General features: G+C 40.3%; 7 protein-coding genes across 9 annotated transcripts in view; 4 read left to right on the top strand and 3 right to left on the bottom strand.

Moving 5' to 3' along the window:
* LOC104434017 (splicing factor U2af small subunit B) overlaps positions 1-8,031 on the top strand; it is a 9,188-nt gene extending 1,157 nt beyond the window's left edge. Inside the window, exons 2-6 of one of the 2 annotated variants that reach the window (XM_010046961.3) lie at positions 5,396-5,482; positions 5,601-5,682; positions 5,768-5,894; positions 5,977-6,444; positions 7,332-8,031. In XM_010046961.3, the coding sequence (XP_010045263.1) occupies positions 5,396-5,482; positions 5,601-5,682; positions 5,768-5,894; positions 5,977-6,427 (747 nt within the window). In that variant the 3' untranslated portion in view covers positions 6,428-6,444; positions 7,332-8,031. The remainder of the gene's footprint in view (positions 1-5,395; positions 5,483-5,600; positions 5,683-5,767; positions 5,895-5,976; positions 6,445-7,331) is intronic. The other variant, XM_010046962.3, reaches the window with a different exon arrangement.
* A 4,702-nt stretch (positions 8,032-12,733) lies between these two features.
* Positions 12,734-14,023, bottom strand: LOC104434016 (uncharacterized protein At4g22758). The gene is made up of 2 exons (XM_010046958.3): positions 13,418-14,023; positions 12,734-13,303 (listed from the first exon to the last, which is right to left on the bottom strand). Exons 1-2 carry the CDS (start codon positions 13,797-13,799, stop codon positions 13,089-13,091), a joined length of 597 nt encoding a protein of 198 aa, XP_010045260.1. The 5' UTR covers positions 13,800-14,023; the 3' UTR covers positions 12,734-13,088.
* Positions 14,024-24,235: 10,212 nt separating this feature from the next.
* LOC104434015 (putative phytosulfokines 6) lies at positions 24,236-25,131 on the bottom strand. Its single transcript, XM_010046957.3, has 3 exons — positions 24,911-25,131; positions 24,721-24,809; positions 24,236-24,582 (listed from the first exon to the last, which is right to left on the bottom strand). Exons 1-3 carry the CDS (start codon positions 25,005-25,007, stop codon positions 24,475-24,477), a joined length of 294 nt encoding a protein of 97 aa, XP_010045259.1. The 5' UTR covers positions 25,008-25,131; the 3' UTR covers positions 24,236-24,474.
* A 10,028-nt stretch (positions 25,132-35,159) lies between these two features.
* Positions 35,160-37,105, bottom strand: LOC104434014 (arogenate dehydratase 1-like). Its single transcript, XM_010046956.3, has one exon. It carries the CDS (start codon positions 36,928-36,930, stop codon positions 35,623-35,625), a length of 1,308 nt encoding a protein of 435 aa, XP_010045258.1. The 5' UTR covers positions 36,931-37,105; the 3' UTR covers positions 35,160-35,622.
* Positions 37,106-45,480: 8,375 nt separating this feature from the next.
* LOC104434013 (probable ribosome biogenesis protein RLP24) lies at positions 45,481-47,295 on the top strand. Its single transcript, XM_010046954.3, has 5 exons — positions 45,481-45,584; positions 46,012-46,125; positions 46,384-46,497; positions 46,662-46,798; positions 46,924-47,295. The coding sequence occupies exons 2-5, from the start codon at positions 46,045-46,047 to the stop codon at positions 47,096-47,098; spliced, it is 507 nt and encodes a 168-aa protein (XP_010045256.1). The 5' UTR covers positions 45,481-45,584; positions 46,012-46,044; the 3' UTR covers positions 47,099-47,295.
* A 6,247-nt stretch (positions 47,296-53,542) lies between these two features.
* On the top strand, positions 53,543-55,878 carry LOC104434012. Of its 2 annotated transcripts, XM_010046952.3 has the most exons (2): positions 53,543-53,889; positions 53,989-55,878. In XM_010046952.3, the coding sequence occupies exons 1-2, from the start codon at positions 53,723-53,725 to the stop codon at positions 54,857-54,859; spliced, it is 1,038 nt and encodes a 345-aa protein (XP_010045254.2). In that variant the 5' UTR covers positions 53,543-53,722; the 3' UTR covers positions 54,860-55,878. The 2 variants fall into 2 exon arrangements, with proteins under 2 accessions (XP_010045254.2, XP_010045255.1); XM_010046953.3 differs by having other exon boundaries at positions 53,552-55,878.
* A 1,337-nt stretch (positions 55,879-57,215) lies between these two features.
* LOC104434011 (fructose-bisphosphate aldolase 6, cytosolic) lies at positions 57,216-58,937 on the top strand. Its single transcript, XM_010046951.3, has 3 exons — positions 57,216-57,346; positions 57,461-58,288; positions 58,395-58,937. Exons 1-3 carry the CDS (start codon positions 57,319-57,321, stop codon positions 58,613-58,615), a joined length of 1,077 nt encoding a protein of 358 aa, XP_010045253.3. The 5' UTR covers positions 57,216-57,318; the 3' UTR covers positions 58,616-58,937.
* Positions 58,938-70,005: the final 11,068 nt, after the last annotated feature.

Here is a 70,005-nt window from a genome sequence, read left to right as displayed (position 1 = left end):
AATTGCTGATTTGTTGTCACAATATATAGTAGTAGGTGGCTGAAGAGAAATCCCTATATCTCGTAGCACAAATGTGATCCGTGAGTTCAGCGTGGTGAAGCAAGTGCACGATACTCTGCTTCGGTTGAAGATCTAGAAACAGAGGTTGCTTCTTGGCCGACCAGGATAGTAGATTGGATCCAAGAAACGTGCAAAACCTGTTGTGGAACGTCGTGTTGTTGGACAACCAGCCCAATCCGCATCGGAGAAACCATAGAGATGTACTTGAACTTTGAGAATGGAGATAGATTCCAAGATGTATAGTACCTTTGACATATCTAAGTACTCTTTTTAAGCGATGGAAATCTCCAACGGTAGGCATTGCATCTTTTGACGAGAGAAGATTAGTAGCAAATGCCGGATCTGGTCGAGTAATGGTTAAGTATTGAAGAGCACCAACCAAGCTTCGTATTCCATAGGATCCGTAAGTAGATTTGCGGTGTCGGCCATGGAGATTGATCGAAGAGGCGAGGTGTTGAGACCGGTTTACGGTCGGCCATATAAGCTCGTTTCAACAAGTCAATAGCATATTTAGTTTGACACGAAAGAGAGTCTCGTGAAGTTCGTTTGGCCTCAATACCCAAAAAAATAGTGAAGATACCCAAGATCTTTCATATGAAATCAAGACTAAGTTTCTGAATAAGATCGATTAAGAGATGTGGTGAACTCCCGGTCAAGATGATATCATCAACATATAGGAGCAAGAGAATTGTATGTGAATTTGTATGTAGAACAAATAACGATGGATCGGTCGTGTGCGAAGAAACCATTTTCGATTAAAAACTTGCTGAATTTATCAAACCAAGCTCTTGGTGCTTGTCGAAGACCATATAGAGACTTGTGGAGTAAACAGAGACATGGTTTGGGTGATGAGGACCGATAAAGCCAGTGGCTGTTCCATGTACACTTGTCTCGTTCAAATCTCCATGAAGAAAAGCATTCTTAACATCAAGCTGGTGTATTGGCCAGTGTCTTATCATAGCAAGAGATAACACTATTCGAATTGTTGTGTGTTTCACAAGCTGGTGAAAGTCTCGGTGAAGTCTAGTCCTTCTTCTTGGTGAAAGCCTTTGGCGACTAGACGAGCTTTGAGTCTCAAAGACCGCCATTTGGTGTGAGTTTGGTCTTATAGACCCATCGCAGCCTATTACATGCATCTGGTTAGTTCTAGGAATCAATGTCCATGTTTGATTTTCAGCAAGTGCATCCATCTCTTCTTTCATAGCCCTATACCAGGCTTGATTAGCTAAAGCCGACTTGATAGACTTTGGTTCCATAGGAACTGGATAATCGCTAAATAAGCATACTTTGGATTTGTTTTTTGAATTCCGGACTTTAGTCGAGTTTGCATATGATGAGTATTACTTGTACCTTGAGAGGATGACGAATGGAATTGGAGTTGGAGTGCCTTTCATTAGAACTTCCTTCAGCTCGTAGATCATTGTGTGAGGATAAGGAACTGGTAGTATTTTGTTCTTGAGAAATAGAACAATGTTGAGGCACAGCATCTATAAATTGTCCTTCTGTCATTGTCTCATCTTGCATATTCCTTGAGGAAATGATCTGAGATTGCTGTCTGTGACAAGGATGATAGGTACAGCAATCATGGAAATCAGGATGGATCTGGTGTGTGGGCGACGATGAGTGGATCTAGTAGCTGGTGACTCGGTGCTTGATGACTCAAGAAAATGTAGGCCTTCACTCCATAGTTTGTATAAGTTTGTATAATGTCCATATTCATTGATCAGCTTCTTTGTAAAAGGATAGGAATACTCATCAAAGACAACGTGCCCTCTTGATGTATACACGATTATTAGTTGGGACCAAACATCGATACCCTTTGTCTTTGAGTGCTATAACCCAAGAAGATACGGGGGAAGAGATCGAGGATCAAGTTTATGACTTGCATATGGTCTTAAGCAAGGATAGCATGCACAGCCAAATACTCTTAAATGATCATACCTTGGCTGTCTATGATGAAGTTTGCTATAGGGTGTGTTCATCCCAACTTTGGTGTGGGAAGAATGTTGATGATGTAATTAGCCGTCACAAATGCATCCACCCAAAATCTCAGTGGAACTTTTGAGTGATAGAGCATAGCTAATCCAAGTTCAACGATGTGTCGATGCTTTCTTTCGAGACTCCATTACGTTCGAGTGTGAGGACATGATATGAACTGTCTTATTCCATGATGACTCAGAAATTTTTGAAATCTAAAGCTTACGAACTCTCCACCTCCATCACTGGAAGATTTTAATCGATGATTATCTTGTCGTTCAACTAGCTTCTGAAATTGAACAAATATATCATAAAACTCAGATTTCAACTTCATGGGATATAGCCACAATATCGAAAAATTGTCAACAAAAATCACATAATATCTAAACTTTTGAAAGGAACAGATTGGTGATGGTCCCCATATGTCACAATGAATTCTTTCTAATGGGGAACTTGATACGAGAATCCGAAAAGGAAATGATAGAGCTGAACTTTTGGCTATTTGACAGCCGCTGCAAACAACTTGAGATGAAGAAGCAAATTGTATAAGCTTCGTTTTTGTAGATGCTTAACTACTTGAGCATTTGTATGAGCCAAACGCTGATGCCATATGTCTTCACTGACTGTCTTTTGTCGCCGAGTAAAGAAGGCTTACGTGGTTTGTGGATTAGCTTGATAAAGACCCCTAATTTTCCTTCCGAGCTTCACGGTTGTGTTGGTATTGTTGTCCTTTACATAAACACCGCTTTTGTCAAAAATAAAAGAACAAGGGAAGTCATCGTGAGTTTAGATACTGAAAGGAGGTTCTTCTTTATCTCTGGGACAATTAGAACATCGTTAAGAGGTAATGTATTGTTCTTTGTTTTGAGCCAGGTGTTGCCAATGTGAGTTACAGGTAAACATGATCCATTGCCTATCATAACAGTATCATGTCCTTGATATTTAGAAAAAGTATGGAGCATACCAGGATCGCACTAATGTGAGCTGTAGCTCCGAGTCGAGATACCACTCACCGCCCGTTGAGTCTTCAATATGCATTGCTGTCAAGGCTGCTGGAATATCTTCGTTTGATAAGAATTGTCAAACCGATACCAGCGAGCGAAGAGCATCATGTCCAGACTTTTTACATATTTGACACTCTAGTCGAATGCTACTTGTTTCTTTTTCATTCTGCAAATTTTTACTTGAGTTTGCGAAGGATAAGTCTTGACATTTTGGTACCTGCGTGAGTAAGTGGTATAGGGCCTAAACCCTTGGTTTGTTGTAGGGATAACATTTCTCTCTCTAGGGTGTTGATTTCCTTGCCCCGGACCGAAGATATCTCGTTGTACCCCGATATCTCTCAAAACCACGACCCCTATTGTTACCGGTTCTGCCACGACCATAGCTTCGACCACCTCTCGTATCCTCCTCTTTCGAGATATAAATCCGAAGCTTGAGAAAAGTAGTTTTCATTTGTGGCATCTTTAGACTGAACTCGAAACTGTCTTTGTCCAAAATACGCCAAATTCGGGTTGAATCACTCCTAGAAAAGTTTTTGAGTCTCAATTCAAACCTTTCTAATTGAGCAATAACCTCATCATACTGGCCGAGGCTTTAAACAATATATGGTTGTCCGAAAGTTCTCATACTGACCTAAACCTTCCAATACACCAAACATCTTGGTTATATCATCCATCCTGTGTTTGCCTATTGCATTCAATCGATCACATATGGATTTATATTCCCGAGATAATCAGCAAGGGTTTGTTCATGCTTATGACATGTTTGCAGTTTCCCCTTAATTCAAACTCTCTAGCAATTGATTTCAAAACCTTTTCGAAGAGTTTGCCATACTTCCGATGTTTCTAATCCAATGATTAGGCTCAAAATATTTTCATTAACAGCTCCAGATCCATGATGAAATCAACTCGATCTGTTCTAATCCAGTCAGTATACTCGGGATTAATAAGATCGGTTTCACAACCTTCATCCTCTCGTTTGCATTCGAGAGGGTGAAGGAATATCTCCATTAACAAAACCAAATAAATCTTGGCTTTTCAAAAACCTTTGGATCTGAGCTTGCCACAATAAGAAGTTGTCCTCAGCAAGTTTGATTGTGACGAAGTTTGTGATATTCACATGTATCGGAAAAGGATATTTTGGAGTTCTAATCGCCATTAATATGATTCTTTGAAGAAGATGATAACGGTAGTGCTTATGAGCTCTAAACTGTATGTGTTTACCTTGAACCAGAGGGCTTCGGTGTTCGTCTACTTCTTACGGCTTGATTCACGATCTGGTTACTTGATAGATTCTATTCGACGGGTTGATCTTCCCGCTCCGATACCATGAGAACTTATAGAATCAAGAATACGAAGATGAAGATGAAGAATGACGATAGATGATCCGTGAAGAAGTTTTCGATTCCGTATTTCCATTCAATTGAACAAAAGAAGATGTTCTCCATAATGATCAACCGATTACAATACCTCTCAGTATATATGCAGAAAACGAGAGGACTAACAACTAGAAAACAAACTAACTAACTTTCGCTAACAAACTTTACAGCTAAGCAAAACAGAACAGCAATCTTGAGACTTTGGTAATCCGCAGACAATCTTGAGACTCAGCAATCTTGAGACTTTGGTAATCCGTGTCTTTGACATCCGTATGATCTCCACCGTTGATGAAACTCATTATCCATGAGTTATCAATTTCTTCAACTCTTTTTGCTTCTTGACTGCGCATTCGTGATCCACATCTATAATTGTCGAGGACTTCACCTCCTGTGATTGACTTCTCAATATTGCAGACTTGGCTTCTGATCTTGATTCTCTAACAGTCGGAACGTTGACGTCTGCGTCATCAGATTCCGATAGGGTTGAGATGCTTGTGGTCGTCGTTCGTCTTTTTCCCCTCGCGGATTCTGACGAAGGCGCCTGCTATCGGTTACATGTTCTGGATTTTGAGAAGGAAGGAATAGATAGAGCTGATGCTTTATCTGTTAATTTCATTTACTCGACCATGTTGACGAGTTGTCCCTTTCTTTGATGTTTCGCGACAGTGAATTGAGCGCACGATTGGCTGTGGGATCATGTTACTGTATCATTCGAGCGCGTCGAGTTCGAATTCCCGAATAGGACGCACCGTTCTCTAGAATCTGCGGGATTGGAGGCTCCAGAGGCTCCATCATTCACATCTTGTTATGTTACTCGTTGAACTGTATCTAATCCATGTTATCGCGACAATTGATGACCGCTGTCATACTGTGGCTTTCTGCTATCATCTGCCGGTCAATGTCTCGTTTCAATTATGCGGAACGTCCATCAGCAACTCTAATACTGAGGTCGGATCTGTTTGTTACCTGGCGTCGCAGGATTTTTATGAAGATCTGTTTGAAGAGCTGAACAAGTATGGAGAGATGGAGAGCCTTAATGTCTGCGATAACCTTGCTGACCACATGGTACTGCTCTGGCAACTAAAAATGAGAACATCAGCGATACTCCTTTCCACGACAATTTAATGCTTAATGGTCTGCTCTTTTTTTTTTTCTTTTTTTTTTTCTGAAAATTCCTGAGCAGGTGGGCAATGTCTATGTTCAGTTTAGAGAGGAAGAACAGGCGCAAAGGGCCCTTCAGAGCCTGAGTGGAAGATATTATGCAGGTCAGGGAACCTCTTGTTGGTGTAACACTTGAGTATAATTGATTGTGCATTCTTGGTTTATTATGTTTGGCGTCTTCCATTTCAGGCCGTCCCATTATTGTTGATTACTCTCCTGTCACTGACTTCCGAGAAGCCACCTGTAGGCAATATGAAGAAGACAAGTGCAACCGTGGTGGATACTGCAATTTTATGCATTTGAAAAGCATTAGCAGGTACATGATGTATTTAATTAGCTTAGCTAAGTGCAATGTTTTTGCATGATTCTTATGAGACTAGTTGACATCTCATACATAGGGAGTTGAGGCGGCAATTGTTTGGGAGGTATCGACGGAGGCATAGTCGGAGCCGGAGCCGGAGCCGAAGCCCCTATCGGCACCGTAGCTATGAAGAGCACTCTTATGGAGGAAGGGGATATCGGAGGAGACATGATGAGTATGACTATCATGATAGCAGGAGCAGGAGGCACAGGAGCACAAGTCCTGGCCACCGGAGAGGGAGAAGTAGGAGTCCACAAGGAAGGAGGAATGCCAGTCCGGTTAGGGAAGGCAGTGAGGAGAGGCGTGCCAGAATTGAACAATGGAACAGGGAAAGGGAATGGCAAGAAAATGCTAATGTGGCCAACTCTAACCATAACAGCAATGGCAATCTTGAAAATGCTATGAATCATCATGCGAGAAGTGGGGATTTGTGCGCTTATCAAAAGCAGCAGCAGCCACCTTCTCAGGATGGAGTGTATGGATATTGATTGAATCCGAGTTAATGGTTTGTTTCTTTCTCCTGCAGCTAGCTCCATAGAACTTTACCATTAAGTGAAGGCACTCCTTTTACATGTGAATCTTACTGCACATTTTCACTGTGCAGGTGCTGTTTAGGTTCAGTGTTCTGTGATATGACTATTAAAAAAATTTACTTTATCATGATTATAGGATAATTGATTTTATGTTTGATTTGCATCCATGCCACCTTCCTTTTTTCCTTCTACTTATTTGCCGATGCTGAACTTGACCCATCTGCCTCCGCAATTTTTTTTCTGCAAAGTCCTACTTTATTTCATGGGTAACTGTCACTCTTTCATGACATAGTGCGCCTGCTAAGCCCTACTTAATTTTTTGGGTAACTGTGTCATTATTTAATGGCATAGCAGGGCATTCTCCAATCAATTTGTATTCATAAAATGGAAGAATTGTTCTTAAACTATCTATAGTAGTGCAAGTCCCCGCTTGATTCCTGCTTGATATTTTGCTTACGAATTTTCACAAACATGTTAACACAACTTTGTGATTACCAAAATGCCCTGACTGGCTATTGAATATGCTTGTTATCTTGCTTGAAGATTGTAAATTTTAACTGTTAATTGAAAAAGTGTCTGCATTTCTTTTGGAATCTTAAGCCTTTGTTTGATGGGCCATGACTTGACATATCAAAATGACCCATAAAAGATCATGTTGCCTTGGCAATTGACATATGCACATGAGAAAGTGGATAAGCCCTTTCATCTGTGTCATTTCTGAGATAAATTTTCAGCTTGACTTGTTTTTGTTACTTTTATGTATTTTCCATTGGAGATGAGCATAAAGGTAGTAACTTGGCATTTGCTAGTGTGCTTGTGACATGTAGTTTTAGGTCATTTATTCATCTTTTACTCTCAGGAATTCAGTGTGCACACATCAGGACTTATGTCGAAGCAAAACTTCCACGGTTTTGATGGTTCTGCTTTCTATCTTCACTTCTACTATTCGTGAATTATGTAAACCAATAATGATCTTATGTACCTTTCAAGTCTTGCAGGTCAAGGTTCTGCATTTTCTTCAAGTGGATTCAGTGTTTTACATCTATAGTTTATCAAAAGGGAAGGAATCAATCCAGTTTTTTGATCATGGTTTCCCTGTGTGTACAGGTTGCCTGGCAGATAGTGGAGAATTGGGTCTGGAGGATCTGTAGTTATTTTGGATCCATCAAAGTTATCTAAGGTCATGTCTTGCTTTATTTTATGCGTAGCAGATTGGGAACAGCGATGTTAGTTTCTTTTTACTGCTTTGATCATCATGAGGACTCGTTACTTGTAGAATACTTACAATCCATATGACAAACAGTTAATGGCTCATGATAGCTAGACTTGATTGTACGAGGATGAAGCAAACCGACTAGTGGTGGTGGTCATTTCGAAAGATGCATTTGCATCCCGCAATTTGACGAGCTTCCTTGGAAGTCGTTGTCCAAATTGTAGTTTTAATTTGATGGGAACGCGCATGCAAACTGAATCATGCCGCGGATGTTCCTTTGGTCGACCTTGTTTTGTTCATCAGTACAGTTTTAGTCCACGCGAGTCAGATTCGGATTTTCATGGGATATCAGCTTATAAGTGGGATCCATTTACCATGGTGAAAGAGAAGGATGCTGGGTACTCACGTATTGTTCTTCTTTACTTTGAAGTTGCATCATTCGTTGCTATGACAAATCAATGAATCGGTTGGTAGGGGCGTTTGGTTTTTACCAGTGACGGAGGTTCGCATACAGATTACCTTCTCGCTTCGATATTCGTTCTTGAATTGCTTAATTCTTAATGGGGTGTTCTTGGTAGGGGCGTGCAACCAAACCGGTTTTATTGGGGAATCAGATTGGACTGCCCAAAAATTTTGGAATCGGTTGTCACTAGTTTGGAACAAGTTCCGAGTGAATATCCATTTAAGAATTAGACTGGATCATCTTGTTTTGGAACATTCAAGATTAGATTGGATCATCTTGTTTTGAAACCGGTTTTGGAACCGGTTTTATAAGCTAAAGCATTGTTTGGTAATTATCCTCGGAATAAATGTTATTTTGTTTCCCGCAAAACAAAAAAAAAGAACAAAACCATAGGCCGTGGTGGTTTAACTAGGTAGGCTTCAGTGAACCTTTGCAAAAGGTGAGGAGTTTGAAACATTTACGAAGCAAAGGCTCTGGCGGAGTTATTTGGTGTAGTGTGCAGCACGTGGAGATTTACGCTCCGGCTACCGGCTGAGGGCAATTCTTCTAGCAAAAAAATAAAATAAAATGGAAATTCGTTTGTTAAAATTTTTGTTCCCGAAAATAAAAATCTATTTTTTTGTTCCCATGAATAGATTTGGAACAAAATAAAAAAAAATAGGAAAAAGTTATTTCTTATTCTGGTAAACAATTCCTAGGATCAATTTTTCTTTTTCTTTTTTTCTTTTCTCCAGCCTTGTCTGTGGGCTTGTGGCTAGCAACCTAATCGAAGGGTTGCTGGCCCCCGACAAGGCTCGTCGACCCGAGCCTCGCCGTGGCTAGGAAGATCCGGCGAGGCCAAGCTCACCTAGCCACTAGCGAGGCTTAGCCTCGCCGAGCCACCTCTAGGTTGGTGTCACCTGGCCACTGCCAGGTGAGCTCGGCCTTACCAGCCGGCGTGAGGCTTAGGGCGAGGCTGACCTCGCATAGCCTAGGCGAGGTCGAGCTTCACCGATGGCTAGGTGAGTCTTCGGTGATCTTGCCGAACCTTGCCCAACTGGTCGTTGGTCACGGCAGCAGCTGGCGATTGGCTACAAAGAAGAAAGAAGAAGAGAAAAAGAAATAGAGAAAATATAATACAAGTATTAAAAAATTAAAAGAAATAAAAAATTTAAGAATCCCACTAAACGCATTTTTATCGTAAGAATAAAAATTTTAGACGTTTCCAAGCGCGTTCTTTTGTTCAAAATTGTTCTTGAGAATAAAATCTAAAAAAAAAATATTTTTGATAAGAAAAATTATTTTCGGGAATAAAATCGTTACCAAATGCGTCTTAAAAATCCAAAATCTCATTTTCTTTTTTCTTTAAATTCTAACCTCAACATTCCTTCATTTTTATCCTTCTTTGGAACTCCTTGCCAATCTTCTCCTCCTCCTAAATATTTATGGATTAGCGGAGAATGGAGTTTTACAAGTATGTTTTATATTAAGTGTTTGAACTTTTATCGTTTATAACTATACGTATTCATTTTATAGATTGTTGTTTTTGGTGGGTTCTTTTGTTCATTTTTTATTTTGAGTCATTTTGTACCTCATGGTCTCATATAATTTGCTATAAAAAGAGAACCTAAAAAGGAAAAAAATTAAAACAGGTTCTTGTGGATCAAGAAAATAAGGTAGGTTCCCAAATCAATTCTAAACAAAGGAGATAAGTTCCAAAGTCCAAAAATTGGGAATTAACTATAACAGCGTAAGTTCCAGCTAGAATATATCCATCCTAAAACCGATTATCCTTAGTTTTTAGTGCTCATTAAAGCAAGGGAAAATTCCAGATAATCGCTTAAAATACCTTATACCTTAATTTTCTCAAATAAGAATATGAAGTGGACTTTATTTCAAATAAGAGACTGAAATGATCACAATAGTTTCAAATAAAGACTTAAAGTGACAATAACAGTTTCAAAAAAGGACTCATCGGCTGGCTAAATATTCAGGCCAGTTAAGAGAATTTTAGTCCAATCCTTATTCAATTTTAAATTATTTAAATTATATAAAACTTTCTTTTTTTAAGAGGAAGAAAATTAGAGCCGAGTTAACCATGGTGGGGATGTCCGGCCAAGGGTTAGTGAGGATTGCAGCCCTCACCCAAATTGAGTGGGGGTCATCAACCCTCACCCAAATCTAGTTGTGGGTTGCCATTAGCGAGCTCGCCCAATCTAAGTGAAGGCTACAACCTCTCCTGCGATTGTCAAGACTTGTCGGCCATTGGTCAAGGCCCGACAACCCTCACTGACCCTTCGCTAGCCATCAGCACCATCGCCGGCCCTTCCCAACGATGGTTGGGGAGCGGCAACAAGGGCCTATATAACCCCGACTATCTTCCCTTTTTTTCAATATATTTTTTCATCTAATACCAAAAAAAAAAATCCAAAAAATAAAAGGACAGAAAAGCCCTTATCAATCAGTGAGTCGGGCCATTCTTTAAGATTGATATAACATTTAAGTCCCTATTTAAAATAATATCCAATTATTTAAGAAAATGAGACACTTAAATCTTTATTTGAAAGAAGATCTAGCCCTTCATTTGGAATTTTTTTGTAAGGCAAATACCAACAAAACCTTTTGTATCAAGACTGATAATTTAATTTATAACATTTAGATGGGCATTAAAATGTGTACATAAAGATTAATTTTGGGGAAGACAAGAAATTCTTACACAAAAAAAGGGGAAGTAACTCCTTGTCTAGGTATCCATGGGGGAGCGGCGACAAGGCCTACATAACCCCTAACTATCTTCCCTTTTTTCAATATATTTTGTCATCTAATATCATTTAAAAAAAAATCCAAAAATAAAGGACAGAAAAGCCCTTATCAATCGGTGAGTTGGGCTATTCTTTGAGATTGATATAACATTTAAGTCCCTATTTAAAATAATGTCCAATTATTTAAGAAAATGAGGCACTTAAATCTTTATTTGAAAGAAGATCTAGCCCTTTATTTGGATTTTTTTTTTTGTGACCCAAGGAACCCCGCATGGCCAGTAGCTGGGGATAAACCACTGGGGGCGACACGTGCTAGCTATCACACACGTGCCACTGGGTAAGTCGCCAAGAGTCTCAAGCTAGCCTTCTTGCAACTTACGTTGCAGTGGGTGGTCTTTATTTGGAATTTTTCGTAAGGTAAATACCAACCAAACCTTTTGTATCAAGACTGATTATTTAATTTATTACATTTAGATGGGCATTAAAATGTGTACATAAAGATTAATTTTGGGGAAGACAAGAAATTCTTACACAAAAGAAAGGGGAAGTAACTCCTTGTCTAGGTATCCATGGGGCTAAGGAAAGATTGCATCTAAATTTTTAGGTCTGTGCAAATTGTCTTCCGACGTTTCAAATCTACAATTAGCTCCCTCAATTTTACAAATCAGTTGTAACGTGTGCCCTCACGTCGACTTCCACCTTCGTGACTCCTAGAACTTTTTCATACTGGCTTTTGGATCGGATCGGACCAGCTACCTATCATTTTCCTGAACACAGCCTAATATGCTAGGAGAAGGGCTTCACGGAAATCAAGGCCAGAGGACCCGAATTAAGAGTGGTCCGGACCCCGTGGTTATCATTACCCCATTTTACTATTAGGGTTGACTCCGATAACAAGAACAGTTTAAGGACATGCTCAGGTCCAGGCTTTTGGTTAATTGGTCACATTTTTTTACTGCTTGGAGCGCCAAGAATGTGATTGGGGTGAGCATCAACCTCGTTTCAATTCTAGGTCGTGCCGAACCAACTATACTCAAGGTCAGATCTCGAGTTAGAACGGTAATAGTTGGCTCGACTCCCGAGTTAATGCCATGAACCGGGAGGATCCTATGACGTCATGCTACGAGGTTAGTGTGCATGTCCACTCAGTTAACCAGAAACCGTTTGACATGGTTACATGAATAATATGTAACATCAATCTGATTTCACTAAATAAACCCGGTTCTCAAACACAACCACAAGTCGACTAATAACCGGCCAAATCGATTTCAAGCTAGCTCCCAAGGTGCGACCCATATGGTTGTTTCTAGTACCAATTGGGTTAGGTTTTGGTTTCTAAATTACCAATGACCCCTACACAATACAGGCATAACACACACGTAATACAGTAAAAGAATAATTCAGGAACATATTACAGTAGTGCACGTGACTAAAGTTTCGATGATGGTTTCATCACAATCAATGTCGATGCACATCCATGTATAGTTCTGAAGTATATTTTCAGATAACTTGTTTATTTCTTCACACATATGCATATATGAAATATGATCAATTTGCCTCCCATAATTGGTGATCGGATATATAAGAAAAATTTGGCTCGTGCCTACCCTTAGGGGCTTACCGCCACAAACTCCAAAAAGAGAAGAAGAAAAAACAAAAACAAAAACAAAAAACAAACGGGGGGCAAACTGCAAAAATTATTGAAACGTCAAGGAGGATAATCTAAAAGAAATAGGAAGACAGATGTCCCCCTCTAACTCACGGGCGGCTGTAGGAAATTTCATTTGATGCGTAGTCGGTCTCATCACGTGGAGTCCACGATCGATTTTGTTTTGAAGGATGAATTTATAAGACGACAAAGCTCTTCATTACAACAACAACATCCCATTAATTTTCATAAGACAGAAGATCCTACATAGATTGGCCCAGAAGCAGGGAAACTCTGTACAAATTAAAGAGGAAAAATAAAAATGCGAATCTACACAAGAACCGCGAAAGGTGGAGAGAAGGTAGATGCGATCGCGATCCCGCTCTCTTTCAAGGTACGGATCCTAATAGCGGCGGCGCTCGTACTTCCTACGGCGGAGGTGATCGGAGATGGTCTGGACGACGATGCGGGAGCTCGAGAGTCGAGACTACCAAAGAACAAGATGATCTAGATACTGGGCCATGAGAGCAAGCGGATGACGGAGCGGTCAACTACTGTAGCAAGAAGTCCATGAACTTCAACCAATTGAAACCGGTCTTCGCGGCTCTCTGGGCTTCGCGAGAGCACGACGAAGTAGCCGCCGCCGCCGCAGCCGTCGCCACCCCGCCGGCGTTGCCCTCGGCCGGACCGTCCGCGAGGGCCTTCCTGGGACAGACGAAGAAGTTCCTCGATCCTAATGCCATCAGCTTCTCCTCTTTATCCAGACCTGTGATTCCGAAAACAAAATGGATAAGAGACACGACATCGATCCGGGGCGGGGATTAAGGAGAAAAAGCTGCGCGCGAATGGATCGAGATGGCGAAGCTTTCGATTCTCTTACTTTCTAAGCTGAATTGCGAATAGTGGAGGTCGAAGCGGGACGCATCGTCCGACGCCAGGGTGGGACGCCGCCCTTCCTTCGCGTACTGCCTCACGACGGCGGCCACCAGATCCCCTACCGTCGACTCCGGCGACATCACCACCTGCACGGCCCCGACGCCGCCAAGCACCGTCACGTTCAGCAGCAGCTTCGTCAGCCGCGGCCTCGGCTCCGGCAGCGACGCCGGCGGCAGCAGCTCAGGCGCCGTCATCGGGCGGCGCAGCTCCTTGGCCGCCGCGATCGCCGGCGGAACGCGGCCGTGGAACGAGGACGCCTTCTTCGGCAACTTCCCCCTCCGGCCCCTGTCCTCCGGTGCCGGCCGGTGGGACTTGGAAGTGGGCATGGCGCAGTTATGTAGTAAGAGAAGTAGGCTTTGGGGATCTTTTTCGGGGGGGTTTCGCCGGCGGCTACCGCAAACGGCGGTACCGGAAGAAGCGGGGGCGAGGGAAACCGAGAGCCGGAGAGTGGCTGGCGCTCTCGAGTTTCCGGCGGCGGGCTGCTATCATAACCAGAGTGGTCAATACCGTAAATTATGGAGAAACCGAGGGCAGAGATTTTTGCAGGGGGAAGAGAATGGCGGACAAGGAGGGGAAGACGACCTGCCCGGGCGCGACTTTATAAAAGGGGAGGTGAATATACCAGAGCCCGCGAGAGTGGCCTGATTTTTGTGAAGCGCGACCGGCTGTAACCGGTCGATCGAGAGAGAGAGAGAGAGAGAGAGGTGATGGATCGAGTTCGAAGGAGACCGGCATTTGCCTGTGGCGAGTGAACCCGTGTTTTGCTTTGTTTAAGATTTAAAATTAGGTATGTGCGAGTGATTCAGCCAGCCATTTTCCGTCGGTTCCGACAGATTATTCAGCGAATCCGGAGATCTTTTTCTGAATGGGGGGTTCTTAGGCTGGCGTGATCAACGGACTAGATCTATATACTTTATAGACCCATTTTCTACGTTTTTCTTGGCGAATTAGGCATAAGAAATAGAGTCCATCTCGAAAGGTTAAATTTACCGTGACACACATGAAATAATAAATTTTAATAGCTCCGACTCAATTTAGCATATATTTCACTCCTTATTTCTACATGAATCAAGGATATGCAACCATTTGAAATAAAGTTTTACAATTGATTCATATGACTAATGTGTGAGCTCACATAATTTGATATTATAATATATCGCACCGATAAATTGATCCGGATAAATTAACACATATTCGAGTCTTGCATAAACTTCACCAGATGTATCATATCATGTTTTGGATTCAATGAACACAAATTACCAAAAGTAGGTTGCGTTTAATATCCCTATTCTAGTTAAATGACTTGATTGTCCTAATCTAATCGCGCAATTTGGTCGCGTGCGTGGGAGGAATTTGTTTGGCTTCCATAGTTAGAACGGGATAAGGACGGACGGGGATGGGGAAGGAGGAGGTGGAGAGCAATCCTTGGTGGTTCCCCACGCTACTGGCGATGCAACCGAAAACGAACGAATGCGCACCGCTTACGCAAGTTGGGATGTGCCATGCTTCGACAGTACTCGCCTGTGCTCGGATCTGTCTTTCTTATCTACCTTTGCGAATTAAATCATTATGTTGCCCCATCAATCAGTATATTATATTATATTATATTGAATGATTCTAAGAAATGTAACGATGATAGCAGGGCGTAACCTAGGTATTGACAAAGAAGAGAAGAAAGATAAACAAGAGTTTCTGATAAAAATCCACCATATACTAATTGGAGCCGGTGTAGTATAGAAGTCCCCGTGACCTTGACATCGTCAATGATTGGATGTATTTCAATTCAATATATATGGGGGTGAGTGTCTTGCACGGAGGCGGCTGGATTCTTCAAATACCTACCGCTACTTAATACTAACCCAAAGCATTGAAATACTTAAAATTTATCACAAAAATATAATAAAATTATAATTTTTTAAAAAATACAATTAAGTTATAAAACTTATCAAATTAATTCAATCAATTCATTGCGTTAACTCTATCTAACTTAATTAACGGAAAGTGATGACGTGATTTTTTTATTATTTTTTCTCCCATGCATTGGGCCTTCGTCGTTTTGGTTCAAATATGATTTTTTAACTTAGAATTTATTTAAATTAGATTTCAAAATAATCTAAATTAATTTTCTAGAAAAATAAAAAAAAAGGAAGGAAAGAAAACTAGGTGAGGTCGGCCACCCGTCCATGGTGGGGCAACGGCCAAGGGGTTGCTAGGCCCCGACCAATGTCCAGCGATGGTCGCCTCAACCATGCTCCCACGTGCCTACGGAACCATTGTACCCCTGCCATCGTGCCCTCTGTCGGCGAAGACGGAGGGGCTCACGATAGTCATGTCCTTTGTTTCCACCATGAGAGCAACAGTCCACCCTCGGGCAAACTCAGATCTGGCGCGGCTCGCTGTCGGTCGAAGAGAGAAAATGAAGCCGCTGAGTCTCTTCGTTGGTTTTTTGTCTGTTGGCGAGAATGCGTGAGAGAGAGAGAGAGAGAGAGAGAGATTTTGATTATTGTTCGTGGGTTTGAGTACGTTGCAGAGGAAACTCAAGTTTGTGCCTCAAGCCTATGGATGCCCCACGCATTTTCTGCCTGCGCCCCGCTGTCCAATTCTTTCCTAAGCTTAGTGGAGGAGTACGAGAGAAAACTTCTCTCTGGCAAAAGCATGGGGAAAATCAAAAGATAGGGCTTCGCTTCTAAGCGCAGAAGGGTCTGTGAGCAAGTCGAAATTGAAGATTGGTAGCATAGGGATAACGTTTTGAGAGATTGAAATTATTTTTCGAGCAACTCCCGGCCATCACCCCCATCGTCACCAGAAAGGGCCCGAAATGGTGGGACGGCAGCAGTGAGAGTCTACAGGCCGTTACCCAGTTTTTTCTTTCTTTTTTTCCTTTCTTTCTTAGTTAGTTTATTCTTTATTTTAATTTAAATAAAACTTGGGCTAAAATTTAAATTTGTACCAAAATAATGTTGTTTTTCTCTTGTATTTTATGTTTTAGTCACACTAACACCACGTAAGAGAATAATAATAAAACGGTTAAAGTGATCATTTTCTTTTAAATGATTATTGTTCGTCTTTAGCAATGCAATCTGTGGAACGTGGCCCAATGGGAGTGCTCGTTGTGACGTCATGTTCTCCCTACGGTTTTAGGTTTTTTGTCGTGACCTAGTTAATGGCGCCACCAATAATTCGCATGAAGGATTTCAACTGTGGGGATTGATTTCTATAACAATATCCACGAAAAGTCGACGCGTTAGATGGGCCAAGACTGATGCCACAATGATTTTGCCTCCCAAAAGAAAAAAATGAAACGCCAAATCAGCCACACACAAAAAAAAAAAAAAAAAAAAAAAAAAAAAAAACCTCTCATTTCACCTCTTTTCAATTATCCCCCATCATTTTAGATCATCAAAGTAAATTCCAACCTTTTAAAATTATATTGAATTTCTATCCTAAAATTAGTCTCCCTCCGCAAACTGGTTTTTGATTACCTTATTGCTCCCTTGCATAATAAAATATTCTTCCTTCCTTCTTTTAGGGGCAAAATCAAAATTCAAAAAAAAAAAAAAAAATTCTCTCATAAATAATGTTGGAAGATACGAGATAGACTTTTAACAAGTTCGAAATGTTGGTATTTAAAAAAAAATAGGTTTAAAAGGTTGGGAAAAAATTGAAAAGCATTTAAAAAGATTGGCCGGTGAATAATTCTATTTTATTACAAGTTTACTATTAAATAAAAAGTTGTAAATATTAAGAAGTTCACTTAAATACCATAACACTTGTCCAATCACATGCATGTTGGGTACTATTTGCTGCTTAATTACAGTAATCTTCAAAGCATGGAAGAGTTGTCAATTGATTTTAAATGCCTCAACTACCGATCATTCCTCTTCAACGAGATTGCTCGATCGTGTATCTAGTAGCAAAGAAGCACGGGAGTTCATTTTGAAGCAGAGACAAATAACTTAGAAGTTGGATTGATCGACTGATATAATGATTGAGATCTTGCGTCTCAAAAAGTATACGAGTCCCGTATTAAATTTTGACTCACTCGATCGATCACTTGAAAATGGACTATCATAAAGTTATTCTGGCAAATTCTGTAGAACAAGCATAAGATGCGACACATCTTTGACCTAGCTAAAGAGGTGAATTTGATGCAGAGCATGAAAACTAGCTCAAAAAATCACAATAGTTGCAATAAATGTAGAGAATATGTGTATTGCGAATTTTTTAGATTAATTTTATTTACACAAAAAGAAAATGATCAATTCTTTATCTCCATTTGATGAGGTCCGATCAACTAGAGGAGATTAATTGCGAAAAGAAGTAGATGTCTTTAAGCAATCGACATCAATGAGGGAGATTCATCGACGATAATATGGCATTGATATGGATGATGGAGAGGCGTTGACATCGATGGTGGAGAGTCATCAACGACTCTATGAAATCGACATTGGCAAGTAGTCAAAGGGCATTCAACGAGACTTATCGATGAAGCAAACAAAGGTTAGCCATCTTAAAATCTGGTTAAATATTAAGAACAATAGGAGGACAGAGATGAACTTAAAGGTTGAAAGTATGGATGCCGAGCGGCGGTTGAGAAACCCAATAGCCTTAGAAGTTGTAATCACTTGTAGAGAAGATCGACGTGCGAGCAAGAAGCTTAGAATCTTCGGAATGAAGCTGAAACCCCACTTAGAGAATTAACTATTTATAAGCAGATGCCTTCACTGGGCTATAAAAGTCACTGTGATATCATGGGGAAGGAAGGAACCCGTTATAAAAAACACACATTCCCACTATACTTTTTTAATAGCTTATCAATGCAATCCTTTTCGACCAAAAAAACAAAAAATGCAATTGTCCTTTCATTTTCAATTGTCTCTCGTCGTTTCAAATGCCTTCGTTTTGAGTTTCCTGTTTATCTTGGCCGGAAAGCCGTGTGAACTCCTGTCCAAATCGCCACAAAACTCTTAAAGCATTTAAAAAAACAAAACGATAATCAACTTTTGGTGAAAGACTTTTACTGTTCGGGCGAAAGACCCACTTTTGATGAAACGAAGCTGAATTCCGCCAAAAAAAAATTACTTTGAATCGGTAACTCGCAGCATCAAATTTTTAGTCTACAATCCATGACGACGGTGTGTTGAAAACTTGGCCTCTGCTAATCCAGTTATGCCAATGGTTTGATGCTCTTCAAAGGAAGTACTATAAGCATTTTCTAATGAGCCTGGAAATTTAATAGTAGGCCTGACTCTCTTGGTGGAGGAAGATATTTCGTTCTTATTGTCGGGAAGGAAGCTCTCCTTTTCTTTTTGTATTGGCCTTTCACTCCATAAGTTCGTGATAAGATGCTTGATTAGTGCACGTAGAATTGACAATTGCGTTGACCATCGAGGTGGCTTGTTTTGAAAGGAATTTCCAATATCATTCGATAATATCTCAGCAATTGGCCTCGTGACTTATTAATGCCTCATCGTGAACATTTCATCGACCACCGTTGATTTTTTATAACAATTTTAGGTTACGTGGTGCTCTTGTGATATTTACTTTCCTGGGACAATTCCCAGCACGAAGTGAAAAGAAATTGTCCCACATCAGTTATAGAAGGGACTGGTGGTTAATTTATACATGTGAACAAAAACATCACCCTTTAAGCTAACTTTTGAGATGAGGAAAGCTAAGACCACCCAACACTGATATCACAGCTAAGTTTACCAACAAATTTGGACCCAAAAAAATCATAAGTGAGAGTTATGGGTTGTTGCACCTTCAACCCAGGCCAGTTAAATGTGAGGAGAAGCTTGTCATTTATAAATGTGAGGAGAAGCTTTACTCTTTAAGCTAGTTTTTGGAATGAGAGGTCTAAGACCACCCAACAACATGAATTGTGAGTATCATTTTTCTCCGACAAGGGTATGAGACAAAACATGGAACGCCTTTCTTATGCAAACACATTCTCTCATTTCTCCGTTATTATCTTTGCATGGGTGATTAGTTTTTGGAAAAGTCCGATTTCTGCCCAAGATTCGAGAACTAGACTAGTTCTCGATGGGCCAACAGAATTAGTGGCATGTTCAATTTTTGTCTTTCTGATTGGTCGTCAATGTCAAGATGAAATTAAAGATGTTAGTGATAATCAAGGCATTTCCACAATCAATGAGTTACATGTAATATTGTAGGCTTTATGAAGATCTTTCCAATTTGTGAGAAAAATTGATCGGGATGAGCAATTATTATTGTGTCTTGATTTGTTCTGGTCATCTTACTCACCTGCGTCAGTGAAGTGGGAGTCATGCTACTCGTGCGTGTCTATGTGCATGAGTAAAGTCTGAAATGGGAGATAGATTAGGGTTTTTTACATATACTTAAGAACTAAAGAAAATTGGTCCGGTCTGGATGGTCCGGATGGACAATTTCACATTTGGAATCAAATCAAAATTCTCCGATTTTATAAAATGGAACCAAAAATTAGACTAGTGCCTTTGGAAATCGCCCAAGACCGATCAATATGTTCTAGTCTGGATTCCTTTTGCTCACCAGCAGACAAGATCTACTGGTTCAAGCATTCAATTTCTTTCACCACTCTCTCCTTCCCTACAGATGAATTCTATCAACAACGTCCTCCAATCGGGCAAAGGATCACGGAAAGCAACGCATCAGACATGCGAGGGGATCCATACGACACCGGGCGTCTCCAAGAGAAAATGGCCAGGTGGCACGTCCTCCTCTTGTTCGACCACTTACGAAAAATATGGTGCTCTCTCCGTCCCATCTCCATTATTGCAGACACTTGTTCTCCAGCACGTCGAGAGAGGACAGTGACATGGACATGCTCTTGTCCATAGAATCTTTTTTCCCCCATCCTCCCTATCTTAACTACCCCTCTCTCTCTCTTTTTCCCACCACATGTTGAATGCTCCATCTCGCCTTTCTCTATCAGTTAGGAACTGGATCTTTGAGGTTGCCCACGAGGTGGGGATTCCCACTTCTTTTAGGGTTTGGTGTTTTGCGCGTGGTGTGCCCCGGTGGAATTGAGAGGTCGGTAAACGCTGAATCGGGATCTATTTTTTAACTTATCACTCCGCTCATTCCATAAAAAAATCATTTTTCAAAATATATTTTTCAAATTTTTCAACTTTAATTTCAGAGAAAATGAATTGATAAGAGAAAACATAGTTTTCTAAAATAGGGAAAAAATATTTTCCATTTTTGATAAAGAGGCAAACATTTTCCATATCTTTTTTCAACAAATATCTTTTCCTTTATTTTTTTTACTTAAAAAATAATAATTTATTTTTATTTTCCTCATTTTCTAGCTAACCATAGGAAGCTCGAGCCTCACCAAAGGCCAGCTAGGGTCCGCCTCACCTCACCCAAGCTCGCTCAAGGCCCTCAACAAGGTTAGGTCCTCGCTAGAGTAGCAAAAGCTATGCAAGGCTCAAGCTTCACCTAAGGTTGCTAGAGGTTGGTAAGGCTCTAGTGAGGCTCGAGCCCCACCCAGTTGGTTGGCCTCAGGCGAGCTCGATCTTGCCTTGTGCCGATTGCCGACCACTTCCATGGCCGGCTAACTAGTGGAGAAAGAAGAAAAAAAAAAAGAAATAAAAGAGATAAAATATTAAAAATAATAATATTATTAAATTTGATTTAAAGAATTAAAATAATAATATTATTATTATTATTGAAAACGAGTGTATCAAAGAAAAAAAATTTCCTTATCAAACAGCCGAAATATTTTTCATTTCATTTTCAAGTTTCAATCAAACACCTGAAAATATTACCATTTAAAAAAATTAGCTTAATGCTAAATCTTTCGTGAAACGAACAGACCATTAATCATGGTTAAATGCGTCTATTTCTTTGCCTTTCTATATATCTATTTTTGATTTGGTGGTTTCTCGGACGTGGAGCAATCTCGAATGATTCGAAGGGTCTTTGTTTCTTCAGTGGGAAGAGCTGGCGCATCTTTTTTGCGGGCTTCTCTCAGATGCCATTTTAGGGGAAAACTCCAAAATTGACTTGTAGATCGCCAGTTTCTTCGTATGCTCCTCAATTATTGCAACTGTACTCGATTTTTTTTCCCGTTTGGCGACGAGCACGTCAATCGAAACTAAAGATGGCCTTGACAATTTTAAGGTTGTTTGGATGAACCGAAATATTTGGAAATTGGACCCATGGTCTTGCATGTGTACACACATACCCATAGACGAGGATACTTTGTACTCAAAGTAATGGTCAGCGACTTCACTAGTTTTCGAAGTATTGATGAAAAGGAAATTTAAAGGTATGAGAATGGAAGTAATTGCGGCCAATCATTTAAATTGTAAGAAACTCAAGATAAAAATAAATTTGCATGAACAATGAATTCTTGATTAATTGGGGATCCTTTATAGAGAGTATAATGTGACTATCTATAGCCCAAAATCAACTATTACAAATGGTTATTGAATTTGACAATGATAACTTCCTCATCCTATGTTCTGAACAAATAAGTTCATAATCCTATATGCATTTACAAGAAATTACAGTAACATTTATCAACAAGAGTTTGCAAAATCCTAAAATATCGGCAATAAATATAATCACCCAACAATTACATTTTTTTCTGTCAATTGCTCACTAGTGATAACTTCCTTAATGAGTTGTCGATGCTCTTTAAGTTGTTGATTGTCTTTTTTCATCAATGACTTCGTTAATATTAACTAAGTCTATCACTTATCGACTCTCTTTTAGAGACCAGGGCACACCGGAAATAGGATTATATTACCCAACCCCACCCCCATAATTACTGGAAAGTGACCCACTCCTAGTCCATGCTTCATGTGGGGGCGCAAAATTCTCTACTAGGATAAGGATTTCCTTGCACTATATGACCCCAATCCATATTTATCTTGAGTTTGGAATATTCAACAAACCCAATGGCAACATGTGACTGATACGAAGGTCGAATTGACATAAATGGGAAAACATAAAGATAATTGACTAGAAGAGTTTACTATAGGAAGTTTACATTAAATAATTAAAGAAGTTAGAAAATTTCGAGCGGTACATCATATATTATAGGCCCATCTCCGCCTTCTCATCTCGACCTTTCTAACCGCACCGGCCTTTCATTAGGAAAAAGCTGCACTTTCCGACGTACGAGCAACTAAAATCGAAGGTGGGAAACTGGAATTGAAACTGAGATTTCACCCAATACAGATCTGATGAACAAACCAGAAAGCCCAGGAATGGAATCGAACTGATTAGACATGTTGGGCCGTTCCGTAATCTTGCGGGGGCCTAAATCACACGTTAGCCCAAATCTAATTCGTGCTTCCCATCGGAAACTTGGACCCCATCTGGTCCAAGTGTCATTTTCCATCGTGACATCGTGCGCCGACATGAGAATGGGCCTCTTTCCGGTTCAACGGGTCAACCCATGATAGCTCCAGCAATTTCCTCATCGGAAAGTATCAGAAAGCATTGCGAATACGGGTTTTACTAGCATATAATATTTAGGTTACTATCAGAAAAATAATTTAGTGTGAGTTATAAATTTGTAAAAGAGTATACCTCATATAATTTATAATTATTTATTGATTTATTTTTTATAGTGCAAAATAGATGATTACTCTTACAGTAAATTAGAGATTATCACCCAATTATTTCTCTTGTGAATATACGGCACTTTTTTGGACAATTGTTATGTAATTTATTAAGAATTACTCAATATTGAAATTAAACTGACCCATTTAAAAAGTTCAAGTGCCTCGAGGACGTAAATTGGTGAAATTTTTGGTTTTTTGGTCAAGTCGATGATTCCGCTGTGAGTAGTCCAGACATCAGCGTCAAGAATAATTGTACCTTCCTTGTCCCACGTTCAAGTCCTAAGAATAAAACCTGTCAAAAAGTGCTGCGTAAGATGCTTTCCGCAAAGAGATTCCGAGCTCCTATGGTGGAGCATCAGCTTTTCCCAAAGTTCTACAGCATAGATTTGCTTGGATTTGATGCCCCAGGTTGAACGGAAAAAAAGATGAAAAAAGATAGATTAAGCTAGGAAATCTTTCTGGGTATTGCAATTGCTTGAAAAGTCGATCCGAAATTTAAACCAACCGAGGGCTAGGTGTCGATTCCTCTGTCTCTTCTTCATTACCTGATGCAATCGGATCCGTCCAACCCAACCCGATTTGTCCGAACTGATTAGAGCTAGTTAGAGATGGCGCTGTAATTCAGAAGCACATTTCGTCGAACTGGTCGTCTGTACCGGTTAGTTCTTCCCTCGGGCTGCAAATTTTCAGTCAAGCGGCAGTTCTTCCATGTCACCAGAAATTGCCCAAATTGCAAAGGAAAGTGACCGGTTATGTACGATGCAAACGTTAGGTAGCTCTCATGGACACCCGAATGCAATCCATTTTTTGCACGATCTCACAAAAACATCGCAGCTTTCCCAAGGCATTTGACAAGTTGGGCCAAAAAACAAGCACCTCATAACGACCAACTCCCTGCTGCAGAAAAGCTTATGCATTTCTTCTAAGATGCCGCCGCGCCCAATTTCAAGAAACTACAACTTTAGAAACACTTCACCAATTACATGAATGACAAGATAATAAGCGCAGATGCAACTGTACAAAATCAAACATCAGTAATCAACTGAGCTAAGGATCTCGCGAGTCCTATCATGATTTCGCTTAAGCTACTGTCACTGCTCTCTCTAGTTTTTTGAAAGCTTTAGCTTGTCATCCGGTTTAGCTTCATTCAACAACGATAAAAAATTGGGTTTTGCTTATATACAAAAACAGAGTCCCATCCTTCTCATTAACGACAGAGATTAGGCCAATGAACTCAGTTAAATACACCACAACTATAGACAAGTACAGGCAGGGCTCCAGTCCCTTCACACCAATATCCCATGATCCGCATGATCATGAAGGAACTGCAGCGAATTCAAGTTGATCTGCATAATCCCAACTTTTGCTGATGAAGCTTCTAACTACATGAAATGAAACAAAGAGACAAAATCCCTAGTCAATGCTTATGTTGCTGGGTGTAGATGTAGTCCAGGTGCGCCTCTGACATAAACCTTCTTTTTAAGCATTCTTCTTCGCCATCGTCGCATATCTCTTCTCCCATCAGCTGCATTGAGTTTTTTAAATAAAAATTCCCACACGACAGAACAAAAGAGCAAATTTAGATCACGAGGAAAAAGAATCGCAGAAAAGGACATGGGAATGCAGTAGGTGAAGGAAAACAATGGGGCTATGCAATGCGTACGTTACGGATCATATCATCACTGCCGTCCATCTTCTCTTGCATAGCACCTCCCGAGCTGGCGATCTTCTTCATCTCTCTCTCTTCAAGCCCTGGAAAAAGTACAGCTTACCACTTAATTAGCCTTTCCTCATCTTTCAAACGGATGATCATGTGGTTGAGGAAGGATCTACTAATAAATGCTTGCAATTACCCGGTTCATTTGCCGCGTGTTTTGCAGCTGAACTTGATGATAGAAGAAGGAAGAGGAGGAAGATTGAAAGAGCATGAGAGTATAAGCCCAACTTCATTATTGTCTGGAGCTTGTATCAGAGATCAGATGGTGGAGAAGATGAGTCTTAGAGAGTTTTGAGAAATGGGGTGATTGGGGCTTTGGAAGGACCAGGAGCACAGTGATGCACTTAAGTACATGCAAAAAGTAAGTGCCACTATGACTCCCTTTCTTCATTCGCCTTTATGGCACAAGCCTCTTTTTTGGGGGAATTAAGACAAGTTTGAAGTCATGTATTTTGCATGACCTTAAAGAGATAGAGAAACCCCCACCCGAAGTAAGATCCACCACCTGGATGTAATCATTACTGTTGAGTTTTTTTTTTTTTTTTTCAATTAGAATGATCAAAAGCTGCAATTGACTTGGTTCGAGTGAAGTGGAATCCAGTCAAGAATTTTCCCTTAGGCAGTGTGTAGCAGGAGTTTTGGGACACGTAATCTGGTGAGGACTTGATGATTTGATTCCTTAGTAAAGCCAAAAGAAAGGTCATGCTTTGCGATTAATTGATCAATATTTTATTATAATTACGTCTGAAGAAAAGGTGCTCAGGTTAGATTTGCTGAAATATGTTGGAACTTTGAACAGTTTTATAGCAAAATTCAAACAAAAAGAGCTAGACATGTTGAAGAGGGTACTTAGTTTGTTGCAAATTAGTTCCCAAAGTGCAAAGCCAAAAAAAGGTCCGAACTCCAATAGCAAGTCAACAGATACACCCATGTTCTAGGAAAACAACCTCACGATACCCGTCTCAGGGAAATGCAAAATATCGGGCCGTTGAAGTTTGTATGAACAACTCTAAATTCAACCATGTGAGGTACGAGACTCTTGAGATATATTAGTCCGTACTCGGTCAAATATCAATTCTCTTAAGCTCCAGCTAATTTGAGCATCGGAGGGTGCCCAAAATCCCATTCCCAAGATGGGATTTACCTATTTGTAGCGTGCAGAGCCGGATCAAGAGCTAAGTGATCCAAGAAGAGCTAGCGCGAGTGAAATGGAGTCGTGGGTCAAGTCACTTTCGACCGTTTCCCAACGTGAGATGGGAATCGATCGGCATCGACACTCGAAAAGCAAAGGAAAGCAAAATCCTGACAAAATTCACGAGAAATCAATTCACGAAAGTCCGGAAGTCCTGAGAGAGACTGTGCTTTACGTCACTGTCTGCCGACAAGTGGTCCACGTAGTTCAGAAATCAATGCAGTGTGGTGGGCGGTGTGTTCACTTTTCCGACAGAGAGCGCCCGGGAAGTCAACCTTCTTGAAAGAACACACTAACCATCGTTCAATCCTTTCGATTCGAGTTAATTACAGTGCAGAGTCACGGTTCGCGCTGGAGAAACGCATGGCTCTTTTTCATTCGACAGCTGTAGTGCATGCCCAATGCCCACATGTTTCATCTTTTGATGTGATGGGGATACACGCGGGCAAGATTCTCTGAGTTATCATGCTGCGAAAAGCAATTAAACCATGCAAACGTCCGTCCAAAGTCCGGACGCACGATTAACTAGGCGCGTGTTTAGCATCTCTTTTTTGGGGGATTTGGGTACATGTTTGTTTTTATATGGTTAAGAAAATTTGCTGTAAAATTAAAGCTAAAAAAGAGAAAGAGAATAGTTAAAATGATCGAAACGCCTTTCCTCATTTCCACAGAAAACCGGTAGATATTATATACATCGTGCAAGAACACCTTTTGTTTCATGACCAAAGAAAAATGATGCGCCTTTTTGTTTTATTTCTAACTTCGGCTATTATTATTTCCTGCTCTTAAGATGTTTTAATAGTCAGCGGCACTCAAACATTTTCAACCGGATCAAATTTGACAGTGCACGCAAATTGTTCTGTCCGGGTCCGCTTGTATCACGCAACATTCCAGTTCTAGGGCAATGGAGGCGGCTCCAAATTTTTGGAAGAAGTTGTGACTTGGATAAGAAAACTGCCACATTCACCGCCAAACTCTCGAAATTTCGGTATTTGAGATGTGATTTTTATCTGATATCGAACCTTTTTATGACTTTAAAAGCATTCAAAGTCAGTTGCGACCGCATGGAATCTTCATATAGTTTTCTAAAGTTTTGAGTGGAATTCTAATTGTCATCTTGACAGATGAGTAGCCTCAAATCCAAACGTTCCGGGTTTAGAATGAATTGAAGAGGCATGTGGGCAGGAAAGGATGGTTTCGTAAGTCGGTCGGTCCAAGAAAGCGTTGTGAAGTTTCTCGGCCAAAGCATAAAGCCCAGAGGACAAAGTTATCTTTGTCTGGGTTGAAGCCCATGAAGTTCTTCGAGTGAAGCCCACGAAGTACTCCTAGATCTCAATATTTTTTCTTAAACCTTGGTTAAATTTAGGGGTGAATGGTTTTAAGAATCATCTAGAACCTTGAACCTATCCATCAAAATCGGTTCCCAAATTTTTGGAACCTAAAACTTACCTAAATACTTTGGAACTTGAAATCTATGTTGTCACAGGTTACAAGTTTTACCTAGCCTCAACCTATATTTTCAATTGAACAATTGTAATGAAATAATCACCTCTAATTACTGTTATTTGCTATTATAATTTACTAACCATAACTCATATTTAGACATACAAAGAATATAAAATATTAATAAAGTAAAAATCTTAGTTATGAATATGTCGTAAATGAAAACTCCAACCAGTGGTTCTAGATTATACACTCATCATTGGACACTGTGAAATACTACAAGATTATAGGAAGACATCGAACAAGAGAAACACAAACACTTGTTCTAAGTGTCGGGTTCCAAGGACTTGAAACCTATTCATCAAAATAGATCTCCAAATTTTCAGAACTTGAAACTTACCTTCAATACATCGAATCTAGGATTGGGCATCGGTCCAATTCTCCGATTTTCAATTCTATCATAAAACCATGCTCACGCTTGGTTAAATTAGATTCAAAAGTGCCCAAAAAAAAGCTCAAAAGTACCCAAAGAAAAAAGGAACAAAAGCCAAGCTAGATCAACATTGGGTTGGAGGGCCAGCAACCCTTACTAGTGAGCCCTTTCTTGGATTTGCTTTGCAGCAACAGTGGTGCTAGTGTCACAACCACTACACGAGGGTCAGTCCTTCTTTGTGGTGGATGAGGGTCATCAGCCCTTGTCAGCACCAAGGCAAAGTGGAGAGCGACAACACCTTGAGCTTTGTCCATTTAAAAAAAAAAAAAAAAACAAACAAACAAAAGAAAATTAGCTTCTTTAAATTTTATATTATTTCTTTTCTTTGCAAATTTTCCAATCATTTTTGTTTTTATTGGGTGCCACGTGTCTTTGAAAGGTAAAAATAAAAATAAAAAGTCATATCAGCATCTTGCGTTAGCCAAATTAGAAGAAATAAAGAGGGATTTGATTACATTATTTTAACAAGTATTAGGACTTTACACCATCCGAAACTTTTAAGACTCGGTTGTATTTTCGCGATGACTTCTAGATCTTCCGGCGCACTCATCTCATAAAAATTGAGGAAAAGACATATTTCAACTCGAAGAAAAACAGACCAACTGAGAGTTAGAAGAAAACGTGCGGTCATAGAGGCCACACTCACCAACTTAAAAGGAAAAGGAGATACTTCCTACCCCCTCTGCCAACTTATCATATTTTTATTTTGCTAATTCTAACGAGACTGTCGTTGTTGCCGATTTATTTATTTATTTTCTTTGTCCTAAGCACAAAATTTACCTCGTTAATTAACCCCACGTGTCTCATTTCCACACTCTCGTTCGTCGCCCTTTGTTTATTTGTTTATTTTTTGTCGAAGTCACTCTTTGTTTATTACTAGCTCGTGTATCTCCCCGGTTTTGAGAAAGAAAAAATGCCAATAAGTGAAATTACTAGGATAAGTGAAATTATATCCCACTCGTTTAATAACCCTAAGTTTGAACCAACTACGAAATATGACCTTTCATTATTTGCAAACCGTGTCAATTAGGTAAAGCGTCCTTATTACCATTTAATCTGCTGTCATAAAACCCTTTAAGGAAAATGTTGCCGGCGCGTACAAAAGAAAATTCATTTGGTAGGTGGAAAATCCATATGAATGCGAGAAACAATGTTCATACATGTCACTTGGCAACTCTATCATGAATATGACATACTTAAAGTCCCAAAAGAAAACCAAAACTCTTATTTTAGATCTAATCTCAATTCTATTCCCCAATATTTTTTTGTCTAGAATAAAATTTTCAACTTTCACTCTAACCCCAAATCTACATAAACGTTTAAAAGTTATTATCAATTTCTTCAAGATTATCACCACCAGGAATCTACTATTATTCCATATGATGATAAGGTAAAGTTGCAGGTTCTAAAGGGCTTTAATGTTTATAATTTTGAAGAAACCGGGGGTGACTTTTGGATGTGTTGATAGATTAGAACTAGAGTGAATTTTGGGGGATTTATTTTAGACAAAAATAAACTTGGGGCAAAATTAAAATTGAACCGAAAATTAAGGGTTATTTAGAAAATTGGCCTTTTTTATTGGCCAATGAGAAAACTTTCCGAATAAACGAATAATGTACGGTTAATCCAATTTTTGTTGCTTATTTAAACTCGTTTTGCCGACAGAGAATCGATTTTTCAATGGACAAAGGAATCAAGTGAAACATATGATATTAAGGGCTGAATCTGTCTTGAAGAAGGGGAGAAGGATTCCAAGGTGAAGCGTCTCTCGAGACTCCAACTTAGCTCAACTACAATCCTCCAAAAGTTTGGTGGAAGTTTTTAGGTCAAGTCACGCAAGAAAGGAATCTTAAAAAATTTAATAAAAAAAGTTTTTGTGCCGACATTTTGCAGTCGCTTGCATAATCGAAGTGCCGATATCGATGTCTTAAAAAGCTCGCTCTGAGAGACTTTAACTCTCTCCCAAATATCTTTTCATGAGAATCTTTATAGAATATGTTGATATTCTAATCACATTATGCGAAATGCTTTTGTGAAAGGAATTGTTCATGGTGATGAACATTGCTTCATGGCTTGTTTAAGAGTCGTCTGCTTAGCTCTTATATTTTTCTTTTTTTTTCTTTTTTGGTATGAAAAAAGGCTAAAGTCGAATAAAAAATTTAATGTCATAAATTTTTTATCTTTTAATATATTTTTATTTAATCTAATATTTATTTTACTTCCAACTTCGCTCGTAGTTGGTAATAACCTCGGTAGTGGGTGCGAACATCGCTAATCCTTCCGTGGAAAAGCCCAAATCCAATGGGCGGACAAGACTAGAGCGGTATCTCTACAAAAGCACATAGCTTTTTGGACAGAATTTCAACCTGGACCCCCCCAGGGAAACGTTTCTCGAGTACAATATCTTCTTATCGCAGCACGTAATCGTGGGTCTTGTAGCAATATACCGAGAAGCCACTCTACTCTACCGTGACAACATGTAAGTCGAATTTAAAATGGTTCGTTTAAACCCTATCGATGTCTACTTCGAGTGAATTTGAAATCATTAGAAATGTAACTCGATCTACTTCATAATTATAAAAGAGGCATCGCGTGGCATTACGCAAACCGAAAAGGAAAAGTAGAGTTTAGAGCATATTTATTGCATAAAGTTGGATTAGGCATTTGTTACTTTTGTTTTCGTCATCGGAAATTGCATAGTAGACCGTTTCTTAAAATACTTTTGGAGTTGATTATTGGTATGATGGTTTGAGAAATGCTATATAATATGCATTTCTTGATGAATTGAATTGCGAAAGATTTTAGTTATTGTCAATATATGATCAGAATTTTTAAGGTGTTACCAGTATTATGTGCCCATCTTATCTCGATAATACGACTTAATTAGGAGAAACTATACAAGACTCTCTCATTAGCTATGTTGTGTTATAGTCCTGCCGTAAAGCGCCGTGGCTTTATGTTTGGTAATACCTATGTAAAAAATGCAGCACTTTAATATTGGGTGAGACGGTACTCCAAGAACTGCCATAAATCGCTGCAACTTTTCTAACAGTTGCAGTTATGAGGTATGTGCCGAACATCTTGTGAAAAGTAGCGACACCTCCTTTCCACAGCCGAAACTATGGTGGAGGAAAAGCCGTATCAAACCGCCTCTTAATCAAAAGAAAAGCTCATCAATAGAATAAAAAACAAAAAGTCTACTTAAGTTACTTAAATTTTCAACAATTGAATAAAATCGAAACTAAACGTACGCCTTGTCACAATCATTCATGATGAAGCGATCATCTATCACCCAAAATATGAAAAGTCCTAAACCGACCGCCCGCCGATTAGGTGGATGATCTTGAATGAAAACGGAGGAAAAAGAAACTCGAGCAACGAAAGCTGCGGCGGCAACAAAGAGGACGACCGGCCACGGGCCCAAGTGGGGGGGGGAGGAGGAGGAAGCACGGACGCACGTCAGCGAGAGGTGTGGAGATCGTCATTGCCCCCACCATCGGCAGTAGCTCTCAACCACTAAACGCGCGCGCATCTTTCTTCACCTACCACGGAAGTCACGAACCACCATCTCATCATGCCTTCCCCTCTCTCTCTCTCTCTCTCTCTCTCTCTCTCTCCCCTCCCGTGCTCACCAAACCCCTTCCCCTCCCTTCCCCTCCATTAGAATAATGCAGCAGGGGACAGCAACTTCATTCTCCCTCCAATCATCACGTCCACATCTGCTCACGTCTCTTAACCCCCCGCCAGCATCGACCGAAATGGGGACCGAATCAGGTCGAGAATCTAACGATACGCATCCCCCCCCTTAAACTTTTTGGCAAATCCAGGTGCGCCTTTGCACCCGCGGGAACGTGCTCCCGTCGAGTTCGGTATTTTTTGGCCTAGGATGGTGTCGAGGATCTGGTTTTCCAGGTGCCTACCACGACCCAACTTGTCTATTATTATTATCGAAAAGCTTCTTAGACAAGGCCTCGCAGATCGTTCTGACGGCTTCTTTTTGGTAGGTATTGATACGGACAGGCCATGTAGAGACAGGGTCGGGCCCGACCTAATGTCGTGGCTTGTCGAATGATTGACGTTTGGAATTGATGATCAATTTCAACAGCAGCGACAGCCTTTCCTTATCAATTTCCCCGATTAGTGAATGGCATCATTCGTCTTGCCCTAACATTGATTAGGCGATGATTAGCAACGTGGAGGAAACTGTTTAGAAATATGCTGAAAGATGTTTAGGATATTTACTCTAAATTTTGTATATATCTTTTGATTGTGCAAATATAATAATTAGCCCGTGTACCCTTCATTAATTATAGAGCGAAAATATACCAATTCTACTTTATTTCCTCTTATGCACTATTATTATTGACTTTGTATCAGAGCCACCGTTTCTCTATAAAGCCTAAGTGTACCCCAAGCATCTCCGTGCACACCCCAATAAATTCATTCTACCAATCAACAATATTCACTTCATGCAACACAAATGTCATTTAAGAAAATACTTAATTCAATCCATTTGACAATGGTCATGTTTCGATGCTGACCACATCGGATATGTCACCCAATCAAGTGTGCACCAAATGCGCACTTGGGTGAACACCCGTGTACTTTAGGATTAACTAACTCTCATACCAAGAAAAGAACGATGAATAAAAATTGAGAAATTTCTGTATATTTCAATATAACATATTAAAAAGTACATCAACTTATTTATAAGCTTTACTAGATGACTATCTAAGAAAATTAAATTAGATATGCATAATCAAAAGAGATATAGAAAATTAGAGGAAATATTTTTAATATCTCTAGTAAATATTTAAATATTTCTAACATCACCTCAAATTCAAAGTGCATAGAAGACGTTGATGGCAGATGATGCAGCGTCCGCTAGCTGTTTCGTGGCAAAACTTTTGGATCTAATCTAGCTGGTTTAAGGACGGGGAGTTTGGTGATAGTGTTGGCTTTCTCAAAATGACGTGCAAGGAGAAACAAGCAGTCGATGTAGCTAATTTGCGAAAGAGAAACTAAATGATGCGACCTATACGGCTAGCAACGTTGCATCAAGTGGTCTATATGACTATCAGCAATGTGGCTGGCATCGAGAAAAAATTACTTCCGTGAAAAAAAAAAAAAAAAAAAGAGGCTAGACTGGTCAGTTTGATCAAATGTCTCTGACAGACACAAACCCGATTCAAGGCCCCAAATCCGGCGGCGCTCAGTTTGTGCAGAGTTCTGCATAGAAGCTGAGCAAAACCTAGAGGCGGATTCGCTCAACACGAGAAACGCATGATGGAAAAAGTTGACAATGCGCAACCTAACTATTACAATATGGATCCAGAAAACGACATCGTGTGGTTCAATCTAGACGTGTGACTCCACCTAAGAGCGATCATCGTTTACCCATCTTCGCTTGACTTTGCAGTCGTGGTCCACCTTTACCCAGAAGTATGCACTTCTTTCCACCATAGATATTCGATTGAAATAATAAAATATCCAAGAGAAAATATCTGCTTCTTCGCAACTATTGACAGCATATTCATCGTATTATCAAAACTCCATGCTTGAACAAGTCTTGTTATGTGCAAAAGCTACAGTCAAAAGAATGTAGCTCGAGCCTTCTTATGAATGACTTCAGGGAAATAGCTTTCACAAACTTATTTTAGTGAACTAAACCTTAGTATCAATTGATCAAGTATGATTCGCAATCGAAGTCCATAAATTAAGGGAGAGGGGAGGGCAAACAAAAGGAGGGAGAGGAAAATAAGAATATGCAACGAAATCATATTCATATCTACAAGTAAATTCATAGGGTGAATTGAAAAACAAGTTAGTCTAGAGAGCACTTCCAAGGCATATTCTTTCACCAGTTGCCTTCTCGACATGTGCACCCATTCCATTTTATTGACCAACTAATCATAAAAGGATAGTGAATTGAAATTCTTAAAATTTATTATAAAAGTGTAATTGAAACATAGAACTTTAAAAAAATATAATTAAATCCTAAAATTTATCATGAAAGTGCAATCGACTTTTAACACTTAAAAGAAATAATTAAATTCTAAAACTTATCAAAAAATACAATTAAGTCGATGTACTTATCCCAATAATAATTTTTTTGTTGCCAAACCTTGCTCGTAAAAATTTCAGTTGTTGAGCCAAATCATTAAAACTACTTAACAAGCTCAGTGACGCACAAAAAAAAAAAAAAAAAAAAAAAATCGATCTCCCATGAAATTGCCCCATTGCACATGTGGATCAGATGCACATATCTTGCATCCATTGATAGATCCCATGTGAAGGTAAACAGACTCATCAATGCATGCAATGTCGTGATGAAGAAACCGCCAGAAACCTGCTAAGACATCGGCTATGAAGCAAGTCAACTGAAAAAGCGTACTCGACGCTGATTAGCGGATGCGTTTCCGAGGATAGTTACTGTAACAGGTGAAGAAAAATTAACGACGGGACCAGTAGCCAAAACCAAACCGAACACTAACATGCGGGATCCTCTGTTTGCTCCGAGGACGGACGATGTGGTCCTCCCTCCTCCGCCCTCTGCGCCACTTGCCAGTCCTAAGCTTCGGGTCCAACGCACGCGCTCACTGGTTCTTTTTCACTAGGTGGATACGGATCCATCACGTGAATTTCCCCCCGGTTCATGCTCTTTAGGTACCTTCTCTACTGTCCTAAATAGGATTTAGTTATTCGATATGTGTCGTCATACACTATAAATCTTACGAACTAGTTCGGTTTCGGGCTTTTGGCTGTATAGGTAGCCTCAATTCATAACGATTTCCTGAGCAATTGTAAGATGCAAGAGTATTTTCAAGCTCCCCACTTTCCGGAGTTCAAATTTCCTAATTCCAAACCCGTCGATCGAACCGCCCCATTATTGGCGGCAAAACATAGAATATGGGTTATGGACAGTAGCGACCTTGATTACATAAAAGAAAATAAACACGTTATTCTCCCTGATTCTCAAAATCATAAATCAAATCCAATGAATGTGTGCTCCATCTTGGAGCACCACACCTCACCCCACCTACCCCCCCTTTATATAAATTAATTTAACTGGGCCCCATCGCCATCGCCAGGTTGGCACGTTCACGTCCGCACGTAAAAGCGGCTCGCAAGAGCGAGACAGAGCGCGAGCGAAAGCCAAGAGGAAAAAGGATGGGGTGGACGCTGATTATAGACGGCGACAATGTAAATTTACTTTACAGTTTAACCAGAATACAGAGATCTCAACATTCAAGAAGAGGAGAGAAAAGCGAAAAATATCGACTGTTTCTTCTTAAATGATCTGAACGAACCCAGGCTTCCCGGTTCAAGAACACAGCAGGGGAAAGACAGATTGAGCGGGCAACCATGGATTCAGATTCTTACACGTAACACCCCACGAATTCAGACAAGCCTAAACATCATCTTCTTCGCCCTCCCTACCTACACAGCTTCACATATTTACCCACCAACTCCGGTGTTTTGCGTTCTGGGTTGGCGTTTCACAATCATTCACGAACAAACCCAACCCCCCCATTATAGAAAAGAGAAAGATTGACAAAGAAATGAACCAATGGGACTAGGAAGAAGAGAAGGGAAAACGAAAAATCCTCTGTCTGTGCAGTACACGGCAGTCAATTAACACTTGCTCTGTTTATTTTTGGAATTTTTTTTCTTATTTATTTGTACTATGAATTGTGCTGCTTCATTCTTCGGGGTAGGGCTAATCTCCCCTGGAGGGACACCATGGCGTCATGTCCATGGGATAGCTCCCCAGGACCCTGAGGAAGGACGTGAACTCCTGCACTTCCGCGAGCGCGTTCTGGGCCCTGACCTCCGCGAGAGACGCCTCGAAGTCGACGTAGAACATGTACTCGAAGTGCTTCGCCGTGCCGACGTTGGCGTCGTCGACGAGCCGGATGGGCCGGTTCCGGTGGGGCCTCGACTCGATCTTGGTCAGACTGATGTTCCGGAACGCGAACGCCGAGAGCACCTTGAACAGCACGCTCGTCCCCTTGTCGTGCGCGAACACGATGCTCGTCTTGAACGGCCGGTCCGTCCGCGGGATGATGGGCTCACGCGCCAGCATCACAAACCGGGTCACGTTGCTCGAGTCGTCCTGGATCCCGTCCGCCAGGATCTGGAGCCCGTACAGCTCCGCCGCGCGCGCGCTCGCAATCGCCGCCGTGTCGCGGAGGTTGTTCGCCGCGATGTACTCCGCGGCCCCGGCGGTGTCGTCCACGGCCTCGCGCGCCGCCTGCGGGGCCAGCTTCGTCAGGGTGTGCTCGCACTGGGAGAGCGCCTGCGGGTGCGAGATCACGCGCGAGAGGTACTCCACGCGCGTGCCGGGGAGCGCGAGGAGGCAATGGTGGACCGGGAGCTGGACCTCGCCGACGATGTGGAGGCGGTGGCGGAGGAGGAGGTCGTAGTTCCGGTGGATCGAGCCGCCGAGGGAGTTCTCCACCGGCAAGACGGCGCGGTCCGCGATCCAGAGCTCCACGGCCTGGAAGGCGACCTCGAACTGGTCGCACGGGATCGCCTCGCACTTCGGATAGGCTTTCCCGGCGGCTGCTTCGGAGTAGGCTCCGGGGACGCCCTGGTAGGCCACGCGGAGCTGAGAACCGTGCATAGGAGCCGGGGACAGGTCGGTGATGGTGAGCGGCTTGGGCGGCTGGGGGGCGGTAGGTGGGAGCTTGTTGTTGACGTCGATGGGGACGAGGGTGAGGTCGACGGCGGCCTTGTGCCCGTTGACGGAGGCGACGCTGTCGGATCGGCCGCCGTTGGCGTCGTCGGCGGTGGAGGGGGGCTGGCTGTCCTGGCAGATGATCTTGCTGGCGAGGATGGCGCAGGAGCTCTGCCAGTCGGCCTTGCAGGAGCCGACGCCGTTGGGGTAGTGGACCGAGTCGGACCGGTAGGCGCACCGGGTCGGGTGGTGGGCGGCGGCGGGGACTCGGGCGAGCAGCGGCGGGCGTGGGGTCGGGCGGATGACGGACCTGAGGCTGGTTGGAGTTTGAGGGGATAGGGACTGCATTTTGTGGGTACAACAGCAGGGATAAGTACGAAAGAGAAGGAGAGAAATTGGAGAGGAGCAGGGGGAAAAACTAGAGCGAATAATAAATTAACCCAAGGGGAGATAGAAAAAGCTTGGAGTTTCTTCTCGGGGCGAGAAGGGAAACCTCAAGCTGAGGGAGGGAGGGAGAGAGAAGGGGTTTCTTATATGAGGGGAGCGGGGAAGGGGAGTAGGGGGAGAGTTGAGAGGAGGAGGAGGAGGAAAGGATTGGTGAGGAAGTGGTTCGGTCAATCTCTCACCTACCCCTTCCTCTTCCTTCTCTTTCCACCTCTCTCTCTCTCTCTCTCTCTCTCTATTTTTCCTTTTCTTTTATTTTCATTTCGACCAATCAACATGTGCACGTTTCACTCGAATTGAATTAGACGACAAAATATCTTTATCAAAAATCGATTTTCATTTGAGGCGACAGATTCCGTAGCGACTTTTAATAAAGAATATTATACATAAAACAAGAGGATTAATATCTTTACTTCAATTGAAATTGAGCGTATACAAGTTGTATCGGAATTTAATCATCGATAAAATCTAAAATCGCCATCACTTCTACAAAACCCAGCATATACAAATTATGCTAAAATTTAATAAACAATGAAGCTTGAGAAGATAAAAATGTCCAATGCCAAAACTTAATCGACCACACGAGTTTGGAAATTATAACTACCGTGCAAAAATGTAAGGATATCCTTGTACCATCACCAACCATACGTATATCAACAGTTAATAATGGTCATCGATATAGATCAATATTGATGATATTTATTATGGTTGTTCATGAGTGTAATAATAAGTTGCACTCTAGTCATGAGCTTATGCATATCGATGAGCTGGTTAATTTTTTGTGCAAATAGTGCACAACTAGACATTTTAGGATAGAGTTTGGGACAACATATTTCCACTCCTGTATGACTCAGTCTATCCAATTTTTACCAAAAAGATAAAATTGCTATCTATCATTCTATTGCAATTTAAATTATTGGTCCCATATTTATCTACTTTCTTTTTTTTAGATTTTCTATATCTATGTAGGACTTAATTATCATATTAAGAATTACATATATTTAGTTTTTGTTTGCTGTGGATTTTCCATGCATATTAAAGGCATTATTTTTTTATTGTTAGATATTACTATCATAAAAATTTATTTTTTTCGGATGGAGAAATCTCCCAGAATTCTAGTTCATTTTCACGTTGTCCATCATATTTATGGATGACTCGTTAAGTAGATAGAATTTAATTCAATCAAAACATTGCATAAAGTAAGATTTTTTTTAAAAAAAAAATGCTTGTGAATTATCATTATTTTGGATTGAGAAAAATTAATCTCATTTATGAATTGTTTTTTTTTTTTTTGGGTCCATCCCGTTAAGTAGATAGAATTTAATTCAATCAAAACATTGCATAAAGTAAGACTTAAAAAAAATGCTAGTGAATTATCATTATTTTGGATTGAGAAAAATTAATCTCATTTATGATTTTTTTCTTTTGTCGGTCCTACTCTATTCCTATTCTGACTCTCACTCTTAGACTTTTGCCCTCCATGGGTCTTTATTCTCCTAATTCCTTCCACTCTACCAATGAATAATCTATAATATTCGCAAATCAAGATTAGCTAATTGTTCTCAAACCAATAGAAATTTCTCGATTTCAAAATGTATCGAAGCCTTGAGTAGTAAAAGTGGGATTCTGTATTTCCATGATTAGATTTCATAGTCGAAATCCACACTTGAAAGCGAATTGTCCCCACCCCAATCCCCAGAATTTAAACCCCCACCTCCCCCTTCCATGTTGAAAGGGTGAAACCCAATTGTTAATTTATGAATTGTTTACAAAAAATATCAAGATACCTCATTGTGCATGATGTTTTTAGTGTATTTCTATATATTCTCTAATGTCTTACATGCTTTGTATAAAAGTATCTCACTAGTTTAATAAGGAAAAAAATTATTTGATATAATAAATAAAGGGACTTGACTTATATCGTAGACTAATGAAAATAATATAAGTTCATCAAGAAAGTGAGCTTTTGAGATAAGAAAGACAAAAAACAAATAAGTTGTTAAGAAGATTTTTTTTTAGTTTTTTACTATATCAAGGAATGCATTTTTTCCTTACATTAGCGAGATGCTTTCATACAGAGTATGTGAAACGTTATAGGCATTCAAATTTCGCGTTCGACACAACACCAATGTTTGGTTCGAGTCTTGGAATCTTCTTCAGCGGATGGGTTTCTAATCTCTCACGGTAATCTTTCATATTGGATTGAAATGAACCATATTTTGACTATTTAACGAATCTTAGTCCGAGCGACCGTGATTTTTTTAACTTTTTTTTTATTTAGTAGTGAAAATTTATGGAGATAATGTGTCAAAAATGGACTCAATTGATCGCCAGCAAGTATGCCGTGAGCATGTTAAGTGCAGTAGAATTGTATCGAAACCATATGAATGATCTAATTTGGATGTCGTTACGATCCTTTTGGAAAGGGACTATTAAAATACAGTGCAATACGAGTGAAACGTTCACACCACAACTACCCATCGGAGCGTGCGGCATCCATGGCCACTCCCCTTCCCGGCAAATTCATGTCAGCACGTGCAGCACAACAGATGAGTCTATGTCGATGGTCACGCGTGACCCACGTACTTCCCTTCGGAACAGTCTTCGTCTTCGTCTTCGTCTTCGTCTTCGTCTCCGTCGCGTCGTCTTCATGTGAATGCCTTGCAATTGCGCCTTTTTACGTCCTTCCTGTCTGGTTCCCCGGGCCTTTTGCGTTCTCAGGGACGAAGATAGCGCGAAACATCATAGTGCGCATCCAAGGACCATGCCGTGGCGACTTTATTTCATTGCTAGGATGTTTCGCCGGGCTGTATGACACACATATTGTGCCTGCTGACACTAAAAACGAAAAGAATCGGGTCATCATTATCATCATTTCTCTTTATGGAAACCTTCACACGATCATCGACACAGACGTGAAATTTCCAAGTAGTGGAGTCCATATCTTTGGATTTGTAACTCCCTATAAATAATTAAGGGAATTACCAAGAAAGTTCTAAATATATTGAATTTTTATCAATTCAATCTTAAATATTTCTATTTGGTTCATTGAGTCATAAACATTTGCTAACGTACTTTCTCCAAAAATCGTTAACGTAGATGTTAACCGTCTTATGTTATACAATTGGCATTGATATAGACACTTTTTGAATTTTTCTAAATTTTTTTCTTTCTTTGTGTTTCCCTTTTCTTTTTGCTAATGGTTGATCCCCAGCCATTGGCCACGGGCTATAGCTGACATGGATCAACTTGGCCAGATCTCAGCCATGGTGACCTTGCCAAGCCTCGCCCTTATCGACACTTGCATTGTGGCCCATGGCGGGTGACCGGCCGCTAGTAAAAAGAAAAAAGAAAGAAAAATTTCCAAAAATTATTCATATATGCATCAATTGTCCAAAGCACTGGTCATGTCATGTAGGAAGGCCGTCATCGACGTCAACTTTTTTTTTAGGAAAATTGGTTAGATGGACTACATTGGTAAATTTTGAAAAAATTTAAGACTAAATTGAAATATTTAGAACTAAATTGATATACATGCAATAGGTTGTAGACTTTTTTTCTTTTTCTTTTTAATTTCCCCTGAATAATTATTGCTCGATAATAGGAGATTATGGATATAGTCTAACTCATTGTAACTGTATATAAGATTAGGAGGATATTTGTCTATTCAAATTCAATAACGGACTGTATATTACTGCATCTGCAATTGTTGACTATAAATACCCACGTTGTATCCTTTTAAAATCTCTTGAGCAAACAAAAGATTGGTCTAATCAAACAAACGTGAGCTTCCAGAATCTCCAAAACTTTTTTTCTCGAATAGAATTACTAACCATTGAATTAATTAAGGATAATATATATTTTGTATAAGAGTTCCGACGAAATGCACGTGGACGAGGAACTAAGACCGCAAGATTGGTCTCTCATTGGACCACAGAAGCCGGCCCCCTCAGCTTATACGTGGTAACAATGAAAACTATGCAAAGTCAAAATGGCCCCTCTGCCAAATTTACTAGTAGAAAACCGAAGAGAGGTGGCCTCGCTTTAAGGCGACATTGCATGGTCCCCATTTTAGGCTCTAAACATCTCATTCATTTCAAGAAAATGAATAATTCAAAAAATATTTTTAAAAAATAATTACTTATATTACTTGAAAAATTTAATAGATAGAAGATATTTTCAATATTAGCAATAATTTTTATATAAATAGTTTCGTAAATGATGAAAACATTATTTTTAATTCATTTTAAAAGTGACTTAAATGATCATTAAATCATTCATGTTCCACCAAATAAACACACTCTTAAATGCAACATCTTGGTGGAATGGAATGGTAAAGATTGATAATGCCGATGTTTTTATTTAACTACTGTAAGACTTGTTAAGATTATTGTATCTTGGTTATAAGACATTCACTCGAGGGAATGGAATTGAACAAGAATACGTTGTACTCATGTTAATGGTATAACAATTGATATGCCCTAAACAAATCTTAATTATGATTAATAAAAATTATAAATTAATTCAAATAATCAAGTATATTTTTATATAGCTTTAAAATTTTAATTTTAGTGTTCTTTTATTTGATATTTTGATTATACCAATTATCAATAGTTAACATTTTGTTTAGTGATTCAATTTTATTGATTAATATTTTGATTAGAATAAAGGAAAGGTAAGAGTCCTCCTCTGAGTGGAGGAATCACCATTGCTCCTATTCAACTCCACGTTGCCAACGAAACAAGATTGACAGGTGATGCTTTTTCCCTTTTACTAAAGATTCCACAGGTGATTTCAGTTTCCTTGACTGTACTATTTGCCTTTGGTACCTGTACCAAAATAGAAAAAGAAAATGAAAAAAAAAAGGTTTAAATTTTATAGCCTATTTTCCTTAAAAACCCCAAACTTTAAATTATATTTATTTCGTGGAAAATGAATAGTTTGAGAAATTTTTTTGAAAAAATAATTATTTCTATCGATTGAAATAATTAGTCAATAAGAAATAATTTATTATTAACAACAATATTTGTCTTATTATTTATGAAAATATTTTTTGTTTGTTCATTTTTGTATGCGATACAAGTTGTAATTTTTGGATTTATTTTACCAAGGAACAAATGCATCAGTTTATCCAATCTCAAGTCTACCCTAAATTTTTTTGTCTTAAAAAAAAATCTCTAACTCTCAATCTAATCCCAAATTTGCCCACAAGTCCGAAAGTTGTAACTATTTTCTTTAAGATCTCAACAACCATACAAAGTGAGGCTATTTATGAAGATGTACAAATGTGAGAGTGTTGTAAAAAATGCAGGTTTTGATAATGAACTTCTAATTTGCCTTGATACTAATAATAACCAATTGTGATTTTTTGAAGTGCGGGTAGATTTAGGATTAGAATGAAAATTGAGAATTTTCTTTTAGACAAAAAAAAAATTCGGCTAGAATTAGGTTAGGACCTAAAGTTGGGATTTTATTTAAGGAATTACCCGCAATTTTACACATATTTGGCACATAGGACAACTACATAATTGACTTATACATCGACAAGGACTCACTATTCCGGTTGATCGAGTATTTCATGAATCTCATACATAGATTAAATCCAGTCTAGACTGTTCAGACTTAAATTCATAGTATATTCCATTCTCATGTAACCTCATGTCGACTTAAGTCAGTTTTAGATGTTTTTAACGAAGTCGATGGCATTTATTTCAATGAAGTAAATGAACCCATATCTAGACACGTGTAGGCTCCGAAAGAATGAAAGGACGCGACATCAGATTTTATTAATGAAGCTTGTTGCTGGGGATCCTCAAGTTTTCAAGACATTTCATGCGAAAAACCCGACAATTCAAACGGCAAGCAGGTAACTTTTGTGTACTTTTGTCTTTTCGATAGTCAAAATTAGACCAAATTAACCATCAAAGGTGGACCATCCAAGATGAAAAAATCACCTAATTAATCTTAAATATATGATGCGAATACCAATTCAATTATAAACATTTTGATTTTATTAAATTAGTTATTATTTTTTACGCGAAATGATAATATAGTCACTTCAGTCAATTTTTATTGTAAATCGTTGACTTGATTGAGTAATTTTCCCACTTTAAAGCTTTTCACCTTGTATGATGATTGTCCATGATAAATAAAGGCAATAAAAAGAAGGATCCATGCATGGAAGATGAAGTCATAATGTGGATTCCAATATTCTTCATGATCAAAGGACGGGTTTGCTTAAACTGTGAGTTGGTTGAGCCTTAAGTGACATGGAGCATAGGACCTAACTGTAGACTGCAGTTAAGTAGAAGCATCCAAAACTCCTTGACCTATATCATTTTTTATAGGGCGACGGAAAGTGAAAATTGCCCTTTGGTGGGCAATTCAATCACCTAGAAAGTTGTTGACGCCGACCCCTGAAGGCTGGCAAAGGAGCTCTTGGGATTGGTCCCCTGAATTATGTTTGGAAGAGATGAATCACCTCAACGTGAATCGACTATTGATCACTTAAGTCTTACAACATTTGATGATAAGGATTCATCCGATACATATACATCAAACTAGTGCAACTTTTACCATACCAAAATAGCCCACAACTTTTCATCGACGTGAATCGACTACATACTTTTCCCAATGTGAGCATACCGAGGTAAGTGTTGATCGGTGATTTGGTGGGATTAACTGATTCTCAATTGCTCAGGAAATTCTTGTCAAGTCTATAGCCCACGGATAGCTTATAGTAACAATTTTGGAATATGAAGTTTCTTCAATTAATGCTTACGATTGACTTAGTTTATAAACATAGATAAGTTTGTCTACAACCCCCATTGTCCCAAAATCAATGGATAATGACACACAATAATGTAGATAATTAATGTGCCATTTCAACATGGTCGTAAAATCGAAGGATTGAGAGTTGATTTGGGCTAGACCGATTTGGATAGGCTTGAACTAGGCCGAGTAGTAAAAGTTGGTAGTTTTTTTTTTTTATTGTTCATTTTTTAAGCCTCATAAATGCACACTCGTATAGTCAAACATAAAGAATTCATTATAGGAAGGGCATAAAAGAATGGATACATTTCAGATATCACAAACTATTGTTGATTGTTGAATATGATTAACCTGACTCAGCTACATCGTTCATTCATTAAGCATGCTAAATTTGTAGCCCAATTTCACCATATCTAACTTTACTTGGAACTAAGCAAAGGCTTGCACACATTTCGGAAAAGAGCAATTACATGTTGATTAGGAAAGTAAGACCAGTGGGTAAGTCCCTCAAAATGCATTGTTATGATCCGAATTGTAAGATACGAGATTTTGATGTGTGGTTTATATGGTCTTGGACACTCCCACTTGAATAGCTAATTTTTAGGATGTGGTTCCCTAACGTCCCTACTATAAACCAGACGTATGTTCCATGGCATAACTTGACACGTCTTTCTGACATGAGAATTTAATTCAAAAGGTAAAAGCACTAGATGAAGTCTAAAGACAAACCGATAGCTGAAAAGTCTCCTAATGCTATTCATTGAATGATGAATTGTATAATAACGCCTAGTTTGGGATGAGCTGAGTTGACTAGAATGCAATATTTATTTGCCTCCTTTTATCATATTCTTCTTGACGAGGATTCCACAGGTTTGACAGTTAAGTGAAGGTTGCATGCGTAGGTACAAATGGGGCGTTCCATGTTTATTTGCAGAGACAACATGGTGAAACAAGCATGAGGATGAGGTAGGAATAAGAGGCACGCGTTGTGTAAAAGTAGGTGGTAGAAGCGCAGAGGGAGAGGGCTCTTAAGCGATGCCGTGAAATAATGGCGGTAGACCAAAGAGCAGCAGAAACAGAGCTGCTGCCCGTGGTAGACTCACCTACCCGCAACACGCGAGCCCTTACTAGTCGACGCGATCTATCACATAGAGATGTGGCAATGAAAGGAGCGTAGCGGCAACCCGACCCCCCTCATAGACGACAGAAAGAAAGAATGGCAGCATTTTCTTTTCATTTCGTTCATGTTTTTAACATGGGTGGTGTCAGGGCAGGTTTGTGCAATGATGATGCCGTGCAAATTCATCAAATTATATCCGGCGGAGATGGTACGATATCGATGGACTTGAAATCACGTTATTCACGTAAAACAATGGGTTTCGTTTAATGTTCTTTAGAAAATGGGCTGTCGTTTCATTAAGTAGTCAATGGCCTAATTTAACATGGAAAGTTGGTTTTCTTGATGACAAAAATTAATTTTGGACCCAGAAGAGCTAATGCTAAAATTCAATCTTTGTATATTTCTAGTTGCTAAATCTTGGAGGGAGGCATCTGGGCCGAGGTGTCCATGGGCCCTGTCCAGACGGGAATTCGAATGGGCCGTTGCAGTAGAATACGGATCGTGTGATCCGGGCCATTTTCAGGAGAAGACCAGGACCGGGCTGATATCTTTCGGGGCTTAACGTATAAATTCCGATCCAAACCTGCGCCGCGCACGTTCTCTCCACCTCCCTTAAACCCTGCACCGTCCTCCGACGGCGGCGAAGCGAAGCGCCGAATCGCAACCTGTAAGTCCACCCTCTCTCTCTCTCTCTCTCTCTCTGCGAGCTCTGTCTTCGTCTTTCTCAATCAGCCGGGAAGATTGCTGCCGGGTTTCGCCCTGGTTTCGGGAGGGTAGAAGGCTCTTTCGATTTCTTTTTTTTTTTGGTCGGTAGAAGGCTCTTTCGATTTAGGGCGGTGTTAGGGTTCATTTTTTCTGTTCCTTTCGGGGTCATTAGGATGGGTGCTACCTCGAACTCTGGCGTTACTCTCTTCGGCTTGTTGGTGTTGGAGTTGTCGACTGAGTTCCTTCGTTTAGTTTAATTTCTGCTGCTGTAGTTCGTGAGGTGTGAGAAATTGGTGAATATTGTGTCTGAAGGTTTAATTGATTGGGCTCTTTCCGGGGGGGAACTGTTGTTATAGCGGCTGCTGACGACTTTTTTTCCCCTCGTCCAGAAATTTATGTTTCGATCTTGACGAGGAGGCACAATGAGGTTGGAAAAGTGCTGGTTCTGTTCCTCCACCGTTTACCCTGGCCATGGTATTCAGTTTGTTCGAAACGATGCTAAGGTATGTCGTAGCAGCTTATACTTTGAAATCTTCGTTAGGTGTATCATGAGAAATTCCCCGCCTTTTGCTGGGTTACTGCAAATTCTGTAAATTACTAAGTGCATGCTGTTATCTTTTTGTGTTCTGTTGCAACTGGCTTTTTTGCTTCTTTGGATGCATCCGACGAAACTGGCGTTGGTTCGTTGTTATTGGGCTTCTAGTGGGGTTGAACACCGGGAATGCAGGTGTGCTCCCTGATTGTGGCGTGTATCTGTGCAGGTATTCCGGTTTTGTAGATCCAAATGCCACAAGAACTTTAAGATGAAGAGAAATCCTCGGAAGGTAAAATGGACCAAGGCCTATAGGAGATTGCATGGGAAGGATATGACCCAGGTAAGCAAAGTGGCTTGAGCTTTTGATCTTTCTTTGTTATCTCATTTATCAGTTACTTCTTTTCTTGGCTGTACATATGTCTTGTTGCTTTGTCAGACAAGAGAGTCTGTAGAGTATTCTGATTAACTGATTTCAAATCCCTCTATGCCCTGTTCCTCTTCAAGGATTCGACTTTTGAATTTGAGAGGAAGCGAAATCGGCCAGAGAGGTATGATAGGAATCTGGCAGAGAACACATTAAAGGCCATTAAGAAGATAGACAAGGTTAGGGAAGATAGGGCGGCCGGGCACCACACGCTCAGGTATTAGCTCTTTCCTTTTAAACTTTGTCTAGAAGTGGAGTAGTTCTTGCTCTTTTTTTTTTTTTTTTTTTTTTAAAGGTCTGCCATGTGACAACAAAGTAATTTGTGTCCTGGTTAAATGGCAGAATGAAGGGCAAGAAAGCAAAGAAGCAGAGAGAGGAAGCGAAGGAGTTGGAGCAAGGAATTTCCCTGGTCAAAGCTCCATCAGTACTTCAAGAGGAGCCATCTCTCACTTTGCCCAAGATCAAGGTCAAGGTTTCTCATCAAGAATCTCAGGAAAACCGAGCTATGGAAGAATGATTTCATGGTCGGAACCAATCTCATATACATTTGTTTCATCATTAGAATTGAGGTCATCAATTTTCCCCTCTTCTGTTCCTTGTAAGGGTGTTATAAACTTATCTGGTTTTGAGTTGAAAACTCCACTCTATTTGTATGTGATGTTTAATGATTGTGACTTATGACCAGTGCGGGTTGCTAGTTCTTTTCCTTTTTCAGTCAGTATGTTAACAAGACCCCCCGCCAAGAGGAATGTAGCATGTCTGGATTGGATGTTCATAAGTTGAAAGTTTTGGAGCCTTCATGAATGCTAAAGTCTATTTTTGTTTTCAATTGTTCAGTTGCATTCGTTCTCTCTTCTGCTTTCTAGCGAAATATATAAGGTAGTACATATATTACCATCAGGAGAGTAAGATTACTTGTTTGTTCCTTTTGTGGTGAGTTTAAGTTTTCTCAAGTAAATTGTATAATGCAGTAGATCTTTTGGCTGTATCTTTCGTGACTGCTGTATTTCATTGCTTGTTGGAAGCAGATGATTCATTGCTGACAATCTAATTTTCAGTGAGTTTGCTGAGGTAATTCCTGAATTAAAGCCGACAATGCTTTGTATACCTTTTTTCTCCTCATCCTGGAGACAGAGGAGGTATGCAAGAACCTGGTTTCGGAACTCCTGTTAGTGGGGTGTCTAGTGTTATAACAAGATAAGCTAAACCTCTTTACGAACAGTGATGGATGAACTGACTGGTTGATGAAACTGATTCATGGTCATTGGTAAGGAAGGAAGATGCTTACAAGGATAAATCTGTGGGGGTTTGATTATCATGGCCTTAAGGGCTGATGTTGGTCACCAGTGGATCTATATGGTTGAACAGCATTACTCTGGTTTTAATTTGTCCTGCAGTTCTCTTGACATTCTCTGTCGACTTATGGAGTGCTACGGTCATAACTTAGAAGACGTGAAGTTGCTAAGGTAGAGATGTTTGGGGAGCTGCTTTAGTCGTGCTCAGCAGTCTGGAATTCTTTGAGATAGTTTTAAATACTTATTTCCTTTGCTGATCTTACCATGGCTCGTTAAAGCAATTCTTTAACCTAAGAATTATTGCGAACTGATAGCTTCTGCGAGTGTATCTGCAAGAGAGTGCTCAATTGTTGCAGCAGTATATTTAGTGTTGATGTCTGGGGTAATTGAGATTTGCATACCAAGCCACCCGTTTAGATCATTGTCCTGTCACTAGAGCTACAACTGTAAGAAGCGAACTTTGTAATTCCTTTATGTATGATGAAACTCGAATTAGTTCTACATGATTTCAACATAGTAGCAAATTTTTGAGGAGGGAGAGAACGCAAGCCTTTGCAAAAGGTGGAACGACGTGCTTTTCCTTTCATATTTCTTGAATTGAATGGCGTACTCGTTTTGCCGGTGGCCCAGATTGGCATGACAAAATTGATATTGACAGAAAGTTAAACTTGGCATGGAGGGCAATCGTACTGCCTCAGCTTTTTGCCTGTGTCTCATCTCGTGCTGTGTTGTCTTTTGCTGAAAGCTGGATTGTTTGTTTGACCACTGGTTTCTTGTTCTGCTGCTGTAAAAGGGATCGCTGTGCGCAAACAAACCCTTGTTATGCGGACTCTGGTTAACAAAATTACAGCTTGACAAAGAACAAAGTTGCCTCCAGTTTTTTCCACTCTCTAAGATTTTGCAATGAATTTTAGTTGGTGAACGCGTAAATAATTTTTAATAATTTTTTGATAATATTTTGATTTTTTTTTCATATTTTTTTCTCTTTGTTTTTTCTCCCCTTTCTTTTGTCGATGGCCGACCACCGGTCAAGGCCAGGTGGGCTATGGCAAGGTTGACCCTCGCTCAAGCCAAGGCGGCCCCTCTAGGCAAAGGCAACACTTGGTCAGGTTGCCCTAGTCAGGCGAGGGCTCCCCTTGGCTAGGCTACCTTCGCCCAGGCCAAATCTTATGAGGCAGACCCTCGTTGGGGCTCGGCCTCACCATGGCTAGACAAGGCTAGCTTGCCTAGCCCTCACCCGTGGTTGGTGGAGGAAGGAAAAAAATCAGAATAAATAAATAAATAATTGTGAAATTATTAAAATGTTATTAAAAAAAATTTGTGTCAACGTTGACAGTATCGCATAAGCTAGTCGGCGTTTACGTTAACAATATCCAATCAAGGTTAGTTGGAAGGATTCAATTGGCATTAAATCAAAAGGTTTAGAATTAAATTAGCACAAATAAAAGGTTTAAGATTAAATTAACACAAATACAATAGGTTTAAGACTTTTATGACACTTTTCCCTATGCAAAATGATAGTGGAAATCTTAATTTGGTCGAATATTTACGTCCCTATCTGCATGAAAGTTCATGCCCGTTATAATTTTCATTTTGCCTAATCTTTAAAGGGTTTTCTATGTCGTTCGACTAGGAACTTAATTTCAGCAATCTTGCTGGAAACCAGAATTGCCCGGAATAGTCGTCTGGTACTAATCTTTGGAGTATGAGAAAACATTCTTGATGTGCAAATCCTTCCTTGTCCATATTTATTTCTTGTAAGCAAGAGTAATGCTGTGTGTGCGCGCAAAGTCTTTTTATGCTTAGCACGACAGCATTATTTTGTCGATGATCAGAAGTTTCATGGAAATTGTCAAGTTGTCTGAAGATGGGCAAGGTAACACCTCTAATGACGTAAGGAACTGATGCAAGTAAGATCTGGAGAATTTATTGTGTCGCTTTCACAAATCAAATTTCTGGCTTCTGTTAACAGGTGAATAGAACGGACAACAATTTGCAAGGAGCAACCGGGCAAGAAACTTTCGTGGCTTTTGGGAATTAATATAATATCTTTGACTTGCAAGGTTCAATAATGATCGAGGAAGAGCCCAGGATTAGTTTAATCCTCTGCGTTAAACAAGAGGTTAGCTTGGGGGAACCGAGTTGCACATGCCTCTGTCTGGTGAGATGTCAATTCTCAATTTCTTAATGGATTCAGCACCTCAAGGGATAATTAATGAAGCCAAATGGGCGTTGCAGGAAGAAGACAGAAGAACAGTGAAACGAGGAGAGAATCGGAAGCAAACTAGATATTTTTTTTTCGCTTCTATTTTTCTTGGGGGTATTTTTTTTTTCTTTTGGGGGTCATGTTCTTGGGGTAGTTTTTTTTTTTTTTTTTGGAAGGCTTCTTGGGGGTAGTTTAGCTGGCTGTGATTTGCAAACCTGATATTAATAAATAGCAGTACAGTGCTTGGGTGAAGTCGTTGCGTATGGCCATTCAAAGTAGCAAGGCAACTTGCGTCCAAGTCTTGCCTTTTACAAACCCCAAACGCGACCTTGATTTCAGGGATTTGTTTGCTATTGAGCATTGTGACCTTGTAAGTAGTTGCATAGTTTTCTGGGTCAAGTAGTGTTTTTCCAACTTGAATTAATTGCTGGTCCTCTGTCCTTTTGAAGTTTCTTTGTCTTTCGATCTAACATTTTTTTATTTTTCTTTCTTCGAGACTTTTAACAAATTACAGAAATCATTTAGCAGCTGAATCCATCTAAGTTTCCGTTTTGTGTACTAGACGGTCGCAGCTCTTTTGTTCGCCGGTCACAGCTGAATCCATCTAAAAATTTGATAATCCAGAGGGAAAAGGCTCATGGAGTTCACTTCAATTGTGCTTTGTTAATCGTGGTTTTGAGCCGTTCCAACCTCTCCCTCTACTTCAGAATATTTTGCCAAGTCTTGGAGCTTCCGATCGTGGCTACCAAAACGGTTGGCTAGGACCGTCTACCGGAAATTTTTCTGTATACTATTCTGACTTTCCAAGTCGCAGCATTGATGACATAGTATGTTGCTTATTTTACAGGGAGAGTTGCAACATCCATGACATAACTCCTATTATTTTACGAAGCATGAACGGTAGTCGTAGTTAAGCGACCTCATCATTAAGTTAGCTCTTATCTATGAGCTGGTCTTCCTCCTCCATATTCGTACTTACCCCTCAGCTAATTTCTTTAATTTGGTGTGCTAGTGGGTCGTTTTTGAGATTCTTAGGGGCACGTTCACGTAGTTCCACGAGGTTTCCTTGAGAAAATATATATGAAAGAGAGATAAGAGGAATGAAAGATGCTTCATTGGTCAGTTTGGGGATGGGAACGATCTTTTTATCATATAAAGAGAAGATTTTCGTAGCGAGTGGGGTCTCGTGTTTTTTGATCATTTGTTGCTCTCACGTATTATGGAATGACGAGGGCATTTGGTGGCTGCCATTTGATTATGCAGTCCTCTCTATTATTTACCCAGAAAAAGAAGAGGAAAGATTAAGGTGCTGAGGATAAAGAAATGAAAGATTGGGAGTCCAATGTTCTCAATATCAAGACTCTAACAAGCATAAACCCATCTTTCGAAGGATTAATACTACGAAAAACTCTAGTTAGTACACTTTAGACAAATTTACCCTAAACTAATATTTTGACAATTAAAAAACCCCAAACTGATACATTTGTAATAAATTACAATCGAATGACATATGGAAGTTGACGGGTTTACCGATTTAAGGATTTATCCTCCGTTTGTTACAAGTGCATCGGTTTGTGATTTTTCGTACTATTAATCTAATTTAACGGAAATCAATAGATAATAAATTTGTCGCGAATGTACTAATTTGGGGTTTTTTATGATCAAAAAATTAATTTGAAGTAGATTTATCAAATATGTACCGGTTTGAGATGTTTCATGATAATTACCATATTTTGAACTTTTATGAGAAGTTAGATATCTCAGTAACATGTGGATCATACATTAATTATTTGATGTCGTCGGGTCATAACTCATGAGTTCATAGGATCCAAAAGATTGAAGCTCTTAATGAGTTTGATGATGTTATGAGGCACGTCGCTCTGCATTGTGTCTCCTTCAATGATTTTACTAGGAAATGTAATTCACGATATCATGCTTTAACTCGGTTGCTTTTTCTTTCCCCTTTTTCCCTTTTAAAATAGATATGCACTGCTCTGCTTATGAGGTATCCTTATGCGCTTCAGTTCCGCCGCACATGTAATACCATGTAATCCTGGTCTCCGTTGCTCATAAATTTGGAAGTACCATATGCTGCGGAATCTAGGTAAGATGGTTGGTGTAATTGACTGATACAGCTTTCAAGAACAGTTCAAGTAATCGAATTTCTCGTCGAAATTTTTCTGGTGGGGCATAAGATCAAATGGCTCGATCCCCTAGATGCTTTCCCACTTTTTTCATTTTGCAGATTCAGTCTCTTTCTGATTCTGGACTATGTACTTGGTCATAATTGCGGAACGTGCCCAGAGACCAGACCTACTGGGGTCCATTACCTTAAAAGCATGCCTCCTAACCTTCACTCATTCGGTACAAAAAGAAGAGTATTATTGGGCTCCTCCGTTATCTTCTTCTGCCACAGATTCTCCCTCCCCTGTCCATTTCTTCATTCAAAGTTGAAGCTTTTCCAAATGGTGCTTTCTCATTTACATTTCTTGGTCAGTGATCAACATTTAATGAAAAGCTCACCCTTAAGTCCACTTGTTCAACAACCGGCCCTTGCTTTTCAAGGTTGAAACCTTGATTTCCTCGTTTTGCTTCATTGCAAATTTAATGTCGCTCAGACATATCTAATCATCAATCTAATGTAAACTGTGGAAAATCACCATCTTGAAGAAGCTTCAGTTTGGCTGGTTGGTCATTGTGCAACAAGCTTATTCACTGTCGAGAAAAGGGTGCTGTGAGAAATGTCAGATCATTTCATTGTCCTAAACATGAGTCCATGGACTTTCCCCTGGTTTAAATGCGCCTCTCCCCAACTGACACCTTCATGATTTTTTGTGCAAGGGGTTGAGCTGCACCAATTAAAATAGTCACATTATTTTCCCATCCTATATTCAATTTCTAAATTTTAACAATGTGGATCAAAAATAAAAAAGGGGTACAAAAGCAGGAGATAAAAGAGAAATTTCTGGCTCTCAAACTTTATGGCTTGCTTTTAATCATAACATGTGTTGAGGAGTCGGGTTGGTGGGAATGCAGATAATTTATTTTGTGGGGTCAACAGGCTTCACTGTAAATGTAATCATCCCTTTGTTCATCTCATCTTTTTAACTCCCAAAAAAAGAGAAAAACTTCGGGACATCAAAATTATTCAAACAGGCACTCATCGACCCCGGTCATATCACACCTCTCTGTCTGGTTCTCTCACTGAAATGAATCCTCTCTTCATCTTGCTGCAAGTTGCAGACTCTTGAGTTAACTAACACAGGCTCTCAGAAGAGAGGAGGAATAATGAACTTATTGAAAGAAAAATTGTCCTCAACCTTTTCCTGTAATCAATTCACATATTAAAGTACTCGAGGCAAGATATTAAATATCACCATTATCATACGCTGCATGATGCTGGACTTCAGGCCAGGTCTAAACTTCTTTTGTATTTTTTTATTAGCCTATTAACTATTTTATAAGTTGTTGATATCTCAGATGATCTGGCAGGAAAGAGTAAAGAAAGAGGCTTGATATTTCTCATTCCTGTTAAGCCTTCTATTCTATTCTTTAAGTCAAATAGGAAAATATAAGCACGCAGAGAGAGAGAGAGAGACGGAGAGAGAGAGAGAGAGAGAGAGAGATTCCTATTAAATACATGGCGGCCCTGTCAGAAGCCTGGATTTCTGGCCTTCCTTCTTGCTTATTTCCATACTCCCATTTATATTTCCTCTTGAAAATTAAAGAAAGAGCCCAGATTTCAGAATCGCCTACCTTGTCCAGCCTTCAATCTCCCTCTCTCTCTCTCTGGGTCCAAAACAACAGGTGAGCAAGGAAGAACCTATTTTGCAGTTTCCATTTTGTCCTGACCCTGTTTCCCACTTTTGTTTCTCCTGAGATGAGAGATTTAGTTTCTTGCTTCAGTGAGAACGCAATAGCAGTTTCTCCATCTACTTGCTCCAGCTATTCCAACAATGCCTGCCTCTCCCCAACTCTGACCCCTTCAGTCAGAAATGCGGTCATATGTCTATACAAAACCACCCTGTCATCACAAAAGCACCTCCTCATCACGGTCACTTGGAGCAGAAGTCACATGGGTCAAGGCCTGACCGTAAACATTGGCGATGACCCATCTGCATCATTCAAGCTGCTCAACACCAATTCTCGGTTCCTCCGGAAAAAGAAGGGTAACAAAGTGATTGAATCCGTGAATTCGCACATCGAAGTCTTCTGGGATCTCTCTAATGCCAAGTATGATAGCGGGCCAGAACCTGTTGAAGAATTCTATGTGCTCGTCACGATTGACTCGGAATTAGGCCTTTTCCTCGGTGATATGGCTGAAGAAGCCATAGCGAAGAAGTTCAAGACCGGTAATGCAGTCGCTAAATTCTCTCTCGTTTCGAGGAGAGAGCACTGTTCTGGCAATACCCTTTACAGCACAAAGGCTCAGTTTAGCGATACTGGGATTGTGCACGACATTTTAATCCGCTGCAGCTGCGAAAACGAAGGGTTTAAGCATCCGGTGTTGAGCGTTTACATCGATAAGAAGATGGTGATGAGGGTGAAGAGGTTGCAGTGGAATTTCAGGGGAAACCAGACGATTTTCACAGACGGTTTGCTGGTGGATTTGATGTGGGATTTGCATGACTGGTTCTTCAATCCGGCGTTGGGTTATGCGGTGTTCATGTTTAGGACAAGGAGTGGATTTGATAGCAGATTGTGGTTGGAAGAGAAGATGGAAGATCAAGACAGAATCGAATTCTCCTTGTTGATTTATGCAAGTAAGAGTCCATGATAGATTTGACTTGCTGAAAACGTATACTGGTTTTCATTTGGCTCTTCTCTATACTGATGTCTATAGATTTTTACATCTGATTTTCTTGGTTTCTTGAAAGAATTAGTACTTCTGATTCTTTTTGTCATACAAAGCTAGAAATGACTTGGTAAGAGGGTTGACATTTTCGGAGCTGTGGAGAATTTAGTAAATTGCCAGTGAAATAATTGAAAGGTTATTCTCGTCTCTTTTATCATGCCCTGCAAAATATAGGACTCTGGTTGAGCTTATCTAATCGTGTCAAATGCGAAGAAGTGCGATCGCATCAAATTCAAAAGCACCGAAAAGGCCAAGCCGAGCGAAAAAATGCCAAAAATCTTTAGGGATTCTTGTAAGATCTCAGTCCATATTTACTGAACAGCTTGAGCTTTTGGAAAGATTGGAGATCATCACCTCATTTGGTCATTCTCTCAGCTTGACCTTCCAAAGTAGAACCTTTAAATGTTGTTTGAAGCACTTCCTCTTCCTGGGTTGGTTGACTTCTCGTGGAAGGAGACTTTCAGAAGATCATAAATTGCGTAAACTGCACGGAATAATCAGGCCATTTCTTCACTTGGTAGCACAAAAGATTCAAATTTATAGTCTTCCCCTTCCGTTCGGTTCATACATTCTTCAAAGCTCTATACTTCTGTTTACCTTTCTTTAGAACCCTGTTCATAACGCTTTGGTAACTCCGCCTGCAATCAGTTGGCCTCTGGCCGGGATCGTGAATGAGCACAAGCTGAACTGATACAGATCCGACAGAGACTGGATTCTTGAATGGCAAATTAGCTGAGATTAGCACTTCCTTTTGGATTTTAAAGGATTCCTGAATAGCTGAGCTATCGACTAAATCGTGTAACGATTTAGCCATGCGCACATGTGCACGAGCACAAGCACTAAATAGGCATAGGTTGTGTCTCATTCAAGACCATCTTAGCAACATCAAATTTGTCCACTTGGATGCCTAATTCAATGGATTGTACAAGCTCCCTTTGCTATTTCTTGCTGGTAATCAAGCATTTGAGGTGGAATATCTCCTTAGAACTATAGTCTTTCGGCTACTGATACATTAATTGGCCTCAAGTACATGTAGTATCAAGTGATGAATTTGCAACTCAAATCTGGCACTTCCAAATTTCTTTGGCTGTTTTGGTTCTCTATTTTCTGTGTTGCCGTCATCCCATTTCAGGAGTTTTTCTCTTTTGTTCTAGTCTAAATCCGGAAGCTTGTTCCTCCCATTTCAAAAAGGTGTCTATCCCAATCTATTCTAGATTCGGGTGCATTTTGCATTTATGATATTGGTATTTCGCTTCCCTAGGATTTGTTGGTGGAAAAGTCCGGTTCTGAAGGATATCAGAGGAATTTGCGAAGGTTTTGCTCTCATAGGCCTTATATATGTGCTAACCTTCTTACTTTGGACAGCGAAAGTGTTGGAGATGCCGAATCTAAACATGCACCACCGAATAACAGAGCTAATAGATAGAGATTGAGACATTGGTATGTGTTTATTACTAAAGATGATTCGATAATTGACCATTAATTTTGATTTGAAAAAGTCATAGATCTACCATTTACTCTTTGAGTGTGTAGCCCACAATCTTATTTTAATAATTTATCCTGTTATCTAAAGTCTATTTTATTTTTAATTATTTGGGATTTGTCTTGATTTGTAGTTGGACTGTACTGTTTTTATGGGGAAATGAATGGAATGTTATTTTGAAAAAGAAATAAAATAAAATACTGCACTTCTTGCATTGCTCGAAAAGGATATGGGAAAGACATGAATGGTAGGCCAGTAAAATTACCGAGGTTACTATAATGCCTGAAAAAGGTGCCAGCGATCATAGGTTCGAGTCCAGAAATAAAGGCCTCGCAAAAAATGATTGGCGGTAATTACCCGATTGTGGTGAGACGAGTAGTCCTGATCCGATGAAATTAATATGAGCGTTCCAAAAGTCGAAATACTAGGCGGGCTCCCGGCCGGGGGAGATTTGGTGCTTCATGAGCTCGAGTTGGGCTCCAGACTGGACCTTAAATTGGGCCCGGCCCAATCTCTCCCACGAGGACTACGACGAAATTACCTAGTCATCTCAAACCCCAAATTTCGAGCACGTGTCCGCTTGAGAGCCTACTTATGAACACGATGATCTTCCTTGCGATTTGCAACATATATGATGACGTCACCATCAGAAATGCCGCTATCTGATTTTAATTTTGGCAAGAAGAAGAGCGGCCAGAAATCAATTTCCCTTTTTGGGGTTACCCTTCGGGTCGCTCCCCGTGCACCTTTTCAGCTCAGCCTCTGCCCGCCCTCGTTCGATTCCTCCTTTTTCGCGCCGAAAAATGCACTATATCAACCCCACCCCCAACCCCCAACCCCCATTATCTCGTCCTCTCTACCCGCTACTCGCCCCCGCTCTCCGACCGCAGCCGAGATCATGTCTTGCTACAAGGGAAAATATCACGGTAAATCGCGAAATCTCTTTTCGCTCCCAACAACCTTAAATCTCGTTTGAGGTTACGGTTAATAGTTAATCGCCACGTCCGTGTTCTTTGATCTGATTCCGTGTCGCTTCGCAGACGAGCTCATCGCCAATGCCGCCTACATCGGCACTCCGGGCAAGGGGATCCTCGCCGCCGACGAGTCCACCGGCACCATCGGCAAGCGGTTCGCGGCCATCAACGTCGAGAACGTCGAGACCAACCGCCGCACCTACCGCGAGCTCCTTTTCTGCACCCCCGGAGCCCTCCAGTGCCTGAGCGGCGCCATCCTCTTCGAGGAGACGCTGTTCCAGAAGACCGCCGACGGCAAGCCCTTCGTCGAGGTCCTCCAGGAGGGCGGCGTCCTCCCCGGCATCAAGGTCGACAAGGGCACCGTCGAGCTCGCCGGGACCAACGGCGAGACCACCACTCAGGGGCTCGACGGCCTCGCCCAGCGCTGCCAGCAGTACTACGCCGCCGGAGCCCGCTTCGCCAAGTGGCGCGCCGTCCTGAAGATCGGCGCGGCCGAGCCCAGCCAGCTCGCGATCAATGAGAACGCCAACGGCCTGGCTCGCTACGCCATCATCTGCCAGGAGAACGGCCTGGTCCCGATCGTCGAGCCCGAGATCCTCGTCGACGGCGACCATGACATCGACCGCAGCGCCGACGTTACGGAGCGTGTGCTCGCGGCTTGCTACAAGGCGCTCAATGATCACCACGTGCTCCTGGAAGGGACGCTTCTGAAGCCGAACATGGTGACTCCCGGATCGGATTCCGCCAAGGTGCCGCCGGAGGTAGTGGCGGAGTACACCGTCAGGGCTCTGCAGCGGACGGTGCCACCTGCGGTCCCGGGTATAGTGTTCCTCTCCGGAGGGCAAAGCGAGGAGGAGGCAACGGTGCATCTTAACGCGATGAACAAAATTGAAGGTCTTTCTTTTAGCATAATTGATGGGTTCAAATGAATTTTGACCACCATCTTTAAGTCTGTGTTTAACTAATGGAGAATTTCTCTCTTTGGCATTCCATCGAACAGGTAAAAAACCATGGACGCTCACGTTCTCTTATGGAAGAGCGCTTCAGCAGAGCACCCTGAAGGCGTGGGCCGGGAAGGAGGAGAATGTGGAGAAGGCGAGGGAGGCTTTTCTGGCGAGGTGCAAGGCCAACTCTGAGGCTACTTTGGGGGCTTACAGCGGCGATGCTGGTTCGGTCGAAGGTGCTTCAGAGAGTCTCCATGTGAAGGATTACAAGTATTGAGTACCGAGTACGAGTGATTTTATTGCTTCTCTTTTTGTTCGTTCTGTTCCTAATAGTTGCTTCAGAAACACCGACTGTTGGGCAAGCAGATCATAGTCAATTGTCCAATTTTTGTTTACTGATGAATTGCATTTCATGGTGAGTTTCCATAGAGCCTCATGTAAGAATTGAGGTTTCTATATATAGATACATGAACCTAGGTGTTAATAAGTATGTTTTTATGGTCTGCTGTAACACCATGTGCAATGTGGATGGTGTCTGAGTGGCAAAAGTAGCCCCCATCCTCTGATACTAAATCAATTGATGAGATTGAGTTCTTGAATTCTTTTCTACACGGATGTCATTGACTGAAAGACCCCCAACTTTTAGATGCAAGTTACCACCATGAAACTTCGATTAAGTGTACTCGGCATTGAGATTGTAATGAAATAGCTAATGGACCAAGTGGAGAAGGTTTCCAACTGCCATTCGGGTTCCCTCTAGAAATGGAGGTGTCTGCATTTTGCAGCTGGACAATCACTTCGCGATGATCTCTCATTATTTGGATAAAGGCGTAGGCTGCTTCTGTTCTAGTATTAATTTGAGTCATCAGAAGGAAATTATGTCAAGGCAGATAGGATCTTCAGAGTGGGATATTCAGGATCAAATGAGCGCTTTATTCACCTGACAGCTGATCTAGCCTCTATGCAAAAAGTATCAAGTAAAACCGACTGAAAAGGCGAAACTAAGTCACTCTTCCTATGAAGCTGCATTGCTTATGGAAGATAAACCGACAACCAAAGGTTGAGCATAAACACGGGCACACAAACACGCCACTATAGATCAATGGAAAGTAGGGACTCTGCCGTGGGCAAGAAAAAGCTTAAGAATGAGCGGCATTTGCCACTCGAAAGACTTGACAGTATGTATTCCCAAAACCAGCTTTTCCATTCCTTGCAGATTGTCTTCCCCCGCTACACCTTCCCTGAACTTGATTATCACCAAGTGCTTGACTTCTCCGCTGGCTATTCAAATCGAGATTGCAAGCTGTCTCTGAAGTGCCGGATATACCTATTTCGGCTATCATTATGTTAGCTTTGAACACTCCCATCTGTCTGCTGTCAGAGTTTGAACCATTGAATACCCTTTGGTTGGCTGTGACCAGGGAGAAGTTCCTCCACCGTTGGATCTTGGCAGTCTTCTTCATTTCCCTTTCCCAAATTATGACTTGTTAACACTGTTGACATGTAGATGAAGAAGCCACTTCTCGAATCTGTATGACCTTGGCGGCCGACCCAAAAAGTTGCTCTGCTGCTGTGAAAAGCATCTAAAGGTTAATGTGTTGGAAGGAAAGATACCATATGTCCCGGTGAGAGGCTTTTTGTTCAAGCGCAAGATAAAATGTACAATGCCTTCTCTATTTGCTATGATTTGACATGACAGGTCCCTGGAGCTATTCTCCCAGAACCTTGTCCGGGGGCCACCTTCTTATCACCAATTAATTCATCACACGACAGATCTTTTCTTGCTAGCTTTTGTATAAAAGATAGAAAGGTTAATATTTGAAAAACTCCAAATTAATATGCGTGTGGCAAATTTATTCCAAACTAATTTCTTAATCATGAAAAACTCCAAACTAATACACCTATGATAAATTTATCTCAACTGACCATAAAAAATCACAAATTGGTACACTTGTGATAAATTTACCTCAAATTAATTTATTTGGCTGCCAAAAACCCAAAACTAATGCATTTGTAACAAATATACCCTCTATTAAATTGGATTAATACCACAAAAACCAGAAAAACTTTATAATTATGGCAAACAAATAGTACAATCTTAAATTTTACCAAAAAAATTAATTATTTTACCAAAAAAAAATAGTACAATCTTAAACTGGTATCGATTAACTGTCATGTGTCATTCAACGTAGTAATTTAACAATAAAATTTAACGGAAATTAATAGAGGATAAATTTGTCGCAAATATACCAATTTGTGATAAATTTGTAACATGTGTACCAATTTGGGATTTTTCAAAGTATCAACTCAAGATAGAATGGTCATTGGAAACTTGATGTCTTTTTCCTTCCACGCTTGTCTTTTTCCTTCCGTACCTATTTAGGGAGCGAATGATAATTATTTTGTTCTAGAAATAAATATTCTTATTTTTATTTTCTAGACGAATTTTTGAACAAAAATACGCGTTTACTATTCTCGAAATACAAATTTGTTTGATAACGACATAAAATTTCTATCTTTCGGACGATGGGAGACAACGTCTTGCAAGTGGCGAGCGGGTAGCAAATCAGGCGGCGGGTTGCAAATAGTAATGATGAATGGCAGCCGAAAATGGGCAAGCGGTTAATGATAAGGGCGAGTGATGATAAAAGTTTTTATTTCTTATTTTTATTTTAGAAATAAAGAAGTTGGAAATTTTTACTTCTTATTTTTGTTAAGAACATATTTTATGGATTAAAAAATTATTCTAGAAATAAAAAAAATGAAATTGCGTTATCGATGGATTTTCGTTCCAAATCGGTTTCTAAGAATAAAACAATAGTTCTGACCTAAAATACAATGATTATCATGCACACCCTTAAATGCTTGTTGTTAGGATTTTGTTCATGTCCTTCCATTGGATATACTTTCATACATCGATCTTGTATCATCACTTATATACGAGGAATCTTAACTAGAGGTACTCTTAAGTTCTGCGAATTTTGATATGTTAAGCGACTAGTTCTAAAGCTGAGTGATTAGTTCTGAGGCTGAATTCTACATCTACACCGTATCATACAAAATGGTATCATACACAAGATCAGACATAAACCCAAGCTCACCACAAATTTCATAATCACAGTTGGGCTTTGGTACGCTACATAATGCTTTTTTGAAAATGGCATTGCATTTTGTGCAAAAAACATTACTGATTATTTGGACCATTTGGAAGGACGGAAAAACTGAATCATTTTAAACACCAGAGTCACCACAGCAACCACGGCCGATATGAACGACCACGGATTGCTGAAGTATATGTGTGCTTGAACCAAATTCCTTACTCTGATAGAACTCGCTCATTTCCTCAAAGACTTCGGACAAATAGCTCCTGTGGATATCAAACGCCACATCTTTCCTGACATTATAGAAGAAACGGGCAACTTCCTCGTCCGTCCCCAAATAATTCTCGATGATCTTGTGGTCGCCTAGGAACCCAGCATCAGCAGGCGTATAAATGAGACACCCCATGAGAGTAGCATAGGTTGTGAAGTACTTGGAAGCGATAGCACTGCTCAAAAGCAACAAAATTGGGGAACACAGAGCTCCAGAAGTCGTCGATTAGCAAGACTGGAATCTCAAGGACGCCATTTCTGAATTTGACGTCCAAGATGCTGTGAGTCTTCCTCGGCTTGAACTTGACTCCAGCTTGATCGAGCTTCTGCGCGCTTTGAATCAGGTGAAGAAATCTGCTTGGCCTCCTTACTTCCTCCTGGCAATCGGGGATATAGCTCAAGCGGAACAAATCAAGCAAATGCTTGCCTTGTTTGTCGTAGTACTTCTCCAACACATGCACCGGTCTCTGCACCATGCAGTTGAACCCGCGCGTTTTGTCAGGTAGGACGACGTACGAGTGAGGATTCCTTAAAATTTTTCTGCTGGGACGTGATCGGATCCTACTCGAAGCAAGCATATGGATTTACTACGTATACGTGGATAAATCTATCACTTGACTTGCCGCCAATCGAAAAATTTGAAAAAGATACAAGATAAATGGTATGTGCAGCACAGCTTAGTGAATAGAGCAAATTTCTTCTAGGTATATTTATAAAACAATACCGTATTTTGTTTATCCCAAGTCCAATATATAATATATTATGATAGTAAGTATCATTTAAACATATAACCATATCACAAATACTCGTTTCATTAATAATATCAAAGCAACTAGCATATCTTATATACTCATTTTAGCAATAATATCAAAGCAAATATCAATGACTAGTCTATTGATTAATCCCATAAAATCACACATCAATGATCCATTTCATTGATTAGTCTAATACTCAATATCGAAGTATGGGCATGTTTGACACCTCCTGAAAAGACAACCAAGATTCTTCTTGACTAAGTCTCCATCTATATTAGCAAAGGCTTAGCCAACAAGGATATCTTGAGAATATTATAAATATCTACACACCGCTTAATTGGTTCAAAAGACAGTAATATTTAGCATCAAACACTAACCCATAATATATAAATTACAAACCAAATCCAAAATCCCATCTCCAAAATCGGTTTCACAAGCTAAAGCATGTAATCTTTCACAAATTAAACAATATATATATATATATATATATATATATATATATATATTTCATATGGCATTTTTCAAACCATTTCAAAATTCATTTTATAAAGTAGGCCTATAAATTAATATGTAATGCCTTCGTAATGCTCGATCCGAATTTTATACAATCATACTCTTTCATAACGCATAATATATCAGTTTCCTTATCACTTTCAAGACATGAGTTTACAAATTCATGGAAGAGATGAGCACCATCTGCTTGGAAAAGTTTAAACCAACAACAAAGCCATCAAAATCGAAATCCTATTAATTAAGCAGAAAATGATATAAAAAAATCAAGTGACAAGCTATCTTAACTACTACCCGACTAAACTAAAAAAAAATTTGGTCGAAATAAAATTGTATTAATTACTCAAAATGATTATATAGTCTTCATGATAAAGCATATCAAAGTAAAGCATAAATACTGAAAAACAAAGCCAAATCCAAAAAACAATGAGGATCAACAGAGCACCGGCAAATTTAAGTACAAACTCGTTTACAAGAATGAATCTATTAAACAAAATCAGCGACCAATCACTAGATCTCGTGTATCACCGCTAGAAATTCCTTTTCCAATAATTACGACATTGTAAGTTGGCGATGCACATCTAGGTTCGGTTTCTTCTACACCATTGTCATGTAGAGATAACCAAAATAAATAAATACGTAAAATACAAATCTAACATGCAGAAGAGGAAATCTTAGTAATTCAACGAGACACCAAAACTCCTATAGTCATCATTGAGGCTAGAGGCAAAGAACTTGTACACGAACATAGCATAAGGGCATTGAATCCCCAAAACATATTTATTGAATTCCTAGATCTAGATCCGAAGAGGATAGCATCCAAATCTCAAATTAGATCAAAAGAATTTAAACTCTCGAATCGAGAACTAGACTAGGAGAAAAGAGCCCCTAAAACTAAATCGGGTAGAAGAAAAGAAAAGAACAATGAGACGCAAACAAAATCAACAAAAGAGAGAAAGGAGGTTCACCCATGGCTAAAGGTTGAAGAAGATGATGGGAAAAGAGAGAGAAAACAACTCCTATACACCAATGAAGAAACTCGCTCATAGCAAACATCCACCACTCGTATTATCCCCTATGCATAGTTCATGCATGAAACTTTAAAAATTCATTTCAATCAATTCGCAACTTGAAAATTAGTTCCCGTCAAATCTCACAGTTTCACAAGTACCTAAACTATCATATCCATATAACTTTATGTAGAAAAACAAAAATTCACACAAAAATACAAAGGTTACAAGGTTTGGCAATGTGCCTACATCCTCAGACAAAGCTTTCGTTCTCTTTTTTGTTATTTTTGTTGTTTTGAGCATCTACCATTATTCAACCATTTGTATAAATAAAAAAAAAAAGGTTGCTACAACTAAGGAAACAAGTAACCAGAATAAAATCAGAAAAAGGAAGAGATCACAGAATTATAGGAATACAATATTAACAAATCTCCTTTCTTAAGATAGGAGAGAAAATCACGCCAACACTCCCCCTCAAGTTGGGCTGAAGACCTCGTCGGAGGTCAACTTGCTTATCATTTCTTGAAATACTCCCTTGGCTAACGCTTTGGTAAAAAAAACAGCCAGTTGACCCTCACTCTAAATGTATGGGGTCTTAATTGTCTTGTCTTGCACCTTTTCTGTCACAAAATGGCAATCCACCTCTATATGTTTGGTCCTCTTATGAAACACTGGATTTAAAGCTATATGAGTTGCAGCTTGATTATCACAAAACAACTTCGTAGGCTTGGTCATGCAATTGCAACCCAATTCCTAAAGCAGTAGTCTCAACTAGGGGCGAGTGGTTCCAGATTCCGGTTCGGTTCCGCTTGAAACCTAAAATTTACCTTCGGGTACAGATTCCTCATTTTTTTGGAACCTGAAATCTACCCATCAGAATCAAGAACCTGGAACCTACCTTGTCACAGGTTCCAGGGTCGGTTCCAGGTTCCAACAGATTCTTTTCTTCTTCTTCTTCTTTTTTTTTCATTTTCAAAATTGAACTATAACGTACGTACATACTCTACGCATACTCTACGGTAACTTCCCGCATTTAGCAAACATACCAGTGCCAAGAATCTGGACATACATAATCAAAACCAATAATAAGTTTTCAAATTGATTAATTATAATTATTGTGCCCACATATGTCAATATATGTGCACTAAAGCTTAAATTGTCACACAATTCTAGATGACATTGTCCAGATACAAAAAATGGTACAGTAGAATGAAAATGCAAATCCAAGCATTTTACAGAGTAACAGCTAGCACTAGTAGCAAATTGGTCATAACCCATCAAAAAAATAAATTGCCCATAAAATAATGGTATTGAAATCTATACTGCTGCTAACATTAAAATCACATTGCAAACATTTAGGAAGAGAATATGAAAGTAGTTGGTACCTTATTTTTCCTTCATTCTTGTGGAAAAAGAAACGCAAAAAGGAGGGTGACACAGGCAAGGCTGGTATGGCGAGATGGTGAGACACTCGGGCGAAAGGGGCGTCGGGTCGTCGGGTCGTCGAGTTGTGGTGTTGGTGTGGCAATGACACAGCGTCCAGCGTGTAGAGGTACTGTGACAGGGGCGCCGGCAATAGAGGCGAGCTGCTATGGCATCGGGCAAACCGTAGGTTGCTGGTGGAGCGGCGTTGGTAGGGTTACGCGGAGACTAGGCGGAACTTCAGACGAAGAGCAGCGCAGGTGAGGGCTGCTAAGCATCAGAGCAGAGGCTGAGGAGCGCGGTGGCTCGGTGATCGATTCTGGCGTCATGGAAAAAAGAAACACAAAAAGGGAGGGCAGCGTAGGCGAGGCTAGTGCGGTGAGACCAGTGAGACGCTTAGGCAGAAGGGGCATCGTGTCGTTGAGCTGTGGTGCTGGTGTGGCAACGACACGGCATCCGACGTGTAGAGGTGCTGCAACAGGGGCGCCGACAACAAAGGCAAGCTACTGTGGTGTCGGGCAAAGCATAGGTTGCTGGTGGAGCGGCGTCGGCAGGGTTACGCAGAGACAGGACGAAACTTTAGATGGAGAGCAGCGCAAGCAAGGGCTATTGGGTGTTGGAGTAGAGGCGGAGGAGCGCAGTGGCTCAGCGATCAGTTCTGGCGTCGCGAAAGGGTGCTCGTGCGGAGGTCCGGCAAATGGAAACAACAAACTAGCAGCGGCGGTGGCCGGTGGCTAGGCTGCTCGCGGTGAAGCTTGGAATGGAGACGTAGCGCGTGCTCGCGGACAAGCACGACTCCGTGCAGCGATCGGCGTAGCGGAGCCCTTGAGCGACTACGGGGCGAAGCGCGACGAAGATGTACAGTTTATCTGCTTCTCTTCTTTTTCCCTCTGTTTTCACGTCTCTCTCTCACGTCATTTTCTCTCATGCAGCTGTCTTTTTTGCTGACCTCCCTTTTTCTCAAGAACTTTTCCTTCCTTTTCTTTTATTGTTTTTCCTCAGCAGGTTTTCTTCCCTTTTTGTGTTTCTCAAGAACTTTTCCTTCCGTAACCAGTTCCGATTCTGGTTCCGTAACGGTTCCGATTCTCAAAAAAAAAAAAAAGGAACCGGGAATCAGAACCGGTCCCTTTAGAACCGGGAACCGAACCAAACCCTCCAGTTCGGTTCTCCGGTTCCCGGTTCTACCCGGGAACCATGCTCACCCCTAGTCTCAACCACACAATTTCACTAGTAGTAGTAGCCATGGCCCGATATTCTGCCTCTGCGCTCAAACGAGCAACCACCGTTTGTTTTTTGCTTTTCCAAGTGACGATATTTCCTCCCACAAAAGTACAAAACCCTATAGTAGATTTCCTGTCTACAAGGTTCCTGGCCCAATCTTCATCAGTCTAGCCAACAAATTCTGTGTGACCATTATTTTTTTATTAAAATTCCCTTCCCAGGTGTGGCCTTCAAATACCGTAGCAGATGATTTATTAGCTCCATATGCCCTCAAGTTGATTTCTGCATAAATTGACTTATGTAACTAACAGTATATGCTATGTCAAGTCTAGTGATAGTTAGATAAATAAACTGTCCAACAAGTCGCTGAAATTGCCCAACATCATGTAATGAAGTGTCATCTGAAATGAACTTACTATTATACTCCATAGGAATGTTGGCCGGTCTAACTCCCAACTTCCTAGTCTCTTTCAGCAAATCCATGACATATTTTCTCTGAGATAAAAATAATCCTTTGTGAGATCTCGCCACCTCAATACCCAAAAAATACCTCAATTTGCCAAGGTCTTTGATATCAAATTATTTGCTCAAATGCCGCTTAAGTGCTTCGATTCCAGATTGATTGCTACTTGTAATCACAATATCATCAACATAAACAAGTACAACAACTATACATTTATTGTCAGCCTTGGTGAACATTGACGAGTTTGCTATCCCTCTTTCGAATCCAACCTTGATGAGTGCATCACTCAGTTTATCATACCAAGCTCTAGGTGATTGCTTGAGACCATATATGGTCTTCTTCAACCTGCAAACAATTCCATCTTTATTATGCAAGGGGTGACCAGGAGGAAGATCCATATAAACCTCCTCCTCCAAATCTCCATGAAGGAATGCATTCTTTACATCCATTTAAAACAAGGACCATCCACAATTAACAGCTACCGACATAAGAACATGCACAATGTTCATCTTAACCACAGGTGCAAAGGTCTCTTTGTAGTCTATACCATATGTTTGAGTGTATCCTTTTGCAACTAGCCTCGTTGTATACCTTTCAATTAATCCGTCACTGTTTTATTTGATCTTATAGATCCATCGGCAACCAACTATCTTCTTCCCTCTTGGAAGTTGTACAAGTTCCCAAGTATGATTTCGATCTAAAACCTGAAGTTCATCCTTCATTGCATCAACCCATATGGCTTTTTCCCTTGCTTCCTCATAGTTGTGAGGTTCTTGTTTTTTTCCATGGCAGATAAGAAACTCAAAAAATTGTGAGATATTTTGTCATATCCAACAAATCTTAAATGGGATGTTGAACCGAATAATAAGTAGTAAAATCTTGAAGTCGAGTTGAGGGTCTAGTGACACAAGATGATCTTCATAACGGGATTACATCTACTGCCCTTTCATCAATCAGCCTATCAATGGCAATTCTAGGTTCAACTTCTAGAACAACAGTTGCCTCAATCTCTTGATCCACTTCTAAATTTTCTTGATCTGCAGATTCGTGACTCAAAGCACTTTGTTCTACAGATTCATGACCTAAAGCACAGCTCCCATTGTTGGCTTCGACACCCCCATTGTTGACCTTGGCTTCACCGGTCCCATTAACATCCATAGGAACAGGAGCAAATTCATAGGAAAACTTCTTATAATAATCTGTGCACTCCCCCTGAATGTGACTCTTGTTAGGAAAAAACATATGAGTTTCATCAAATACAACATCCCGAGAAATATAGATACGCTTTGTGTAAGGGTCATAACACTTGTAGCATTTCCTAGCACGAGTATCTAGCTTTCCACCAGTTTGAAAGTGAACATAGCAGACACCCCCAAAAATCCTCAAGTGATATATATCAAATTTTCGCCCATACAATACTTCCATAGGAGTTATATACCCTCACACTCAACTAAGGAGTCTATTAATTAAATAATAGCTAGTCAAAACTGCATCTGCCCAATCGGATTTAGACAAATTCGCAGAGAATAACAAGCCCGGGTGACCTTTAGTAGGTGACAATTTTTTCTTTAAGCTATCACATTCTGTTGTGGAGTACCCACACATGTTGTCTCGTGAATAATACCATTGCTTCTTAAAAAAACCCGAAATATCTTATTGGTGTATTCGGTACCATTGTTGGTACGAAGAACCTTCACAGAAGTATTGAATTGATTACTCACCATATTGCAAAAATCCTGGAAAACTGTAAGCATTTCACTTTTGTACTTAAGAATGTAAAGCCAGGTAACTCTCGATTTATCACCAATAAAGGTAACAAAATACCAAAAACCCTCTCTAGAATCAACAGGAGAATATCCCCAAATGTCTGAATGTACCAAAGCAAACAATTCAGTTGATTTATGCAAATGTTCAGGGAAAGGCAACCTATGTTGCTTAGCAAAGTGACATGGATCACAACTATTAGAATCATGAGTCAAAGACATGTTTAAGGACCGCAACACCCGATCTAAAGGATGACCCATGCACCAATGCCATAGACGAGAGGTATCCACACTCCCCTTCCTAGCCACCAACGCTTCGCCATGCAAATCTAAGGTGTACAAGCCATCCCGAAGTTGTCCTTCACCAATCATCCTTTTGGTATTGCGATCCTGGAACAACACATTCTATGGAGTAAAAATGACATTACAATTCCATTGTTTAGTACATTTACTCACAGATATTAATTTAGAAGATAATCTCGGAACCAATAAACCCTCAGTTTTTTTCGAAAGCACATTCAATTGCCCAACACCTTGGGTTGGCACTTGCACTCCGTTAGCTACTTTGATCGGTGGATATAAAGAGCTAGAAGCAGTATTAGATAGAATATATGGGGAACTACACATATGGTCTGTGGCACCAGAATCAACAATAAATCGATTTCTAGACTCAATTGAAAGTGCACTAATATTACTAGAAGTCTTGGCCAAATTTACAGATTCAATGCCAGAGGGACCCGAACCATGTGTTTGAAGTAGTTGCTGAACCTACAATGCTAGAGACTCCAACTTGGATTGGAAGTCTATGGAATTCCCTTGAATTGCTATCTTAGTGTCTGGACCTTTGTCCTTATTTGGACGCAGCTAAGGATGTAGAATCCAACATCGTTCCTTGGAATGCCCATCTCGATCGTAATGATCGCAATGGAAACGAAGGGGCTTCTTTCCTTTCCCTTTGACAAATCGAGTACCACCATCACTTTGCCTAGCATTGGAACTAACAACGTTTGCAGAATGTTCAATTGAGCCTGTTGATGGTGCCGCAATCGAGTCAGAATGCATGACTCTCCTCCTTGTTTCTTCACTTTGTATTATGGAGCAAACGGTATTAAAGGACGGTAACTGCGACCTCATAAGAATGTCACGTTTGGT

The sequence above is a fragment of the Eucalyptus grandis genome, chromosome 6 (genome assembly GCF_016545825.1).
Source record: "Eucalyptus grandis isolate ANBG69807.140 chromosome 6, ASM1654582v1, whole genome shotgun sequence".
Lineage (NCBI taxonomy): Eukaryota > Viridiplantae > Streptophyta > Magnoliopsida > Myrtales > Myrtaceae > Eucalyptus > Eucalyptus grandis.
Note: the sequence above shows the minus strand (reverse complement) of the source record. Positions and strands in the feature narration are given on the sequence as shown.

Bases quoted from the DNA above. Each gene is read 5' to 3' on its own strand.
- LOC104434016 (XM_010046958.3), bottom strand. From the start codon at position 13,799: ATGCCCACTTCCAAGTCCCACCGGCCGGCACCGGAGGACAGGGGCCGG. The intron at 13,304-13,417 runs GTAAGAGAATCG...TCGGAATCACAG, and splicing joins TTCGCAATTCAGCTTAGAAA to GTCTGGATAAAGAGGAGAAG.
- LOC104434015 (XM_010046957.3), bottom strand. From the start codon at position 25,007: ATGAAGTTGGGCTTATACTCTCATGCTCTTTCAATCTTCCTCCTCTTC. The intron at 24,810-24,910 runs GTAATTGCAAGC...TACTTTTTCCAG, and splicing joins ACACGCGGCAAATGAACCGG to GGCTTGAAGAGAGAGAGATG. The intron at 24,583-24,720 runs GTACGCATTGCA...AACTCAATGCAG, and splicing joins GTGATGATATGATCCGTAAC to CTGATGGGAGAAGAGATATG.
- LOC104434014 (XM_010046956.3), bottom strand. From the start codon at position 36,930: ATGCAGTCCCTATCCCCTCAAACTCCAACCAGCCTCAGGTCCGTCATC.
- LOC104434013 (XM_010046954.3), top strand. From the start codon at position 46,045: ATGAGGTTGGAAAAGTGCTGGTTCTGTTCCTCCACCGTTTACCCTGGC. The intron at 46,126-46,383 runs GTATGTCGTAGC...GTATCTGTGCAG, and splicing joins TTGTTCGAAACGATGCTAAG to GTATTCCGGTTTTGTAGATC. The intron at 46,498-46,661 runs GTAAGCAAAGTG...TTCCTCTTCAAG, and splicing joins ATGGGAAGGATATGACCCAG to GATTCGACTTTTGAATTTGA.
- LOC104434012 (XM_010046952.3), top strand. From the start codon at position 53,723: ATGGCGGCCCTGTCAGAAGCCTGGATTTCTGGCCTTCCTTCTTGCTTA. The intron at 53,890-53,988 runs GTGAGCAAGGAA...TTCTTGCTTCAG, and splicing joins CTCTGGGTCCAAAACAACAG to TGAGAACGCAATAGCAGTTT.
- LOC104434011 (XM_010046951.3), top strand. From the start codon at position 57,319: ATGTCTTGCTACAAGGGAAAATATCACG. The intron at 57,347-57,460 runs GTAAATCGCGAA...GTCGCTTCGCAG, and splicing joins CTACAAGGGAAAATATCACG to ACGAGCTCATCGCCAATGCC. The intron at 58,289-58,394 runs GTCTTTCTTTTA...TCCATCGAACAG, and splicing joins CGCGATGAACAAAATTGAAG to GTAAAAAACCATGGACGCTC.